We start from the raw sequence: 72,089 nt of genomic DNA on the forward strand, positions 1-72,089 counted from the left end.
GCCCTTCCTATAAAGCTGAAGGGAAGGTATGTTGGTTAAGATTTTTGTCACTTGAAGGGAAGGTATGTTGGTTAAGATTTAAACAATGGACACATTTTAAGACCTCCAGTATATTTAAAAGTTGAACTCACTGTGATACAGATAAAATACTGTGGATAATTGCAGAAAGGTGTAGGGCTGTAGAACAGGAAGGAGCTGTAAAGTGGTATTTTAAAAATGTGCCTGAATATTTAAGATTTGCTTTTAAATGTACAGTTATCAAAGTTTGGAACAAGTGACACTTGCTATGCTGTTTCCCCCAGCTTTACCTCACACCACTAAAGTAAAATACTAGAGGCAAAAAAAAGTTTTGCTTTTTAATAAGTGTATTATTTTTCAGCAGTTCAGTGATAATTAGAATTTTTAGCACATGGTTTTATGGATGAATTATTTCTATACTCAGCTCTTTGCCTAAGGAGATTACAGTTGGAAAGGAAGAAGACCCTTTGAAGGAAACCACAGGAAGAGATATATGCATACATTAAGCATGCTTTCAATACATGCTTTCAGAAAAATCCATCATTTCATCTCAGATGCTTAATCAAACTTTGATCAAGAGACTAATTTATGGGTGTTAACCCTGCTTTCTTCAAAAGGGAAAATGTTGGAGTAGCTGGCCCAGCTCCACTAGTACATGTATCTGAACCGACATGCAATACTTTGTCCTCTACTTTTCTAACTTACCATCCAGTCGCCATTGAGTTCCTTCAGATCTTCCTATCATGACTCTCTTTCCACAAAGAACTTAAACATTGTTTTCAGCACCACTTGGGCACACATCTAAAAGTGGCAGTTTCAGAAGTGTCACCAAAGTTGGTAGGTGCCCAGGGGGATTTTCAAGACCCGGGGAAGCACCCTACACTGCACCCAACCTACTACGAGAAACCATTGGGCAAGAAACAAACAGGCTTTGGGAACTGTCTTGGCACTTCCCTCCATCTTTGGCACCTGACACAATTAGTTGAATGATGGCACATGATCTCTCCAGTTCTTCATCTGTCTCTGGCTTTCCATTAATGGAAGATAAAAGCTAATCAGTGAACCTACGTGGCAACAAGACAAATGCTCAGCTGTGACACTTTCCTTGATTCTAGGTCAGCCTTTGATAGAAATTCACCTCTGATAATCAGTTCAAACCTTTCCCTTAGACTTGAAAATTTTCAGAGCAAGATTCAGTTATCTTTTCTGCCCTCCCACCGCTGATCATTATTTACTCCACTGTGTACTGTGGTAAGTAACTGGTTTCAGTAAATCCATAGTTCAGTATTGTTATAGGGCTTTTTGTTGTTGTTCCCATCTCAAAATGCTTTGAAAAAGGCAGGTAAGGGGAAAAAAAAAAACAAAAAACAAAAAAACTTTCTTTGTTGGCTGACTATTGATGCAACCGGAGTAATGCTTAGAAGAACAAGAACTCAGTTTTTTATGTTGATCTATCAACTATATGCAACTTCCAACAGGCCTTCAATGATTATTAATTGCACAATATGTATAAACGATTCACCCTGTTGTTCTTTCAACAATTACATACCTCTTTTTTATCTTCTTCATTGTAACTTCAAGATAACTCTTTTTCTTTTCTTTGGCCATAAATCCTGATGTGTTGGGTGGTTTGATTCTTTTAAAGATAGAGAAAACTAATAAGATAATAAATTCTGAGTGATTACTGCAAAGCTTCTGGAGCCTGACAGTAGTTTCCTCATTTCTTGGGATTGAGCCTATAACCCCGAGGACTTAAATTTCTTCTCCTGTTATTGTTTTTTTTTTTTTCTTTCTCTTTTTCTTATTCACCTTAGCCTTCATCCCAAACGCAAATGCTGTGTGCAGCTGAAGTTCAAGCGGTGCTGAGTGCCCTGGGCAGGCTACGTGAAAAGCAATTTGGCTACCAGAAATAATTCTAAATGCTTCAGTGCTGAGGATGTCTGCCACTGAGAGCAACAGCACCTGGACCTACACACTGGAGCTCATAGCCTACAGTGCTACAGGAGACAGAGAGTCAAGGTGAACTGCAGAAAGGCTGCAAAGTTTTTAAGGACTTATAAAACTTAGAATTACAGAATCCTTAAGTTTGGGAAAAAAAAAAAAAAAAAAAAAAAAAACAACGACTAAGTTAATCTAGTCTAACCATACGTAGTGATTCTCATTTGATTTTCTACTTGTAGTTCTCAGTCCAAACTCAACAAAGAAAACTTTTTGCACTCAAAGATGTGTTTAAGAAATGACATGCTCTCTTAGATCAATGACTACATATATCTGTATCTTCCTGTCCTGGGAGTAAACTTAGTATCCTTTCATTCCCTGCTGAGCTTAGAAACGTTTCCTTGAATTTGTTAAGGTCCCATAAAGAACCCTTGTGCCCAGAGTTGAAAACTGAGGACTGAAATTTGAGTCCCAATCGAAGTCCTTCAGCTTTGATAAAATGCAAAGTGCAATGCTGCCTGTAGGATACCCAGGCTGAGAGAATGTGTTTGTAAATAAATGTGCTCTGTCTACGGACTATGAAGCAGCTACCAATAAGCATAGGCAGAAGGGATGTGTACCAGCTGTAGCTGAGAACATAGATAATTGCGTTTTCTATTGTGTTTTTTTTTTGTGTTTTTTTTTTTTTGTTTTTCTGTTTTTTTGTTTTTTAAGAAAATTAGAGTTTCTTATTATTCTGTCAAGAAGAAGGCTGAAAAACTGAACTGCAGGATGATAACATCTTTTGACTGTGGAAAATTCAACTCTTGTGTAACAGAGTTGCTTTGCAAGTGTTCCTTGTCTTGTGCCATCTTAAATGAGTTATTTTGCTAATCAAATGTGTTTGAAAAGCTTTTCTCTCTCTTACTTCCTCCAAAAAATGTCTGCCTTTTTTGTAAAGAGGTGGATGTAACCCATGCTTCTCAGAATCACCTTAGACAGGGCTTTGGTTATTTCAAGCCTAGAAAACCCGTGGCTTTGAAGGGCTTCAGATTGAGCTTCTGTTCTTGAATACTTTTGCCTAATGCTTTTGTGATCTCTTTGCTTACCAGTCTGCAGTGGACAGCTTTGAATCGCCTTTCCCTGAGATCCAGAGGTGCATCCAGCCTACCCTTCAGGACTGAGATTTGTGTGATGCTCTCTCTTGTCCAGTGAGTACATGTTTCCCAAGCAATGAGGTGAAGCTTGCCACTAGCATACACCTCCTTCCTATGCCTTTCAGTGCAAGGTCATGAACTGGTCTTATGTTGATTTCTACCAATTTTATGTATGAGTTCACTGTCATTGCTCCTGATTTACAAGCAGTGTGGAGGATAATTATGAGTTTAGCTGGGTGTTACTGGGTTGTAATCCAGCACTGACAACATAGCATATGAGAACAAGCAAAAAAAAAAAAAAAAAAAAAAAAAAAGGAATCATCAAAAATGGCTACTGTGCACAGTAGCTGTGGACAAACCAAATAGCCTTGATTACCCAAATTATTATAATGAATCTCACCCCCATCTTGGCAATCATTTGACAAAATACTATTAGTTTGGTTCCAGTTTCTTTGAGGTTTAAAAGAAAAGCAACATTCAGCATCTTTAAGTTTCTTAGGTGGAAAAAGTAGCTTGATCTTGTGGAACCAGAGGTCTGTGACATGTGTCTTATTATGAAACCACAGTTGGCATGGAGTCAGGGATATGTGCTGCATTACACAGCATCATATCCTACTGAGGTGTTGGCCTTGTTTGCACTAGAAAGCAGTGGAAGGACTGATAGATCAAATCCCATCCACGTTTGTTGCCACTTTGGCATGCATGTGCAGATTGCCAGGTTCCCCCTGCTGTTAGAAAGATCACAAGCATACTCCTGGAGGCTAGAGAGGAAGACAATATCAGATTGAAGGAGTTTATTTTCATTTCTGCTCTCCTTCATTATTCTGCGTCCCCCTATTGCTCTTGTCTGCAGCTTTCTGCTGCTGCCCTGCTTCAGGAAGCTGGTCTGTGTGTTACCAGCAGGGGGGCTGAAGCCAGAGTTTGCATCGCAAATTCACAGAACCACAAACTGAAACAAGCTGTTGAGCCGTTATTGTTTATAATTAGTTTTTGACTGAAGTCCCAGTCTGCTATAGGGAATGGTTTTATCTTGGTGTATGTGTGGGTGGGAAGAGAAAAGCAGAGAGCTGAATCAAGGAACCAATCCTTATCCTGAGGGGAAGAAAGAATAGGGCAGCATAACCCAATCCCATGGGATCAAAGGTGGCCAGCACAAGCATAAACACCCTTACACTGTGTTTTCTCTCCCTCATTTTGCTGGTAAATACCCTGTTGGGACAACAAAGCACTTACCCTGGAGATACACAGCTTCTTTCTTCGGGTCAGACAATGATTGGCAGCCCTCAATTTGTTCTGTGTCTGAAGCTCTCTCCAGTCTGTCCAGGCCTGATTTGCTTCATTTCCACCCTTAGAGTAAGCCAAATCCCTTTTCCATCACAGATACTTTCCCACTACAGAACAAGGGAGAAAAAAAGAGAACAATCATCCAAAATCCAGTTTGTAACCTTGTCAAAATTTTGCCTGTGGGAAAACAGCCAGCTAGTTCCTTGAACATGAGTAGCCACAGGGCTGCAACCAAAGCATGCCATCTCCTGGCTAAGGCTGGCAAGTGGGACTCATCACTGCTCTGCCATCAGCACACATATCCCAGGGACATCCAAGTTGGTGATGCTAAGAAACATTTCTTCTCAGGAAGAGTAGTAAAGCATTGGAACAGGCTGCCCATTGAGGCTGTGGAGTCACCATCTCTGGAGGTGTTCAAGAAGTATATAGATGTGGTACTGAGGGGTACGATATATTGAGCATGGTGGGGATGAGCTGATGGTTGGATAGGGTGATCTTAGAGGTCTTTTCCAACCTTAATTATTCTATGAAAACGCCTGCCATTTTCCATGCCCTGGCTTTCCCAGCCACTGATGGGCTGTGATGGGGCCTGTCTTACATCTTGCAAGAATGTTGAGTGGTTTAATGCATGTTTACAAAAGGACCCAAAGATTTTTGGATGAAAGACATTCTATATGCACTGTGTGGTTTGATGTGCTGCCATCTCAGTGTCCAAAACTGTAGGGATACCATAACCTGTATTCTTATTCCTGTGTTTTGGGAGGGCACTTGCCTGCCTGCAGAATGAAAATCTGCTCAGACCAGAATTAGCTGATGAGTGAAGAAAAACCACCTTGCATATTTCAGCTTGCATTCCCAAACAGTGTGCTACTTGTTATATACCACTGCACTGACAAGTCATTGTTAAAATAAAACCAAAAACCAACAAGATGCATTCTTCTTGCAGCTGGACTGTGGGCGCTGTTAAGTCTTTCATGCTTTCCACATATTTAAGTGCCGTGCTGAAAACTGCTCCATTTGTTCCAAAACACATGGAATCAAACAAAATAGTAATAGAAAAAATGAGCACTGCAAATTTTGTCCTTGGCATTTAATCCTGTTCATCTGATACTCTGTTTTCATCTCAGGATAATATAAATATTTAAAGCCACATGTAGTTCTGCTAATAAAAATCAGTTTGGTTAGATTGGGATTAGAGCAACTCATAAATAGGACTTCCTGCTGAAGTTTGGTTTGGTATTTGTTCTAGAGCAAGAAATGGGGATGAGATGATGCTCTTACATCCTGACTTTCACTTCATTTTGCCAGTGGTTTCATCTCTAGCATCTAAGCATGTGACAGAAACTAAACTATCACCGAGCAAGAAAGTCCTCAAAAGAGCTATTGGCAATAAACATTTGTTTCTCAGCACAAAACTTATCTGAGCCCTGATCTTGTCTTCAGTGGACATTTCAAGTTCCCAGTGACTTAAATGTGGAAGCGTTGTAGGAGTGGGTTTGGAACCTTGGCAAAATGCAGGAAGTCATTATCCAGTAGCTAATTGCCTTTTTCCTCTTTCAGATGTTTAATTTATTTTTAATGAATGTGGGGAAGTCTTTGCAGAGACATTCCTCCCCCCCCCCCCCAGCTCCTGAGATAACGTCAAGCAAATCCTTCCTACTCTAGTGGTGGTTTTCCAGCAGAACAATCTCCATTTGTGTGATGTGTCTCATTAACCGAGTTGTGTCTTGGGGACAGGACAGATGCATAAATGAGATAATCTGTGTAGAATGAAAAGAATGTGTGTATTTGTGTGTAGATTTTTGCATAATCTTAAACAGCAAGTAAAAATCTTACATTTAGTACTTCACATGGGGTCTATAGAAATAATTCTATAAAGAGCAAACTAATTTGACTGATTAACGTGTTAAAGAGGAATGAATTATGTCCACCTACCTCGTGTTCATTTCCTGCAGACATCCAAGTGTTGGGTTGCACAGAGTTACAGAGGGCAGCTCTTGCTTGCATTAGCCTGCTTTCTCAAGGACATACCTTTGTGCTGAGCACGCCTCTAAGTCCATTTTACATTACCTGGCTGCAATCCAGGGCTATCGACTTCAGTGGTAAAATCACACTGACTTCACTGATGCTGGGATGAATTCTATAGGGGTGTTGTAAATTCTTCTCTACGTCATTGTGCACTGGTATGTTCTAATCAGAGGTGTTCAGAGTGTAAAAAGGCTGAGTGTTATACATAACAGCATAGTCTATGATTTCACGCTCTTTCAAAGAGAGGAGGAAATCAAAGCACTTTTAAAACTATCTCGCTGGAAAGAAATATCCTTGCAGAAGGCACAAAAATAAAAGGCATTGTGTTTTCTAAATTTCTCTAATCCTACTTATACCAAGAATAATTATCTGACTTCCTCCCCTTTCCCTCTTTTGATCTGACCGGTAGCTGAAATGCAGAGCACTATTTCGGGAATCAAGTGAGTATCTCAGTGAGGAATGGGAGTGGTGCCATCACATCATGCTATTTGCATCTGAGCTGAACAGTTTCTAAACAAATAATAACAAATCTAAGCCTGTTGGTTGGCTGTTTGGCAAGTACACAACTCAGAAGATCTGAGGTCAGGAGATAAATAAAATAAAGGTTTGAGGTCAACACCCAAAAGTACAAGAATGGAATTCCAGCTCTTCAATGCAGAAGTAAGACTGATGAGCTGCTGAAACTTCTGCGTGTCCATTTTCTATCTGACATAGCTGATGGTTCCTTCTGACTTCGTATTTTGGAAATTGGTGTCCACAATTGTCTGATTGAATGGTTTGCTCTAGCATTAGTCTCAGACTGACATGTACAGCTCTCTGAGAGCTGTGATTTGCCATGGGGAGCTGAAGTTCAGCTCCTCCCTCTGTATCTGGCCCACAAGGAAACATCCAGAAACCTTTTACCAGCAGAATTACATTTTAAACAAGAGAAAGGAAAGCGGTAAGGCTGTAGGAGAGTTCCAGAGAGATCCAAAAGGGAAGCTGTCAGCTTCCACATCTGGTCTGCAGATCGGTGGTGGTCTGGGAAGCACTTTCAGGTGGTCTCCAGAGCCGTTTCCGTCACAGTAGTAGTTCTTTAGCACTACCACTTCCCACTCGTTATAACCCAGACATTGGATCTCTTGGTAACGCCCATACTGAACAGATGAGAAGACAGCTGGCACCTCAGACAACCAGGCCAGAGATCAGATAGCAGGGTACACCAGGACAGGCTTTTTTAATAGAATAAACTCGTACTCTTCAATGAACCTGTGAGTCAGGAACTACTCCACATGAACAGGGAGGTAAGAACCTGCCCATTAAGCTGGAAGAATGACTTCCATTGAGCATTTCTGTTTGATATTTTCACAGTTTTTACAACCGATATAAAAATTTCACCCACTCATATTCCAGTCCAAATTACAAAGTGATTAAAGAAGAAGTGCTCTTCAAGAATAAAAATGGTGGGTTAATAACAGATGTGAATTCCAATGTAAATGTCTTTTTTTTTTTGCAGCATTATTAATTGTTCTTCATGTGATGAAGTTTAACTGCTAAACTGTTGTGTCTGATGGCAAATAGCATCTGTATCAATATGAAGCTAATGTTTCAGTTTCTTCCAGATGTGCTATTCCCCTTGTTAACGCAGCTGGTTTTGTCCTTGTCAGGATCAGCCTAGCTGACTGCGTTTACGACTGAGCACGTCTGGGCCTTTCCCTTGTACAGGTACAAATCAAACACTGAACTGACTGATCGAAGTGAAAGGTCTCCAAAGCAAGATTTCTCTTCTACCTCCTCCTTTTCCCTGCCCTTCCTTCCACCCAGAACCGGAAACTGCAGCAATTACTGGCAGGGTAGAATGCAGAATAAGATTTTATTCTATTGAGTGGATTGTCAGAAGAATTTACAATTGAATTTTAAAAAAAAGGAAAATACTTGTGCCTCAGTAGTGCTATATACTGAATGAATGTGTGACTGTCATGTGCTGTTGATAGCACAACACTGTCTTCAACTGCCTACACGTATAAAGGTGTCTAATACTGCTATTGCTGAGGTAAGTTGGTCTGTACCATTTATTTACATAGTCACTGAATTCAAACAAATAAAATGCCCTCATCTGTTTGTGTCATACCCAGACATCTCATTTTCAGCCCTGGTTGAAAGCTGATTAAACTGCCATGTGTACTTTGTCTTTTCTGTTAAGAGCTGAATGGGTAATAACACTACAGACAGCTTTCTTCCCTAAGAAATCCACTGTGGATCTCAGATAGCTCCTTTGGTGCTATCTGCACTGCTTTACATTTCACAGCTGAATTCTTTGGATTATAGATTGAATGTGACAAACACACCCAGGCTTTGGTTACTCTCAAAACCAACATAAACTAAGCTGGGCAATAATTTGTTTGGGTTTGTACAGAACAGATCTAAGATGATGTTTTCTTTGATGTGCTTCCCATGAAAGATGGTTGCGTATGAATAGTAACAGTACAAAATATCAAATTATATGCATTTCAAAATAAGTGTGTTGGTTTGTTAGAAATTCAAAAATGCATACCTAAAAGTTTGGTTGCATTGAAAAAGGGCCACCAATCTAACTTCCTGCAGCTGCAGAACATCTGCAACAAATCAGCAGCTCCTTATTGTCTACGTGAAGGACTCTTGCATGCCAGCAGTCACTTCAAGAAGTGTCTGTGTGTGTATGCTACGTCCCCTCACCATGGGTTGCAGAGTACGAGCCTGAGTCCTCTTGGAGGTCCTTTTGGTTCTGGCTTTTCTGTAACACTCGCAAGTACAGAACAATCTTTTGAGAAGCAGGGGTCAAACTGATTGGAGAAGGATTTCTCTGCCTCTTCAGTTTCAGCTTGGCTAGACTTAGTAGCCAGGCTAGACTCAGCTGCCTGGTCTTTGCAGTCAGGCCTTCTCTTTGACCAGGTGATGGTCCAGTTGTTGTTTCTTGCTGCGTTTAGCTAGAAACAAGTCTAGGGCCTCATGTGGTCATCAGGCCTGCTCTAACATCGTGATACAAGTATGGATGCTTTTCTTCCATTCCTGTTCTGGTTGCCGTTCTAGTAGCAACTTACCAGAAGTATGGGCAGCCATGAGGTGTCCCAAGGAACTCCTTTATTCCCAGAGCACTTGAGTATGAGCCTGTATTTTCATGACCCAGGTGGTAGAGCATTAATGGAGCCGTTTGTTTGCTGGAGAATGGCACAAAGCTAAGCAGCAGAAAGAGCTTGCAGAAAACAAAAGAAATACCTACAGAGAAAAAAGATCAGGCATGGAGGTGAAAGAAGAGGAAACAAAGGCAGAAAAGAGCTAGATGCAAGTCCCTGCACCTTATTATTCAAGTGTCTGGATGATTTTGACGATCTGTCCTGGACTAAGTGCTGTGACTTTCTGAGAAGGACAGGAGAGGGAGCTCAGAAAAGAGAAAAAGATGGAAGCAGACCTGCTGGGTGTACCATGGGGTTTATCTACCAGCCTCATCACAAGTGTGTTCCCATTGCAAAGGCAGCAAGAGCCTCTGTTTGAGCAGTTGGCACGTTAAAGATCCATTTTCTGTGAGCGGGGGGAGTGTTCCAACAATTACAGAGTGAAAGTTGGTACTTCAAAGCTGCAATAATGTGGGAGAGACTCAGAAGCCCTGTTTGCTTTCCCGTAAAACTTTCAACACTATGAAGTTCTGCCATTTTCAAAAGAGAATAAAACCTTTACCATCTCACTTTTATGCAGGGAGCTCTATCCCGTAGCACCCATTCTGAAAATGTTTGGTTTTGCCTCTTGAATGCTGGAGAGAAAGAAATGCTCAGATTAAAGCTAGTGGAATGCAAAATTGGTGAAATGGGCATGAGTTATATTTTTCATTCTTCTCAACAAATGAATTGTTGGCAGTTTTTTCTCAGTCTGACCAGATTGTGGCATAATGTTAAAACACCTATGTTGGAGAGTTGGAGAGTTGGAGAGCATCATCTCAGAGTCGTAGCAATATTATAAGGAAAATAAGAGAAAAAATAAGTGAAGCAAAGCCTAGTACAAATACATTTTCAACTTCAGAAGTTCAGCTTCATTTTTGAGCACCTTGGTGACCAATAGTCTTGATCCTAACATACAGAAGTGTGACTGCCATGCCTACATCTACAATTCTGTGATTCTAATTGTAGGAAAATGGAAGGAAATTTGGGCCAACAGGACTTTGTATATTTTCAGGTCAGAGAAAACACCAATACACTGTACATCTTTAAGGACAGGTAACTGAAAAGCAGTCAAGATATATTAATCTTTTACAGCTGGTGCTTTGGAATTGTAATTCAGTGCAACTTCTGACCGAAGAGAGAAACCTTGTTTGACGCAGTTTCTGATGTGGAATCAGCATTGATGAGGTTCCTTACCAGCCACCCTTGCTAGTGAGCTTATCTCCTGGTGTCATGTCTTTTCTAACATTCAAAATCAAGGACTCTGGGCTGTTATTACGAATGAAAGATCATTAGTTATGTCATGGTCCTTTACCATTCCCAAGTGGAAGGAATCTGGCCTCTGCCGTAAGAAGAAATCTGTCCCCAAACACTGATAATTTGGCTTGCATTTTTGTATCACTGTTGTTTTTTTCAATAAACTGTGTAAATGAGTTACAGATACCAGTTATGATTGGTCTGTATAAGTTTTAGATTCTTTCATATAGCTAAAATCATAGTTTTGTTCTTTTTTATGTGAAGTATGGGCCTTTGGTCTTTCCTGCTGGCTCAGATAATGTAGTATTGTTATTTTGGGTAATAGAGTGAAGCCAACAAGTAGTATGAGATCAGTGGTGAACAGTTCCATCCTGAGCCACAAGCAGGATCACAAGAAGAGCTCTGATTAAGCACAAAATACAATGCTTTGAGGAAAAAGAAAATTAAAAAAAAAAAAAGAAAAAGAAAAAAAAAGTCATTTTAAACTAAATTCTTTGTTCTTTAAGTATCACAACTTTGACACGGTTAGATTTTTTTTCTGTTTGTTTTAGATGAAACATTGTTTTAAATGAAAGCCTTTGCATTCCCAGACCAAAAGCAGTTTCATGAAAGTCCAGCTGGACAAAGAACCCACGCAGCAGAGGGAACTGAGCCCCACGTTTGAAGTTTACAGCTCACAGTAAAGTGTCTGCTCAGAAAATGCAGCAGCTCTGCCTGAACTCTCCGATTCATGGTTCCAGCTGCAGCCGTGCCAATGCAGGTGTCTCTTCACAGCTGGAATAAGGAAGCAGAGGGTGCAGTACCACCTCAATAGTTGACCCCTATCTCATGTGAACAACAAGACCTCCAAGGAGCATACCATTTGGTCATCAGATATTCTCCTTTTGGCCGCAAGAGAAAGATATTGTAGGGGAAAATCCTCCATGAACTCCAACTCTTCATGTACAGGAAAGAAATCAGATTAAAAATGAATAAAACCTTTGGGCTATTCTCTGCAAGGCAGGCAGGGACAAGCAACACAGGCCAAGCCACTGTTCCCGCTGCAAAGAAAACAAAAACACAGGTGCTGAACATACTGAAGCCATGCAGATTAGCCCTGTGTGCAGTACATGCTCTTTACAAGAAGAAAAAACATCATTCTTGTTATTTGGCTATTGTTCGCTGGAGGCATGTTTTATTTCAGCTCGGCTCCAAGCAGAGTTATTACCGATCCCACAGCAGAAGTTCTCTGTGATGAGAGAAACATGTGATCTCTGGGCCCTAGAGAAGAAATTATGCTGGGAAGGCACCTCCAACGGGAGGGCTGCTGCTGGCCACCTGAGCAAACACCCCACCTGGTGAGCACAACAGAGCAGCATACGACTGTGCACGGGAGCAGCCTGGCTCGAGGTTCTTTCCAGTGACCTTGCCTAGAGAAAGATGAGATTCTGTGCATATCTCCAGACCAGGAGATTTAATGAGAGGGAGCATAACTTTCTCCCTAATAAAAGGAAGAGAGACAGCTCATCCTTTTGCAGTGCAACTCCAAGCAGCGCTCGCTGATGTGCTGTTCAGTGTTCTCCTGTGCTGATTATGAGCTTTATGGCGTTGTACATGGGAACGTGTGTAGGGAGGGGATAATAAGGGGCATTGGCTTTCATGTGCTGCACAGATTCTGCTCGTATCACTTTGTTATGCAAATCTGTAATTATTTCATTTCCCCCAGAAAGAGTCTTTGTGGTTTCCTCTTCCACGGGATTTCCGAATGCTTCATGGAGTAGCAAATCACTGCACTGGGAACTCCCAGGTATGTGAACTACATGGCCAGCTCTGCAGAAGTGGAAGCCTGGAAGGTTTTGGTGGAGGTTTTAAATAGCAGTTTTGGAAGGGCTGCTGAAAGGGAGGTGGTGAGGCTGGCCTTGACAGTGGCACAAAAGTTGCTCGTCATTTTAATAACGTTAAGTAAGATTGAGGCCTGCAAGGTGCCTGAGGCTAAGGAATAAAGAGGCCAGGTTTCTTACAATGAAGCTGCCTTTTCTTCTGAGTGGGGAGCAAGGAAGGAAAAACAGGCACTAGATTGTAGTAGTTCAAATGCCCATCTCAGCCCCACAGATGGAAGTCCAGAGTGGTTCTGAGTAGATGGAGTCACTCCATCATCACACTGGTGTGTGTGCAGAACTTGTCCCATGTGGCTTGTCTGCTCGTTTTGTAGCTTTTCATGTCTCTGCAGCTGTTTTGTGTAGAGATCAGCCCTCCAGACTAAGACCTGGTTTGTACGTTTGTAGCAAAATGATTTGTGCTCTGTGCAGAAAGGCAGATGAGTTTATTTGGATATTCCAGAAGGAGTGATTTAGGAAACTGGACAGTGTTTTGAGATTTGGAGCCTGTCAGTATATCATACTGAAATGTTTGCCGTGTTTTTATAAACACTGGAAGGCAGGTACGCTTTCATTCCACTCTCTTGCTTTGATGATTATTCCATTGAGCTGCTACATTTGGCAAACCAAGACAGAAAAAGGAGGGAGGGAGAAAAATAAGAAATTAGCACCACATTTAGTTATCTCCATTAACAATGCAAAATACATAGTGTTTCTGCACAAAGCTCAGACTATATCTCATTCACACTAATCATTTCTACTGCTTTTGCATCAACATTGAAGGCCAACCCTTAATCCTTCCAGATGACCTCTTTTGTCTTTATCAATAGGAAATGTGGAGAGCTAATCAGGGTGCCCATTGGCTGGATGGACTGAGATTCAGGGACAAATGTAGGTGTTTCATTCCTCTGAGTTTCCATCTGGGCATAACTGGGATCAGTCCTGCTGGCATCTGAAAAACTGAGAGCAGAGTGAGGACTTCTGTGGTACTCCAGCTATCATTGGTCTCCAGCTACATGTCCCATCACATCAACCCTTTGAATCCAATCAGTCAAACAGTTTTTTTACCTACCTAGCTGGGACTGTCCTAATTTGAATACATTAATGTAGTAAGAGACAGGCAAAACACTGGCTAAAGTCAAGATAAATTTCATCCCCTGATCAAGTCCAAAGAACTCAGGTAGGTCAGGCAAGATGCACCAGAGGAACCTTTTTACTGCTGTGCCCAGCAGTCTCCTGGCTTTCTTATACAAGAGCACAGCTCAGCTATTGGAGAGTTTCTAGTATGTGGTGATCTGCTCGGAGGTCGTGGTTGGTGAAACTGAGTCTAGGCTTTCCCATTTTTCTGGGAAGAGATTCAGATCTGACCTTTTCTTTTGGCCTTTTTTTTGATGAAAATGTCACAGCAGCACCATGGCCTTCGTACTACTCTCTTCTTTCTGAAACAAAGCTAGCTGTCTGTTTCAAGGAGATCTCCATTTGCTTTTTGGAAGATAAACATTTAATGAGTTTGTTTTTTTTTTTAGCCAAGAGCTAAACTGGAAGCAGAAGAAATCGCTCTCAATTAAAAATTAGTTTTGTTTTTTGTTTGTTTGTTTGTTTGTTTGTTGTCAGAGAGGGAGATACATACACTGCATCGGTAAATGCTGACTTCATTGCATTATTAAATACATTGGTCCTATGAAACTTGGCCAATCAGTGCAACCAGGCTAGAACATCCATCTGCTTCACTTGGAGCAAATCTCAGGCCACAAAGTATAGTATGAAAAAGTGCAGAACTACATTTCCATTCTGGAAGCAGTGCCAGTGTCAAAATATCTACTGAAAACCAAACCACAGGTTCTTTCCATAGCCCTCACTGCTGTTTGTAAAATGTTATTTAAGAAACTGAACTGAAAAGATGCCCATGGAGAGTTTCAGATGGAGGTAGCCAGAATCCAAACTAACAAACCACAATTTATTTAAACAAAAATATTCATTTTAAAGGAAACCATTTTCTCACGTTGCCTACATCTCAATATTTTAATACATCCATATCTTAGCAATAAACATTGATGGAAAAAAAACAAACCATGGCTGACAGGACAGCAGTGTTGCTTCTGCCAACTCATCAAAGGTCAGTAAGTGTGCAAACCAGCAGTGATGAATATTCGTCAATTAATGAAAGATTTTCTCCCCTCAATCAGCAAATTCAAATACTGTCTTCAGATGTAGAAACTGCTATTTGTGTGCCAAGATCTATATTTTTCAAAAGTGGGCACTAATCTGGAGATCCTCTATTCTGAAGATTTACATGGCTGCCCTTGAATATGAAGGGTCGTTTTGGGGGTTTATAGTCTAGCTCAGGAATATTGCTCCAACCTTTAAAATTGAACATCACAGCGGAACAACTCCAAGAGTGTCTTTGGGTTGGCATGGACACGAACTGGCTGGCCAACATCTACTGTTGGGTGAGCTGGGGTAGTTCTTTTTATTCCTCTCCCTACGTTGATTAGAGGGGGAGGGCACAGACATCCAGCTAGACTGAACACCTGTAGTCAGATGTCTTAATCTCCAAGGTATGCACCATTCTTAACTTGGAGTGCTTACATGTCTAGTGCATCATGCTATGAGAAACAGGAACATGGTCTTGTTAAGACCAGGACAGTTCCCAGTTCTGCAGCAGTCAGACCAACAGCATGACCAGAGCAGTAGAACTTAGCTGATCTCTTGCTGCTCAGTCACAGCAGGAAACTCAGAGGCAAGAAAGGTCATGAAGATTAAATCATCCTCAAAAGACAGAGCTCTATCTATTCAGGATAATCCCTGGTTTTGAATGTTACATTTCCAAAGTACTGGATGATAAGACTGATATTTATTATTAGTGGAATTATAGGGTCATTTTAGCATACATGAGGCAGCATGGTGGATTTACAAGCTTGGAATCTGCTTATACTGACCTTAGATGCTAACACTGACCCAGGGCTACCTTGCAGTAAGTTGGGAGTAGTGCATAACTGAGAGATGCAAAGTCAAGTATAACAGTATCCCCACCCAGAGAAGTACAGAGGTAAAAAGCCATTGAGCTATCACTCATCAACGGAGAATTTCAAGAAAGATTAAGTTGGAAGTTGTGTCTCAGTCTTCATGCACTTGGTCTATTTTAACTGCTGCTGAGTCCTTTTCCCCCTCTTTCCTGCTGAGATTGGCGTGCCAGCAGTGTCACACCCATGGCTGGTGGTGCTGGTTGCAGTTCTATCACCTGAGCCCTTAGAGCTGTGCTAGGTGAGAACGGGCAGCCTGTACATTGGTCATAGCACATCCTCTTCCTCTTACATCACTGACCCCATCTCCTTGTGAATTACTTCTTTCCTCCCTCCTCCCGTCCCGTAAGTACTACATGCAAACACATTATTAAAGGGTTGTAAAAGAATCTGGAATACAACAGTCATCTCAGTAGCCCCTTGAATTTGGTCTTTAAGGTGATTTTACCTAAGCTAAAAAGCACAGCATGCCTCCTGGTTGGAAACAGCACATCTGAGGAAGGAGTGGTTTCCATGGCACTTGATGATGTTGGCAGTGAAAATGAAAATGAAAAAAAGTGATTCACAGCACTTGCATGCTGAAATGAAATAGTGGAGAGGTGCATAGCAGTGTTATCTCATAGGTCAAGTCTGAGGGTTTGCCAGACATTATTTACTAATGAGGAGTAACTGCTTACATGTACTGGTTCAGTTTGGTTTGTGCAGACACAGCGCTCTGGTATTTAAAATCACATGTCCAGTTTGAGCTGAGGACATTGTTTTTAACTTTGGGAGCTTCAAAACTGTACGTCCCACTGCTGTGGGACAATCCATGAAGCAGGCAGTGCTTGGAACTCAACACGTGCATCGTGAGCTCAGCCATGAGGTGCTTGAGCTTCCATACTGCACCTCAGAAAGTTATCATCAAATCCTCCTTTGTTTGAGTAGAGCATGAGTTGGCTGTCTCTTGTCTTGGAGTATTTCTGATGAAAATCTTTCTTGATTTTCAGGGGTTCGGTCCCAAGGTCACTGTTCAGAAAATGTGTTGGTTGTGCAACATATCACAGTCTTATGGCCAATTATTTGGTACTGCAGGCTTCATTTGGATTTGTATGATGGCATTTTTATTCCAATCACATCTCTCACCTGTGGCTGAAGTAGAAATATCACTTCCAGTTATTTCAATTGCCTAAAGATTTTCCTTGAGGCTCACAGTTTGGACATGGATACTAACCAAAGATTGCCATTTGTGCTGAACTTATTAGCTGTCAGTTGAAGTCATTTTGTTTTCTTCCTGCAAAGAACTGCATTGGTTTTATCATTTGTGTCCAAGGCCCTATTATACCTTGCTGTTTTAATGAGGTATGCTCAAATGCACAATTTTTATGTAGCGCTGGTCTGAATTTCTTATATAGACAAATGAAAAGTACAGTTAGTCTTCCTATTGACACCATTATTGAAATTGTGTGTGAGAGTACGGATAGGTACAAACATTTTAGATATATATGGCAAATCAGATACTTTAAAACTCTCTGAAAATGAGTGTTTCATTTCTTGACTATAAGCATTCAAATATGGATGCATGCAAACTCATCTGCTCTGCCATTATCACATGTATCCCAGGAACATCCAGGTTGGATCTGAGGAAAAATTTCATCTCGGAAAAGGTGGTGAGGGATTGGCACAGGCTGTCCAGAGAGGTGGTACAGTCACCGTCCTTGCAGGTGTTCAGAAACTGTGGAGATGTGGCACTGAGGGACGTGGTCAGTGGGCATGCTGGGGATGGGTTGGTGGTTAGACTTGGTGAGGTCTTTTCCTTAATGGTTCTGTGATTCTGGGTGAATATGCATATTCACAAATTATGACAAGGCAGAGTTGCTTCTCTTTCACCTGCTGTGCCTTCCCCCACCAGATGCAGGAGATAAGACAATCTGTGTTGCAGAGCATATTTTAGAAGAATCAACGTTTCACACCTGAGCTGTGCGCCGCTAGCACAGGGTGGGAGTTCTCTGTCCTTTTGGTGCTGAAAGGCAGCACGCAAAACCTGATCCTGAAGAAGGGTTCTGGTGCCCGAAAGGGGATCTGAGGGCAGGAGGCGGTCTGCAAACCTGGCCACCACCCCTTCCACCTGCTGAGATATTCGAGGGGAGATGGTTGGATGCACTTTGACTGAAGGTTTCTGTTTCATTCCAAGCATAACCGCCTTCGGAAAGCGCTGGGTGGAGGTGGGAGGGGAACGCCCCCCGCCCTGCTGACTCCCCAGCTGCACTCAGCGCCGTGATTGCATTTCCAGAGCCACCTCCGTCCCTGTACGCTTTTCTCTCTGGGTGGTGGTTTCCCCTTCGCTTTGCCTCCCGCTCGCAGCCGGAGCCCAGAAGCGAGGAGGCGGTGCGATTGGCCGCGGAACGGCCCCAGGAGCCGCGCTCACGCTGCACACGCACCGCTCACACCCCACCAAAACTCACCCGGGTGCGCCTGCAGCAGTCGGGGCGAGGAGCGAGCAACACCTCCACCTCTCGCCACGGGAAATAAACACCCTCACTGCTGCCAGCACCGGGAAGGACAGGCATTCTGCGAGGCGGTGTTTTTTTTTACCACCCCCGCTGCTTTTTTTTTTTTTTCCCCCTTCATTTTTCTTTCTTTTCTTTTCTTTTTTTCCTTTCTTTTTTTTTTTTCCTTTTCTTTCTTTCTCTCTCTCTCTCTCTTTTTTTTTTTTTTTTTTTTTTTTTTTAATCCCCGAAAAGAGCAGTCCGCGGCTCTGAGCTTCCCGCACACCGCGTCTCGAGTGCCGGGGTACACGATGGCGGCTCCGGCCCGCTGGGTGCTGTGCTTGTGCCTGGGCTGCCTATGCCTGACTCCGGGGGACGTGCTGCGGGCACGCTGGGCCGGGCTGCGGCGGAGGGCTGCTTGGGGCGGCCGGGAGAGAGCAGGTGACCACGGCCTGCAGCCGGGGGACAAGGTGTCGGAGCATATGCTGCGCCTTTACGCGCAGTACAGCGCGGGTCCTGCGGAGCTGCCCCGAGAGCCGCCCGCCCCGCACCTCCGGCGCGGGAACACCGTGCGAGGGTTCCGCCCGAGGGCTGCAGGTGAGCGGCGGCTGAGGGAGCGAAGGGATGGAATGGGCGCTGCTGCCCCGTGCTCGGGGAACGCGGAGATGAAGAAAGTAACGTGTCCTGCGGCGACGCTTGTGTGCTTGGGGATGCAGTGTGCAGTGTGTTGTAATGACTGCTTTATCTGTATAGCTCTCTCCTGAGTGATATCTGAGTGCCATATGAGGGAAGTGGAGTAATTAATATGTGCTTTCCGCAGTCTCCTTTTATCTGTGCTGTGCATGTGTTACTTCTGTTGGAATCATGGTTGGTTTGCATGTGATGGAGCAGTAATGTGCCCTGGTAATCCTTTGGATTGCTCATAGTTACATTGGGGTACTGGTTACAGTGAGTGGTGGTGGTTGAGTCATAAAATTGCTTGAGTTGGAAGGGACCCTTGAAGACCATCCTATCCAATTCCTCTGTGAGGAACAGGGTACAGCAGGTGCTCAAAGTCCCTCCAGTCTGACTTTGACTGTATCCAGGGATGGGGCATCCACAACCTCTCTGGTCAACCTGTACCAGCACCTCTCCACCTGTATTGTAAAAAAAAAAAAAAAAAAAAAAAAAAAAACCACCTTCTTCCTTATATCCAATCTAAATCTCCCCTTTTTGGGAGCAATGGGGAATGGGTGATGTTGATGGATGGTTTGTGCACAGTGAGCACAGTTTCATTTTTGGTAGTGGCTATTAGATGTCAGTCCTGATTATAGACTGCTTTACAGGTATATATATGTGACGTACATACATATGTATATATATGTGTGACAACATGAAGCTGCTTCTCTTGAAAGGATGTTTATAAGGAGCAGGTTATGTATTTAGCATGGCAGTATCTGAGAAGAACTGTGCCCTGCAGAAAGGGAAGGCAGCACTGCTTCAGCTGAACTCCCTTGCTCCACTCTGCTGTGTGTCTGACCTCTGTCAGGGCTGCATGGAAATTCATGCAACTTCAATCTGACCCTGACTATACTGAGTTTCCCATATCCACTGTATCCTGAAAACTTGCTTGTTTGTTTGTTTGTTTGTTTTTGAGCACTATTCTGCTGTACAGAACAGCCCAATGTGGCAGTTTCATTTTTTTCCATGATGGTGGTGAGTTAACTCAGAAGCTTTTATAGACAGGCACCCACCAAAAACAATCAGCTTTGTCCAGGAGTTTCACTGTTCTGCATTGATTCTTTTCTCTCTCAGAAAACCAGCTGAGAGCTGAGTACCAGGCCTCACTAAGGTTTGTTTCGGAGTCATTACTGCTGATTCTTCAAAGGCAGCAATGTCTATTATAGGATAGCTCTGCACAGAGATCAAATACCACAAATAATTGAATGGCTTTGGCATGTTAGGATTCTGTGCTGCAAACACTCTCCATTGTGTGTTACTGCAAGTACTTCTGTGCACAAGAGAGGTTTGAGAGGTGAGAGGCTTACATAGCTTGGTTGGATGGAGGGTTGGGACACCCTATTTGTTGCTCCTACAGAATCTGTGTGTGGAAGGAGCTTTCCGGTCTTTCTGTAGTGAGCAGTTCTTTGCAGTACAGATCCAGTAGACATTCCTGTGCTCTGAAATAAGCATTGCGTTCACTGAAAAGGGGTAAGATATAATAAATAAATAAAGGAGCAGGGAAGGTATAATCCAAAGAAGAAAATAACACTATGTTTAATCGTATCTGATTAAAGATATTTGTTGTTCTAAACCTGGAAGGTCTTTGGTTGAAATCCCATCTCTGTGGTCTTTCTGATTGTATTTATACTCTTACTTGACTTTGGGTGGCAGCAGACCTATAAATGCACTGTTCACTAATCCCTTTCCTTCTCCTTCGATACTTTCACAGTTCAAGTGCCAAAGCAATAAATTGCAAGTGGTTATAAGGTTTTTGACGCTTCTATAAGTATTTATGCAAAATATTTTACCAATTGGCTGTTGTCTTTCTCTCCCTGTAGGCAACAGCAGCACATTTGCATGGTTGTTGATGACATACAGGTGCATTTCCATTTAAAAATAAAAATAAAAATAAAAAAAAAATCAATAACAACAAAACCCAGACTGAGATTAAAGGTTCTGTAGCAGGCACAAAACGAAGCAGTTTTCCTTGTGCCCAGCTGCCTAGCCAGTCCTGCCATGCCAATAGCTCATACACAACATTTTCTTTCTCATGTGGTTTGTTTCCAGGTCCTGTGCATTGACTTGGTGAGCAAGGTGGTGATGGGTTGATGGTTAGGTGAGATGATCTTAGAAGTCTTTCCAACCTTTATGATTGTATGACTGCTAGTTTCCTCAGCTGCAAATATCTGTTTTCTGTTGGCTTTCTCATATCCTTAATGGGGCTGAATCAGTGAAGGTAATCAGTTGTAATGTGTTGGAGGAGTAAGAGCAACACATCTTCTCTGTTGCTAACCTCCTCTGAAGACAGCTTTTTGTCTGCAATGAGTAATACTCCCTTAGTAACCCACCAATTTCTCTTGCATCTACAGCAAGAGACTTTGATGGAAATCTTTAACGGCTTCATTTGTAGATTACCATATGTTTTCAGGAGATAAACTTCTTTTTCTGAAACAAATACAAACCTCAAATACAGCTATGAAACCATTCTGTCCCATGCTCTTTCCGTAAAGGACTTCTGGCTGTTTGGCTGCATGAGCAAAGCCTCTGCCGTATGTGCCAGTTCACCTACCACAATTTTCAGAGCCCATAAGATGGCTCTGGTTGAACCATTTCCCTGTTTCTAGTCTAAAAAAGTAGTGTTGCCTATGGCTGCCCAAGGAGGTGGTAGAGTCACTGTCCCTGGAGGTTTTCAAGAAACGTGGAGATGTGTCACTGAGGGACGTAGCTTAGTGGGCATGGAGGTAATGATTGGACTAGATGATCTTGCAGGTCTTTTCCAACCTTAACGATTCTGATTCTAGGACACCTGCAGTCTTGTAGTGAACAGCCAAAGAGCAAATGGAAGATGTGGCTAATGATAAGAAGCATCTTAGCTGTCAAATGCAACTTTTCCTTTCTGTGGCTCAATCTTCTGAGGGAACAAGACAGGAGTTTTGACCCTATGTGGGCACCTCTGGTGTTAGCATCCTATGCTGCCCCACAATCTTTTGTGCACCAGATTTCACTGAATTACTAGTTTTTTTGTTTTGGGGCTGGGGTTTTTGGCCTTTGACTTTGATGACTGTTCACGTGATCTTGTATTCAGGCAAATTTGTTTGTCATTATTCCTGCTAAGAACATCATTGGTCATTTTGAGTCACTTGAAAAAATAACCTTTGATGCCTGTGATGTAGTTGAACTCTATGATCATGCCTCTGCATCAACTTCTGCACACAAATAATCTTTTATCCTGCCAGATAGCAAAACCCCTGAATGACCAGACCTCAGCTTGATAGAAAGCTGCTGACCTCCAGTAGCTAAGGCTCTGGACATGGGGAAAAGGCACGGCATGAGATAAATAGCAGAGGGTGGAAACATAAAAGGCGAGAGCACAAGGCTTGCAGTTGGCTTTTGGAAGTACTTTTAATCATAGCATTGCTAAAGGAACATGTCTTGCAAATGAGTCATTTAAAAAGCTATGACTTTAATTGGAGGGTCTCTCTAATGATGTTATAGTAAAGCTATACAGACAGAAATTACTTTAAACTCTTTTTTATTGACTGAATTTCAAGCAATTTTAGGCATTACACCTGCCCTTGGGCCAATTCCTGTGGTTTAAGAGCTATGCTCTCCTCCTCCTTAAAATGCTTTTCTTTCCTTTGTTGCGGTACAAAATGCCCACGCACGCACAGGAACCTGAGCAGGATCCTGTACTTTTGTTTGCAGAATACTCAAATCGGTAATGGGGGAAGGTGAAATCAAGTAACAACAAAGGTGGGAGGAAAGTAGAAATCTGGCTTCCAAATCTGTGTTCCTATTCTGAAGCTTGTTCCCATTTCCAGCTCTCACTGAACTCTGAAACACTGATCTGTTCTTAACTGTGCGTTGGCACAAGGGCACCACTTTAATATCTCATTTAAATGATGGCTAATGATGACTGTATAACTAAATGGCCCTCATTATTGCATCCTTTTTCACCCATGGGATAGATTTGGCAGTCCATAAAAATGTCAGTGCATCCTCCATAAAGGTAAACGCACCACATGTTGGTGGAGTTGTTCCAGCTTATTGATGCCTAGAAATGCCCCTTGTAACTTAAATACGTTCCTGCTGGTGATGTCAGTCTCCACAGATGTACTACTTTTTCTTGAAATGCCTTTTTAATGCTAGGAACAAGCAATACAAACAGCTGTGGGTTATTGCAGAAAGTGAGGAAGCACAGGCTGTGCTGTGAAGGTTGAGTGGGTACAAACTTAAGTTGTAGTGCTGGAGCTGGGCCACTTGCTGGCCTGAGCCATCTGGAAATCTGTTGGCAGCCCTGAGAGCCCAACTGGTGAGTGACAGTAAATCCCAACTTTGTGCCTCGGTGACAACCATGTGGGTGACTTGTTTAGACATTTCAGCTTTGGTCCTGGAAAGGCTGTACCTCCACCCTTCCCTTGCCACAGTGAACTCTGCTTTTGAATCATAGAATCATTTGGGTTGGAAAAGGCCTCTAAGATCACCAAGTACAACCACCAACCCATGCCTGCTAAACCATACCCTTCAGTCTCACATCTCCAAAGTTCTTGAACACCTCCAAGGATAGTGATTCCATCACCTCCCTAGGCAGCCTGTTCCTGAGCCTCCCCTGGCACGATATAATGCCATTGCCTCTCATCCACATGAATACAAGCAATAAAGCATTCTCCCTAGAAGTACCTTCACTGCCCAGCTTACAGCTGCTGTTCCAAAGCTCAACATGGTACATATAAGCAATGCTAAAAGTGCATGAATGCCGTGTCTTACCTAGTGCAGGCCAAGAAAGCTCTGTCCTGCAGAGCCTGGTCTTCACATCTCCTCCTATATTTGTACCTTTACTGGGAGTGAGCAATGCCATTAAAATCTGGCTTCAGAGTATCTGTTCATTGTAGGGGAATTGGATTAGATAACCTTTAGTGCTCCCTTCCAACTCAAACAATTCTGTGATTCTGTGTGGAAGGTAGAAGTATATTCCTTGCATGGAATTTTTTTCCTTCAGCATGTTTTTCCTTTGCTGGTTTCCTCTTATATCTTCTCCTTATGGACTTGGTTGCTGAGAAGGCTTTTGTACTATAAAAGAATAAAGCTAGGATGGCAAAACTCCCTTCAAGTAAGAACTAGAAGGTATCACTCATGCAGAGGATGCGCGTGACACAGTGCTCTTAAGCTGTAACGGAATCCCAGGTCACACAGTTGGGTTTTCCTGAGCTGGAACCTGGCTAAGCCACAGATGTCTGTGCTGGATGCCAGTCGTCTATTTGAAGGTGATTTTGTGAATGAATGAGGTCTCTTAGGGGTGGTTGAAGTCTCTTAGGTGTTCGGTGAGAAAATAGCTCCACCTACTGCAAGTATGCTTTAGTGTGGAGTTAAGTACTGAGAGTGTCTTCTCGGGTTTTACTTTTAATCAAAAGTATATATTCCTCCTGTGTCTGCTTCACGGCAGCTAGAGTTTCCTTACAAACAAAAGCAGCTTATTTTGTGTTTTACCACAATAGGCCACTTTAGGAAGAGCAACATTGGTTAAATTGAATTCTTATTAAAGAATTAAAATAAAAAGTTGTCATTCGACATAAAGCAGTGATTCAAATAATAACTTCTTTAACAAGCATGCATGAGACATCATAAATTCTGGCTCCTAAGGCCGATGTACACAGTGCTCTGCCAAGTTACATGTTAACCTTATTATATTAGTGATTACAAACCAAGCAGAGATCAGGTGAAGTTGTGCTTTTTACAAAGGTAGTAAGTAGCCAGTTTCAGCCTTCAGGAATTAAAACTAGGTTCAAAATCAAGGAAGATCCCACATATAACTACTAGCTAGAAGCTGAATGAGTTTAGTACGTTAGTTTTCAGATATTGAGAACATACCTACCAGGACCTTATGTGTTTTACCATCAAGTTGGGCTGAATACAGCAGTGTTAACAGCAATATCTTATTTATAAATGATTTTACTTTTTCTTTTCCCATTTCACCAAGACAAGTCTATATTTCAATTATTTTTGTTTGTTTGTTTGTTTATTCCCATATTTCCGGAACTATGCATGTGATACACAGGGGAGGAGGTCTCTGTCTTTCTAGGCTGATTCGTCCTTTTTAAATATATTGTTTAGAATATTAGAAATATTCTTAGAAAAAAAGAGGTCATTTGGGTGGTTGAGATGAGAAGGCAGAGAGAGAATCTTGTCTTTTGTTTGACTTGGTCTGAATGGCAATTTTAGCATTAGCATCCAGAAGCACAGAACGTCACCCAGAATGTCATTCAAAACATAAAGCTATCTATCTATCTATCTATATATTTACAGCTCTGGATAGCATCTGAATATATGGATCTGTGTTTCTCCCACTCTGAAGGACAGATGTAGCTGCTGTTCAACCAGGATGTTTTAAAACAAAAATTATGTCTCACCTCTGAGACTTTCTCTCACAACCTACAGGGGATTAACAGTTAGCCAAATGTTCCTACAGATCAGCCTGGGTTAGGAGTGCATCATTGGGTTTGTGCAAGATACCTGTGGCTAAGTTGACTTCTCTAGTTTCACAGCTATGGAAACCTCGTGTTGCACCACATCCCTCCTACTGATATAGCAGCATCCTGATCATGAAGAAATATTGTCCTTCCTTGACTTATTTCTATCTGCACAGAGGCGAATAGGTGCATTTTGCCACCATCTGTCCCCGTTCTTGCCGCCCTAAAAGGTTATTTGGGTTTGGCTTTCTTTTGGATATTAGGGTTGCTCTAGTGCTATCTGCCTATCTCCAGCTGCATTAGTAAATACTTCCTAACTGGCTGTCTTGAAACGTGATGAAATGCTTTAGGTAGAATGAGTGAATTTATCCTGTGTAATTGAAGCAGTCCTGGTCCTGATTACTCTAGAGGGAAACTTCCTTTGTGATTAGTATCTGACCTAGCCAAAAGACTGTCAGACAAGCTTGTGTGTTTTTAATTCATTACAAATGGTGAATTGTCTATCCAATGCTGACATCTAAGCTTTAAATATTATTAAACAATTATTCTAGCCTGATTCTCTTCCCAGTGTCTTTCAAGGCAAGGGATATTCCTTCTTCATGTGCAAGATTGTTGTCAGCTTATTCCATGCCCAACTCTGCCCTTTCTGTTGTGAAGGGCTCTGGGTCATGAATTTGTGTATGCAAAGGTGACTGGGCACTTGAGGAGCCAATAAGTTGATCTCAGTGTAACTGAGAAATTGTAAACTTTGAGAGGAGCCATCCTTTGTAACACACGATTTCAGCTTGTCTTTTGGTTTAGCTTTTGAAGTACATGTATGTGCTGTGCTTTCTTTATTATTTGCCCAGTTTGCATCCTGACAAGTACTTATAAATATATTCAACATTTGATATATCTAAGTCCCTGTTTAACAGACTCATGGTATAGAAGCTGTACCCACGGGCCCTAAAGTCTCCATCTTGTAGATGGAGCCCTGATCACGGAGGAGCAGAGCAAAGGGTGTAGAGGAACCAGCAATAAATAAAATTGTTTATTTGCAATAAACAATTTGGCAATCATAGGTCAAATGGCATATGTAAAAGTATACTTTAAAGCCCGTGGCAACATATTCCAAAAGACAAGTGTTTAGAGAGGAGACACTGATTTATTCTGCACAATATGGGAAATACCCAAAGTGAAGCATGCCAAATCATTTACCCTGGCTTCTATTTATAATCCAAAATGCTTTGACTACACATCTGCCTAATACATCAGTCACACCTATCTATTACATATTCATATTATGTAAGTACAAGATTACATAACATATTTGAACTTTCTGTGCTTGCATGGGGGTGTTTGATGGTCTCTGGTGGTCATTTAGGGAGATGTCCCACTCCTCACTTTATCCATATTTGGGCACAAAGATGCCTAATCCTTTCTGATTGGTTACCTTTTTGGACTTGTGCCTCATCTCAAGGATGTCTGGTCTTGCTGTTTCTTATTTATGGTCATCTTGGATGTTTGAAGAGAAACATCCCATCTCAGGAAGGTTGTTTTTCTGAGATAGGCAGGACATCTGGAACTTAAAGTAAAGCGTCAACCTTGAGTAAAATTCCTCAGCCAGACAAAAATGTCAAATAATCAGCTTTTGAGATATCACTAGGACAAGGTTCACTTCCTTATTTTTAACAAGGGGCCTGTGGCTCATCAGTGTGGTGGAGGTGTACAGACAATCGAATGCCTGATGAAGCCAGTGGAAGCCTTTCTCCAGCATCAGCTGTATCTGGACTAGGGTGTGGTTCAGTGCTGTTGATATCCCATTTGTCTTGGACAAAGTAAAACAAACCTGTTGGCAGGCCAGAGCAGTCATGATTACTCAAGGTACATTTGGGCGAGAGAAGAATGTATTTAAAATTAAAGAAAGAAAGAAAGAAAAAAAAAAAAAAAAAAAAAGAAAGCTCAAAACCTGACTATGAAACACAAGTTTCTGGATTATACAGTCTATAGTGCATCTACTATCAAGCTGTGTTCCTATGACTTAGTTTGTTTCCTGAAATCAGAGGAGTGGTAGCAAATGTATATGAGTTTTTTTAGACTGAGATATGCGTTATGTATAACCAGATAGTAAATATGTGATTTTAAAATCACCAGTTTACCATGTTTGGCATGATTCTGACTAGTAACCTAAACCTGTTCCCAAAGCACTGCATGAAAGTTTCTCAGAAACTTAATTTGTAACCTAGAAAGCAATACATTTGTTCCTTTTGGTTTCCGTGACATTTTGAATTGCCTGTATTCTTATCTAAATATTTATTCTTCTAGGGAGCCCTGGAAGTCAGGAGGTGTATGTTTTTAACTTGACTTCACTCACCAAGTCAGAAAATATCTTGTCAGCTTCGTTGCATTATTATATCGGTGATCTGCTGGACTCTGACTGGAATTGTTCCCAGTCCAGAGGCTGTTCTCATCGTGGGCACAAGAAACCTGAAATTCAAATACATCTTTCGGTGTGGACCTTTCCATCTGTTGGGAACCAGAGTCGGAGTCTGGGCGATTTCTTAATAAACATCTCTAGTTCTTACGGCGATGTCCTTTCCTGGCAGTGGAAAGATATCACTCAGGTCCTACACAAAGCAAAACAGAGCAATGAACTTCTGATTGGTGTCAAAATGGATTCAACCAGCCATCCCCTGTGGAAAAGGGCACTATTTCACTATGAGCCCTACATTCTGATATATGCCAATGACTCTGCCATTTCAGAGCCAGAGAGTGTTGTTTCTAGTTTGCAAGGGCACCACAACCCTTTGGCAAGGGTCTTCCCTAGGCCAGAAAACCACATGAGGAGCAGCCTTGGAAAAAGGCGGCGAAAACGCTCCACCAACGTCCTGTTGCCATTGCAGAACAATGAGCTTCCCGGAGCCGAGTACCAATACAATGAGGACGAGAGGTGGGAAGACAGAAAACCGTACAAAACTTTCCAGCCTCGTCTGGCAGAGAGAGCAAAGAGTAAGAAAAAGCAGAGAAAGAACCACCACCAGAAGAGCCAGACTCTCCAGTTTGATGAGCAGACCTTGAAGAAGGCGAGGAGGAAGCAGTGGAACGAGCCCCGGTATTGTGCCCGACGCTATCTCAAAGTGGATTTTGCTGACATTGGCTGGAGTGAGTGGATTATTTCCCCAAAATCCTTTGATGCCTATTACTGCTCAGGGGAATGTCAGTTCCCAATTCCAAAGGTACTGTGTTTGTTGATCTTTTTGTACTGTTACCGTAAGCAATGCACTTTTCTTTCCTTCCATCAGTGAAATGCAGCTGGTCACCTGTTATATGCGGGGATATGGTAAATAAGTGGTGTCTTTGTCTTGTACTGCACAGAGTAGTGGTTAAAACAGCTAGTAAAAAAATAGGCTTGTAAAGATAATTTTAAAAGTATTACCTGATGATATTATTTTTTTGTCCAGAGCCCAAATAACCATAAAGTATTTCCTGCATAGTGCTAATGATGTGTGAACTTGTTATGAACCTGTTTAATAAACATAATATAGGCCAGACTCAGAAAATCGCTTATTAGGTGGTAGTAGTCATGCCATGAAGAAGTCTTTGCTGCAAGACCCACAGTAGGGTCAGTTGGTAGAGCACCCACTAGGAAGATGTGCATCTCAGGAGGCATTACTGCCGTATTGAGGCTAAAGGACTCAAGAGAGTCACCTTTTGAAAATGACACGTGAAGAACTGTACCAAAGGATATGGATCCCAAGGAAAGCAAGCTGAAGAAGGGATGAATCTCTTTTGGAAGGAGGTCGTGTGCCTGACTCCCTCAGTCAGGCTTTATAGTTTTGGATCAAAGGGGAAAAAAAATGAAAGGGAATAGCAAGGGATAAAGTCATTACCTTTGCATGAATTACATTATGCCTTTATTGCTGATGGGAAACGTGCACTACACACCAAACAGGTTAAAAATTTTAAAAGCAGTGGGCCCGATTTCTTTCATTCTAGCTTTAAGGGCAGACAAATGATTCAAATACCCACTGTGACCTTCTACTTAAAAGTGGGTTAGCATTTCCTATTGCAGGTATTGTTATAAAAACTTCATTCCAACCATAAGAATGTTATTCCAGTTAGGAGAAAACAGTGCATCACACATGCATGCTTGATCACAACAAAATCATTTTTGTGCAAATAATAGCCTATACTTAGTGGGTGAGGAATACAGAATTTTAGAGCACTATAGTTACATAGATGATGTGAAGATGAATGCTTGCTACCATGTACTGCAAAGAGATAGCTCGTTGGGAGAGCAGAGAACTGAGACCTTATGGTGAGCCTAGTACCTTGCAAGCAATGGGAAGATATCTGTCCATACTGAGATTCAGATTGTTCGTTCTGTCCACATCAAACAAAATAACCTTGTTTGTAAGGAGAATGAAAAGCTGAGTTCTACATAAAGGTAAAGCAAGTGTCTTCTGGAACCATGTGTTATTCTTGAGCCATATATATCTGAGCCATATAATATCTGGTGCTACACATAAGCCTGTGTTTGCAAAATGATACCTTAACCATCAGGCAATAACAAACTAATCTGTGCCTCTGGGTATATAATGTTCCCTTGCTGAGGGCGAGCTCCTATAGCTGACAACCTGTTGGGTAATTAGGAACAGATGTGCCTCGTCCCCCTCCCTCCTTCACCACCTCCTAGTTTTCTGGCCCTACCTTTCCCCTGATTTCAATTAGCTGTTTTGACTGCTGTTATACTCTTGTGTGTTGGGCTTACAGAGCACTGTAGAGCACGCAGCCAGGCAGACCTTCTCCCAAGTCAGGAATGAAAGCCCATAACTGACATAATTTGCCCCGCTCCAAATATATCTCTAATGAAACTCAACAGGGCAGCAAGTCTCCCAAGGATGCACACAGCTCAGCAGGTGCAGCCCTGGCCACAGCTGGGCTCATTCACAGATTTGGCAGCTTGCAGTCCACTCAGTGCTGTTCCCTCCCACTACTCTTCTTGGCCTCACCTCCTACAAGAAAATCTTTTCTGCTTTTCATTAGCATGTTCTGGACAGAGCATGAAGGCAGTGACCCAGCCACCTCTCCAGGTGTAGGATGTGATGCCTCAGTGCCCAGAGGGGGATTTCAGTTCTCCCAAAAGCACTTGTCTTTGGGTTTTCCTGCAGTTACTGTTCTATTCCCTGCTGACAGCAAGAGAGTTGTGCCAGAGCTGGTTATCTTCAGGAGTGCATTCTAAGAGCAGTGTGCATGGCAGATGTGAAGTCAGCACAGGGGATGTTCTGTATGTAAGGTACACCTGTATCAGATAGAGACTTCTTGCTTAGCTCTCTTATAATACTGTGTCTGAATGCATCCAGGCTGATATCTGAGTCTGCCTAGGCAATTCTTGAAATCAGTTCTATATGTAAAAGAACCACGCTTGCTCTGAAGAATGCCTTGGAATATAACGTGTATTTGGGCCAAGCCTGAAAAGACTAGATTGAAAGAGTTTAAAACTCCACCCACAGAGTTGAATTGTTTGATAATCTGCATCAAAACCTCAGCCATTACCAAGGGGCATAGTGCCATGAGCCAGGGAACTATCAGGCTCCTCCTCAGAACCCTATAATTATCCCTGGTAATTTCAGACTTGTCCAGTGGAAAGCCAGAAGGAAAACCAAAATGTGCACTTTTTAGGAAACCAAAACATTTTTGATGGTATAGATTCCTTATCTGAAATGAATGGTTTCTGATGAATCCTTAACGTGGCATTTACTGAAACTTGATTTTAATTTCAGTACCATTAACAATGGGAAATATCTCAAACTCATTTAGATATTTTATTTCTTTGCATTTGATCAGCACACCTAGGGTGTTCATGTGGTTCCCAATGATTTTGTGTAGAATGCTGCTCTGGATTTGACTAAGAAGCGAGCCTGGCTGCTTTCACATCTTTTTTCAAAAAGAACTTATACAAAAATTTGAGCTGTGTACTGGCCAAAGACACTTTAAAAATCCTTTTACTGCTAAGGAATATTGGTATTCTTGAATTAAAAGACAACAAATGAATAAAAATGCCTTTTGTGGCATCTACTGGCTAGGTTGAGAGTAATGTCTTTGTAACCACGCTGGGATATCTACAGCCATATTTCTTGCATACAAGGTCATCAGGACTTGAGGCTGAAGCAGGCAGATATCTGACCCTCAATGCTGATCCCAAGGCAAATCATCTCTTATCCCAGCAAAACTAAAAACGTGGCCCAGCTGATCTTGTTGCATGTATTTCTCAGTGACATCTGACTGAGCATATTTTTTAACCAGGGGATTCCTAGGCACGTGTATAAGATGAGCTCTCAAGTGCATCGTTAACATTTCACTCCTACAGAAACAAAACTCCTTGGCTAAAAACTGTCTCAAGTATGTTTCATGCTCACGTGTCGTTACTACAGATACTTGGAATTGAATGTGCTCAGGAGGTAAAATTTAACATACTCATTTTTCACTTTTCAGAATATATTGACTTCTCATTTTATGAATATATTCAAATTCCGGATTTTTTTTTTTTGTATGTGTAGTTTTTCGTTTGTTTTTTTTTTTAAACAAAGATAGTTAACCCAGTAGTCAGAATCACTTTTCATGTATATTAACCAACAATGTTTTCCAATTTACATGAGTATCAATCCAGGAAGCTTTGTCTTTTGGAGCAAAATGTTACTGTAAGATGAGGTACAACTGACGTGGGCTTTGGGGGCTCAGTTATTCAGCAATGTTGCTGATGTATATTACAGATTTATGTATATCAGTGATCTGGCTTAGAAGGATGAGCAGAACAACCCAGCCTTGGAAGACAGAAAACTGGAGCAACTAGCATCGTGACATACGATATTTCTGTACTGTCCACTGTATACGTTCTACCCACTTCTGCTTTTCTTGATGCACTCACACTAATTTCCCAGCACAAAAGTTATATTTATTTTGCTCCCCCAATGAATAGTGCTGCTAGCATGTTGATTGCCTCACTCCTAGCTGTTCAAGTTTTATGACAAAATTGCAGCCCACTTGAAACTGAATTCACAGCAGAAGAGATTGCCTTGACCCGTAGATGCACCTTGGTGCAAGGTCTGCTGCCTGGGCATTCTCCTGGGAAGGCATGTCCCCAGTGGGATGCTCAAGCTGAAGGCAGTGGAGCAGCAGTGACATCCAGTGGCAGCAGAACTGCACCGGAATTGCATTCCCACTTATGGTGACAACTGGAGATGGTTGCGCGCACCGGACTCTGCAACCAATCATCCACAGGTCCTTTCTTCAGGAAACAAATTTTATTCTAGAGCGTATGTATTTAACATTTATGCAGTTCTATTTTCTGCTTTATCTTGCTCTTGCAGGCCTTGAAGCCATCCAACCATGCCACCATCCAGAGCATAGTGAGAGCTGTCGGTGTTGTCCCTGGAATTCCTGAGCCGTGCTGCGTTCCTGACAAAATGTCCTCTCTCAGCATCTTATTCTTTGATGAAAATAAGAATGTGGTTCTCAAGGTGTATCCCAACATGACAGTAGAGTCCTGCGCATGCAGATAACGTCTCAGAAGACCCTTTAGAAGCACTAAGGTGATCACTCACTGTTCATTGGTGTTCTTTTCATGATTTCTACTTTTTGTTTGCACTGCCAAGGCGTTTCCTTCGGGGGGGTGGGGAGGGGAAGAAGTAAATCCAAACAAAGAAAGATGAAAATGGAGTGGATTCTGAATTGCAATTCCAAGGGATGGGAACATGAACTTCATTCATCTTTAAATTTGATCGAGGCGTTAAGTCATGGCAATGGGGACTGACTGTTGCTGTTGAAACTGAGATGAAACAGAAATTTACAGAAGACTTCGAAATTTTGGGGACTGTCAGAAGGACACACTAATCTATTTTTGTAAGTGATTTTGGAAACAGTAACTGTTAAATTTTGTCTCCATTTTTCTGGTGGCTGATGGGAAGGGAGATTAGAAATCTACTTTTATTCATTTTAAACCTAAGCTTTCCATCATAGTTTACTGAGTAATGCAGCAAGAAAAAAAAAAGAAAAAAAAAAAAAACTAAACTAAACAAATCTGACATTCCAACAGCCATAGACAACACAACTCAGATATCTGTTTCCTTGGTATGACATGTCTCTGATTGCATGCATGCATTCATTTTCAATAATATGTTCTTCATAACTCAGCTTACAAGATGTTACTGCCCCTGGGTGAAGAAGGCAAAACGTATCTCTGCTGCATGGGAAATTGTGGTATCTCAGAAAGACTTCTCTTTCATGCCACTGCAGAAACTCAGCAGGTGAAGGGTATGAAAGTGTCGCATTTATTGACGTGCTCATAAGAGATATTCTAGAGCATATCTGCAAATAATCTATGAGTAAGTTATGGTAGTTAATTCCTAACATGAAATTATTTGGTTCGTAACTCTTATCTGTATACCCTAATGACAGTTATTTTACCAGAATTAGCTCTGGTTGGTGAGTTTTGATGTTGCATTAATCAAATAGCAGCTTTTCTTTTTCTCATTGGTTCTGCTCTGGAAATGTGTTGTACCTGTGCTGTCATAGATTCTTAAAAATTTAAGGTTTCTTACCAGCAAGTTTTGCACAACAAAAATACAAAACATGCTTTTGATGGGGAAAAAATAATGTGAGCAACTAAAAGCAGGGAAAGAAGTGTTTAATGAATCATAGGCAACTCTGCAGAAAGTTGGTTCCATTTTTGAGTGGACGTCAGAGGAACACTTCAAGCTTCAAGTTTCCAGTAATGTTCTCCATAGGGAGTGAAGCTTCTTAAAGCACTTCTGGCTGGCAAGAACCATGTTTTAGTTTGTGCAAAGAGTAAACATTTATCTTTTGGGTAAACTATCTACATAACTGACTGTAGTGTGCTTAAAGGGAAATTGTTCATAGGGAATGAATTAATTCTCCACGGTCAGGAGAGTTCAGTTCTCTATTTTGGAGTCAGTGGTTCTTCCGTGTTTTGAAGTTGATCAGCTTTCCCATGTGAATGCCTCCTTGCAGTTTCATAGTTATGTGAAGGTAATTTAAACACTTGATGATTGATTCTTGTGTTTGGTCACTGGTGCTATCGTGTTTACCAATCTGAGTCATGTGCATGGGTGTGAGAGGTGTGGACATGGATCATATAACCCAGGATCCTTTCAGCAATCATTTTTTACTGTGCAAAGTCTCAGTGGAAGCTGATGGCAGTTTTACTTCAAAACAGGACAAAACAAAAAAACAAAAAAAAAAGAAAGAAAAAAGTAACAGCAAAGATTAGTCCCAGCTGCAAGCCAGGCTCAGAGCCCTTCCATTACCCTGCTTGAGGAGAATATCCCAATAATGCAGCCTGAGACCTTCTTGTTGGCTGCAATTAAGCAAGAGTAACTAGCACAGCTATTAGACCCCATTGCTGTATGTTAGTAATCTAAGGCTTTAACAGCATCACCTGAAAAAGAGCACAAAGATGTTCTGCTTGGCTGTCACTGTGATACACCCACTCTTTGTCAATAATTGTGGAATGCAGAACAGGTGCAACCTCGAAGTAAAATCTGATCTGCCTCTTCCAGCTCTAGGCTGAGCGTTAACTCTGTGTGTGAGACGATTTATGTACAGGACTTGTTTTTGTATCTGTGTTTTTTACATGCAGCTTTCTAAATAAAGCCATTATTAGAATCTGTAAGATGTTAATCACATGAACAATGATTTCTGTATATAACGTTGTATGAGTAAGGACTTTAAAAAAAAAAAATCCAACCAATGTTATTAATCACCATTCTAGTCTTAAATCAGCATGAGGGGCTTTTGCCACATATTCTCTTTTTTTAAATACTGTAAATTGATGAATGGCTCTGCTTCCCATCTAATTATATAGCATATAATGCCTGTGCATTATTTTTATGGCTTTACTTTTATGCAGAGGCAGAGCACATTTTGTGAGGTGCCACATACCCATGGGGTCATGAATCGCTCTCCTCTGGTGCAGGACTGGTCCAAAAGCTTTGGATGTTCATCGCGGAGGAGATGCGTGGAAGTTTGCAAAAGTTTGGACTTTTTGTTGAGAGACCTATTCCTCCTTGTAAAAACAGCCTTTGTAAATGGTTTCTTTTTAAAAGCAAATGTTTGTACAGACAATGTCAATTAAAGAAAAATAGGAAAAAAAAAGAAAAAAAAATTATTTTGTATATGGAAAAAAACTTTTACAGATACTTTTAATTTATTTTATATCTGTGGCCATCTTGTTCTTTTCCAATTTTCCTCTTAATGCTCCCTAAACAATATTGTTGTCACTGTTGTTGCAAAGACAAAAAGGCATTGACCATGGTCAGGTTCGCAAGGACAGATCACAGCAGCACTGTGAAAGACACGTTTCACTACTGATGTATAAGCTTGCCTAGTTTGTATTTGTTTCCTTTCAGTAACAGGAAACTTTCACTATGAAACTCCTCATAAAATAAAATCACTTTTTACATGATAACTCGTTTGTTCTCTTGTATTCAGGTCTTTCCAAGAATTTTGAAGTTTTCATTTCTGTGTTCAGATGTGCATCCATCTCAGGTGCTCATTTGGAAGCTGTCCAAACAGAGATTGTGTTTATAGTGCAAAGTACACAGTGGCTGGGGAGTAAGTACTGTGGACTTAGTTAAAGGTTAGCTAGTACAACAGCAATAAGCCGCAAAGGTCATTGGGTCTGATGGATCTGATCCAAGGCCCAGAGATGTTTGTGCGTTTCTGTACATTGTCTTTACCAGGTATTTGTGGTCTCTTCTAGCTTAAAAAAGTAGTGCATAAACTGTGTTGACACCTTGCAGTTTATCACAAGAGTAAGGCCAGCTTAGTTGCTTTCGTGGTGGACAAAACCCAGGCTTTTTCTATTAAAACTAAGAAGAAAAGTAATTGCTTTAGCATTACTGCACATAGCACAGTGCTGCAAAGCAAGGGAGGAAATGGAAGCCTCCAAAGATGCTGTTCTTAGGAGGTCCTAGCTAGATCCATCCCTGGCTTCCTCCTGGTCTGGCTGAGCAAGAGTGGTGGGTGAGGGATAGTGTTGGCTGTCCTGTGTTGGCCATGTTCCATGGAGGACATAGCTCAAGGTAAGTGCTGGCACATTCCTGTTGCTCTTCCTTTTGGCTATGGGAATCTGCTCACAAACAACACTAACATGAGCTTTTGGCACTAAAGAGATGTAATCATACACTGCTGGGGGCTTTTCTTGGGTCTTCGGGGTGGATCTATGCTCTTTTTCCTGGTTTCTCTTTAGTAGGGCAGTATGTCAAGCAATCTGCCTGGAAATTGACTTTTTTACAAGTTCATGTAGTGATAGGACAAGGGTTAATGGTTTTAAGCTGAATGGGGGAGGGTTTAGATTAGAAACAATTCTTTACTCAGATAGTGGTGAGACCATGACGCAGGCTACCCAGAGAAGCTATACATATCCCATCCCTGGAGGTGCCCAAGGGCAACCTGAGCTGGAGGGGGGCAACCCGGCGCATGGCAGGGGTTTGGGGCCTGGTAAGCCTCAAGGTCCCTTCCATCCCAAGCCATGCTGTGATTTTGTGATTTACTTCCCTAGGAGCTAACTAGATTATTAAGTAGCTATGCCTCTTACTCGTAGCCTGCTAATTTTATTCATTTTGACTTTTGATACTGCTGGCCTGCAGCTCAGTAAAGGTAATGGCTGTGGCTCTGAAAACTACCTCAGATAAGCTTTAAAGTTACATTTGCCACTTCTCAGCTGCTGTGCATCAGTGAGATGTTGTCTATGTGATGTCAGCCACAGCTTATCATTGACTTCTGTGTATTCACCTTATTTCAGGAGCTCTGTCCCATCCAGCCCTAAGTCCTAGTGTACCAAAAGTCACAACCCACATCTGCACATAACAGAGATGCTCAGAGCCTTAAGGATTAGTATTTGTCTCTGAACTTCAGTTTTCGCTGAAATTTTCCATTTAAAAACTCCAACATTCTCCTTTTGAGCAAAGCTTGCGCTTTTTATCTGCTTACTTTCAAGAGGCACAATCTTTTCCCATAAAGTTTTTTGATCTTGTGAGAAGGAGACAAGTGTGTTTCAAAGGATGCAGAGAACTAGAACTTTGATGTATGAAGCACAAAATATCACTTTTTTTTCTTGCCATGTGGAATTTTCATGAGGTCTTTATGAAAAGACGTTTTCCTCTTTTCAGCATCATATTTCACTTTGAGGTTCCTTTATTGCAACACAGATCAGAGAATCCCATTCTCATAAACGAGCCTCTTATTGAGCCCCAGGTTATCCGGATTTCCAAGGGAATTTGAAATGTGATAGTGACCAGAGAGCTGGATCTAATTTTAAATCACTTTTTTTTAAGCTTTCCACAACGTGAAATTTTTATCATTAATTTCACCCCATCATGTCTGCTCTGTGCAAAACCTCCCCTTTGCTTTCCACCTCTGGGAGGAATTCTCTTCTTTTGCTCACACTGCATCTTTAGTAGTGCCTCCCCTCTCTTCTTAAAACTTTACCACACACAAAATACATTGATTGCAATGCGGTGCAAATCCATTTCCCTTCACCTTTCACCTCAAAAGATCTCCCAGACTTAAAAAGCACTACAGTCATTGAAACAATTGATAGGAGCATGAGCATGTGGTCACTTCATCAGTGAGAGATTAAACCATGCTCCATTGCAGACATATTCAGCTGTGTGCATCTGTAACTCGTGGTTTAGCCCTAGTTCATGAAGTATGAGCTCGATCGCTAATACTCCCATCCATGCCAGGAAGAAAAATAAATGAGCTAGAGAAGTCAGAGACACAAGGGGCCATTGTTGTGCCACCTTGTGAAAAATGGGAAGAGAGGATGAGTTTACGAAGCTGAAGGGACTGGCTTAAATTTTCTCTCTTTTCCCACATTTTCTATTATCTCAAGTCAAATCATTGAACTGTCAGAGTTGTTTATGCTCAAACCTATGAGCAGCTTGACAGAGGGAATTCAGAAATAACCAGGGGGCTTAAATCTCGAGACTTCAGCTCTGACTTTGTCAAATAAAGATAGAAATTCTTCTCCCTGCTCCATCACTATGTCCTTGGGAACCACAGCTGTCTGTTCAGAGGTGAGTAGTGTGGGGAGAGAAGGGAGCTCAGATGCTCTTCATTGCAAATGAAACCTGTGGCATCCTCAGTAACCTGTGGATGCCATTGGTACTGCTGAAGGACACACAGATCAATCCAAGGTCATTTCCTTTCCAAGATGCAGATGTAACCTTAGTCTTGAAAAGCGAGGACCAACTTTGGAGCAAGGAAGGCAATATTTCCTCACACTGTCCCAATATCTGAGTAAAAATCATGGAGAGAGGGTTGTAACTGAAACATAGTCACGCTTTGCTAATCACAGCTTTGACTGAATCTAGTCTGCATGAAATCACTGAGGTTCCCTGTGTGTCAGGCTGGCTGTTTTGTCTCATTCAAAACAAGAATTTTACTCACTCGCTGCTAAAACGTCTCCCCCCCAGTCCTTTGTGCATAAATTCAGAAGTTTGGTGCACTATGATTACTTTTCCTCCTTTTCCCATTACTTAATAATTCTGATCAATAAGTAACCCAGGTAACTAGTGCCATGATGACTGCCAGTAGTTTGCATGCAAGTTGTTAAACAAATATTATTAGTCTCAGCAATTCAGCTACATTCTTCCGGATTACTCAGTTATCAGTGAGCCTCGAGGAAGAGGAATCCACCGTGCAAAGGTGCCCTTATCTCGTTCCCTTGTCAAGGCCAGTACAGATATTTTCATAGTCAGCAGTTCTTCAACAATGATGAACTTCTCGAATGCTTCCCAGCTTCTTTTAATTGAGCGTTATCTAGCTTTAAGAAGTGCAGTGTAACTTCATCAGTAGTGTGGCAAAGGGTGCCCTCTGGTGATGAAATAGGAAATCCTTCTGTTGGGCAGCAGGCAGAAAGCTCGGCAGAATTGGATGCTGTAGTCATGAGATGGACATGGATGCAAAGACTTCATAATGAGTTTATGAACATTTAAAATGTGCTGCTTTTTTGTTAGCACTGCTTACGACAGTTGCTTGTGACAATGAAAACATGAATGTCTCTTGCTGTGTTGCTTGTTTTTTTCCTGTTGTGTTTAAATGATGCCTTCATAGTCCAGGACAGGCTGGTGGTTTTTTATATTCTTCGTTCCACCTCTGGAGTTCAAACCTACATCTGGGTCTAGAGACTTTGGCCAGTTCTCATTGAAAGAAATGTAAGACTTGAAACAGGTTCCTTGCATCAACAAATCGAGGACAAATGCATCAGCAATTGAGGACATATGAGGCTCATGGCTGTAACATGGAAATGAAAATCATTGATGTTTTGATTATTTTGTAAATGTACTTTTTTCCTCTGTATCCAAAATGTGATGGTGTTTGCTAAACTGTCTTGTTGATATGCAAGCTCATATCACCTGCCTCTTTCCATTTTTGCAGAATCCCAAGGGTTGGAATGGACCTCTGGAGATCTTCTAGTCCACCCCTCCTGCTAAATCAGGTTCTTGAACACAGGGAAGGCAGTAGGGGTTATTTATTATATTCCTTTAGACCAGGTTGTTTTTTTCTTGTCTGCTGCTTCTATTTCTATAGCCCCTTTTTCTTCTATAGTTTGCTCCCAAGCAAACTGTACCTGCTACAGATCGTATATTCTCCCCAAGGTGTTTACGTTGCACCTGCACATGAGGATTTGATAAGGAGTTCTTGCAGCGATAAAAAGTGTTGATAGGTCAAAGCTGTAGTGGTAAAATTAATTGTTCAGAGGCTTGGAGCCTCAAGCCACTCATAAAAGCACAGCATATGGAGTACCACCTGTGTATAGCAGCTGTCTCAACTATTTTCCTGATGCAGGAAAACAAAAAGTTGATACTCAAGGGAGACTTTTATCAGGCTAAAAGCATGCTCTCTGGGGGCTTTGTTTTTCACCTAATTGAAAACATCTACAGTACTGTTGCCAAAGAGGTGCAAGTGAGAACCAACCTGTCTGGGAGAGCCCCTTGCAATGAGACCATGAGTCACTGCTGCTCACTTCTCAACTTCTTACACTTGAGCATAAAGTTCTTCTTATCGAATGAAAATAGTAGCAAACATCAGGATTGCTGAAGTGACTGTTTTCTGGGCTTCATTCAAGGATTCATTACTAGGCTTCTTTTCTAAGATTATTGTCTTGAAAAAAGAAAACAACTCGCTTCTTCCTAAAGCGGGATAATTGCTGGAAGATGTCTTGTTGCATGGGTGGAGAATTGTCATCCTCAGAGTCTTTGTGTGAGTAGGTTTACTGACAGATCTATGTGAGCAGAGTAATTTGGTACTGGCCTGAAGGTAGCAAGGATGTAGTTGTATTTGAGAACTGGTTTACTGTGATTAGCAATGTTTGTTTTATTGCAATACTGGATATTCTTGAAGTAGAAGCAATAGAATGATTCATATGACATGTGCCTAGGTTACAGTTTAAGGTCTTATATAAATTATATAATCTCTTTGAATCTCGTATTAAACTGCTCACAGCCAGATTTGGAGTTCAGCTGTTGCCACTGCACTACTCAGTATAGCCAAAAGTATTTTCTTATGTATAAGTCAAGTTTTTAGAGCTGTGTGATTTACTTTGGAATTGACCTTTCTTCTGGTAGCTTTCACTTACGCTGTTATGTTCTCAGCCTCTATTATTCATCTATCACAGAATCATAAAAGTTGCAAAAGACCTCTAAGATCATCCAGTCCAATCCCAACTCACCCCCACCATGCCCATTGACCATGTATGTCAGTATATCTCATCTCCACAATTCTTGAACACTCTCCAAGGATGGTGACTTTGCTCTTCCAGAGGATTTTTTTTTTTTAATATCCAATCTGATCTTGTGACATTTTTGGGTGTGGTTAACTGAAAAAAAGTTTAAACCTAGAAGGAGGCTGAAGTTGGAAAAACTTAATCCCAGTTTTTCATAATGTTCAGACATAATTTTCTGATTCCGTAGAGCAGAAACATGGGTAGGAAAGTTCCTACAACACTACTACAAAACTTGACGTTAAGCTGTCATATCCATATCAGAGCACTGATCTGTGTTCTCAAGGCCTCATTCTGCAAGATACAGGACATGGATGTTTGTAAAACACTTCTTTGAGAAGCTTACTACCTTTCAATTGTGCTACTTCTCAAATGGGGTGAAGCTGAAGGCACTGTTCATTTATCCCCCATTTGCTAAACAGTAGCTGAAAGACAAAGCAAAACTAAGAAAAGCAGAAATTTCATGCCTGCTCAGGTCTAAAATATATGCATCTATAGATACGTACATCTGCATCTTTCTGCAGGTTATTGTGCCAGATGCTGGTGTATTCTAGTCATAAAATCACTGAGGTTGGAAAAGTTCTCTAAGATTACCAAGTCCATCAGCCCATTGCCACCATGCCCACTAAAATGTGTTCCCAATCCCAGTAAGAAAGGCACTCACTCTATAAATTACATTGTCAGAAACCATTTGTTAGCACTAATATAAAAACATAGAAAATTTAGGTCAATTTAGATTCTAGGGACCCCAAGAAGAGTAACATCAAATGTGTTTCCAATCAATGCAGTACATACTTCACCTATAGAGGAAGGGAAATTGTCTGCTTCTTACCAGACTTTTTCAACTGTGTTTTTGGATTGTGGCAAACATTCTATGCTTAATCTGTATTATTGTTTGTGTGGTATTGCAAGATGTCGATATAACATGTTGGAAAGGCCTTCTTCAGAGGACAAAAAAGCCTAAAATAAGACTGGTATGAAGTTTACAATGAAATAAACAGTGGTTTGTTGTTGTTTTATGTAATCACTCAGTATTGCAAGGATATTTTTCTCCCTCATTTTCTATTTACTTGCAAGGAAAAATATATTTAATACCACCAAGTCTGCTCTGGTTCAAAATGTGAACCCTACAGCAGCAAGGCACAATCTAAACCTCTGTCTTCCAAGTTCCTATTTCTCCCTACTTAGTGGTAATATTATTTTTGAGATGCTGTGACCTCCTTGTAAATCAGGCATAACAAGAAACAGAACCATGTTAAGGAATGCATCAAAGAATAGCAATAACAGTCACTCTGAATTCCTAACGCATGTATGAAAGTTACCCCATGGCATCATTTTTTGGTTTGATTCAGACTGGTAAGGTTTTCTGGTGTTTCTGTAGAAGGAAAAATCCATTTTCCTTCTGTAGAAGGAAAAATATTGGGCAATATTTTCTAAGCCAGTCACCACAGCCTGTGCACGACAAAGCAGCCTAAGTAAATTAAAAAATTTTTTAGGACAACGCATGCTTTCTGAAGCATTTATTCTCTGCTTAAATGAGTCAACACTTTTGTGCTCTTAGACATTAGAAAGCAAAAACCCATGCAGAGCTGTCTAAATACAATTGTGCCTTGTAGGACAGAATCATGTTTCTTCTCAGTTCTTCTAGTATAGTAATTCACCTGCAGTACTGTCTCTAGTTTTGGAAACCTCCCCTGGAGGAAAGATCAACCGCGTTGTTTATCCAGTCCACATAAACTATGAAAGTTCTGGTTTGAAAATCCCACATGGAAAGGCTGAAGGAGTTGATTTTGTTTGCTTAACGAACAGATGTGTCATGTGTTAGTATTGTGGAAGTGGGCTGGAGAGGGCACTGCTGCTCAAGGTATTCCTCTCATGCAAGAACTACTTTATGTCAAGGAGTGCTGCTCTGTGTTTTAAAACTGCATTTCATCTGCACAGCATCCTTGTTTCTGTTCTAGAATTGTAAATACCCTGTATGTCCATTTAGCATATCCACAGATACCTGCAACATTATTCATAGAGCGACTTTCATGTTAATTGTGTCTGCCTAGGAAGGGAGTTGCCCTGTATATATATGCAGGATCAAAAACTGCTTGCACAGTGGAGCAACCTAAATATAGAGACTGGTAATTTTCTAAACAGTTTCTTAAAATCCTATCCTCCAGCACATAACTTCTTTAGTTATAGCAGAAATGGATCATTATAATCTTCAAGATGAAATCTTTGTTTGATTAACTTATTCAGATTCAAAGTAGCTCTGTTTCTTTGTCTTTTGTAAGTAGAAGGTTGACAAGCTAACTGTTAGGTTAAAGCTTCCGCCTAATCAGCAATCTGGACTTTCCAATAGAACAGTTATATGAACAGATAACCTTTAGAGAAATTAATACACAAGGCCAGTTCTGGCATATGCAAAAATTAATATGGAGAGTAAAGAACACTTTGACCATGAAAATGTGCTCACTTGTTAGATGAGAGAAGATGGTTAAGGCCAATGAGCAACATAAAATGGAAGAATGAAGCACAAGCCATAAATTTGCAGAATTGCTAAGGTTGGAAAGACCTCTAAGATATTCTAGTCCAACTGTCAGACCATCCCCACCATGCCCACTAAACATGTCCCACAGTGCCACATCTCCATGGTTCTTGAATGCCTCCAGGGATAGTGACTCTACTGCCTATGTGGGCAGCCTATGCCAATACCTCACCGACCCTTTGGAGAAGGAATTCAGAACAGTTGACTTTAGTCATTCAAACAATCATAGGAAACATAACCAGAAAGCTTTACCACCACTATTGCTCCTGAGAGCACTTACAGAATTGCAAGGGTGGAAAGAGATTTCAAGAGATCATTGAATCAAAACCCTCCGCTAAAGCTGGTACCTTGCAATAGGTCATACCCCTGTGGATACTTGCAAGGAGAAGGACACTAAATGAGAACCAGTTGCTGATGAAGTTTTGTTCAGCTTTCTCAGTTTGGTTTCATAGAAGGCTGTTTTGATGAAGATGTCATGTGATATTTTTTTTTTACAACTGTGAACAAAATTGTAGAAGAAATATACGTTCTGAGGAAAACAGACCTGAGATGCATTGAAAGTTTCTCATCAGAGATTCCCCTCCTTTTTCTGTAGCAGTGCCTGGGAAATGAGAACAGAGTTGTGTGCAGCTGCAAACTAGAGCATGAGTTAGTTGTTCCCTTGGGTAAATTGGAGGTTGGTGACTGAAAGTTTCCTTTTTCTCTCTGCTTGCTTGACTTACCAACCTACAGAGCTTTGTGTTCAGCTAAAAAATATGCATTCTGCAGCAGTCTTGCTAGTGGGTTACTAAACTCCACCAAAATAAACATGACAACTGCCTTACACTCAGGTGCTGGCCAGCTCTTCAAGGTGCCCAGCGTTCTGCTGAAACAGCCCTTTAGGGAACTGTAGTACATCTCTTCCATCCCATCATCTCTCAGCCACACTCAGTGCATCACATATCACAAAGCTCCCATTGACATTTTGCACACGATTAGCCAAGTATTTGTTTTGTGATTAAATGTCAGCAGTTCAGCATTGCAGAGGTTTCTCTGTGGATTCCTTACATTAATTCCCTGATGTTTAAAATTCTGATGATGCCATATTCATCTCACGTGGGCAGACACTGAACCCATGCTCAGCATCTTAAAGTACCAAGGCTTGATTACAATTTGCTTTCTATTTCCAGCAGTATGGGCTATTTTGCTGTGGTTTGATAATATTGATATCTTCAGTTAGTTCCCAGATAAAAGACCTTTGTTTATAAACCCAATGTCACCTGACTGAGCATATGGTAATTGTTGAGTCACAGCCTGAACCACTGATTGAGCACCTGGTTAACCCTGGGAGCACAGGTGAAGGCAATTCAGCTGTGTGATAGAAAGGGGTGGAGTCTGGCTGCACCTCTCTTAGACCCCCATTTAAGGGCTGACTGCCTTCAAGGAAGGATCTCTTCCTGGAGATCCCTCCTTAGTGAAGTTTTCCCCTGCAAAACCACCACCTTCTGATATGGGTGAGTAATTATCTTCCTTTCCTTTATAGCACCTTTCTATCATGCTAGTCCTTCCATCATCGTGTCTTGCTGTAGCACCTTTCCTATTGTATTGATCTAATTTCTGTACTGAGGAAATTTGTATTTTGCACATCTCGGTATGACTGAAACGCTGATGTACTTTATGTCGTTACTCAAGTTATTGTAATTTAAAAAAAAAAAAGGGGGGTTAACATGATTAACTCTTTCAAATCTGAAACTTATACTTTTTAATACTGTATCACAGTAGGGATGCCACAGTATTTTGTGAAGTAAAACATTGCTGAGGGCTGTCAACTTCTGTACATAAGATCTTACTGATTTCTTAAGCAAGACTGAAATAAAAAGGAAGAAGCCTTTGGGTTTTAAACTCAAAGCCTCTACACAGTTAGCCCTTGCTAAATGAGGGAGTTAAGTGGCCGTTACACATGAGCACAAGTAACTGTAGTATCCTTTTCACTGAGAAGAAGCAAAAAGGACGTTGTGCATGTGTTAGGAACAAAATTCCAGATCTCCCTCATCACATTAACTGCTATTTTGGCTGTGCTGGACATAGTTGATGCTGTTGCATTTTCTTAATTAACAGCTGCCATGTGTTTTGGAAAGGGACAGGAGCTGAGTGTGTGACAAACTTAATAATATATAATTAAGTCAGTCAGAAAGGCATGCTTTACATCTTAGTTCTCCAGGGTTTGTAGAGCATTTTACAAATTTACATCTGTTCAGCTGTAAGCAAGTATGATGGGGGATTGCTTATGGCTGGTATTTTTCCCCATTTTGGATGAAGACAGCTCATCCTAGGAGCTTTCCAGGTGAACTGATAAATTTATGGAGAAAAATCCTGAAAGAGATGCAAATCTATATATTGCGTAATGTGTAAATTGTGATTTTAGTGGTCTTCTCTGATCTACCTGATTCTATGATTCTGAAGTGAATGGGTAAGAGTAGAGTTTTGGGGAACTAAAAATGGGAAAGGCTGTTAGTATATTTAGACATAGCTTTTAAAAAAAAAAAAAAAAGATAAAGAAATGGCTCTGACTAATAACTTAGGCTTATGTCATATATCTTCAGAGCTGCTGTCCTATAGGATTTATTCACAGTAAACATCTCCAAATTATGACCAAAACAGTTGGTTGAAATTGAATGTTTCTCAGAACCTAAGTGTGTTGAGGGAAACAACTGCGGGCTGGAGGAATCTAAATTGTAAAACATTTTTTATTCTTTTATTTTTTATGCAATACCACCTCAGTTTCAGGAGATGTGATCTTTTAATAAGAGTTAGTAAATATAAATTACAGTTTCACTCACGTGCTTCTTGTTGAGGGTGGCCTTGCAAAAGCATCTCAGAATATTGATGGCTATATGAACGAGATTTGGAAACACACGCAGTCTCACTGCTGACATTTAAAATATAAAATTTGGAAAGCTCAAATGAGAAATTGGAAGTTTATAATGCTGCCTATTTTAAAAGGAATAAAAGAGGTTTTGGAGGAAAGACTGACAGGGAAACCCAGAGATGAGAGACATGAAGTCTTGTTAGTGGTGAGATGAAACTGTTTCCTCAGAAGGGGATTCCGTACATGAGACTTGGGACTTTAACAACACAAAGTTGTGATGCTGAATGCAAGCTAATCTAGAGGAAAATCTACTGTATAGCAGAGAACAGGGCTGATTTCCATGAATTCCACGAGTAAAAATGTCTTTGGCAGTGTTACTCACATGTGAACAAAGGCTGCTGAACCTCTAGAAGAGGGGAAGGTAGTGATGGCTATTGACAGGGCGCTCGGAGCCTGCTGATACACCCAGCATCTGTATGTCCAAGGGCATTCTGGGCAGAATGATGATGCTACTTAAAACTTCTGTTTTTTTTTTTTTTTAAGAGATTTTTTAAAAAATGCCTTCTCTCTCTTTCCCATTTTTTCCATCAACCTTCTCACACAATCTTGGAATAGAATCAGAAAACAGTCTTCTGCTTCTGGGGTTCTGAAACAAAGAAATGCTGCATTTCTGGCCTCAAAAAAAAAAAAAAAAAGGGGGGGAAGTGAGTCATCTTGGTCAAAAAAAAAAGAGAAAGCTAGGATTGTGTCTTATGTGGTGGGTGAGAAGAAGAGATAAGCCAGATGGGCAGGAGTAGATGAAATGGGCTGCAGACCCTTGCTGGAGATGCTGAAATCAGGGACCTTGTTATGCTCCAGGGCAAAGGTCACACAGACAGGCTCTCAAATGTACCATTTTGCCCAGAAACTAAATGTCTTTTTCACCTCTATTTGGCATTAGAGCAATACTTGTGATATTGGACACGTGGACATTGTTACATGGAGGCTTGTTCCATAAAAGACTATTAATATAAAAAGAACTAAATTCTGGAAGTAGACATGTAGAAAATGGTATCTCTAAACTAGCACGGGGTGACAAATGGTGCAGTGTTTGTGGGATAAGATTTTCATGCCTATTCATTACATCTTTCATCTGACTTGGACCTATTATCCTGTGCTCTCGCTGTGTATTTCATTTCTTCTGTCAAAACTAGTAATGCAGAGAAAGGGATCCCCTTTCTGTTGCAGGAGAGGAAGAAATGAAACTGAAATAAGAGTACATACTATGTTCTCCTTATTACGTGTTACCATTCTCCACCTTAAAATCTGGTGCTGGAATCATTCTATTCTTTTTTGTTTTGTGGTCCTCTTGGAAGCCACAAGAGATGGTGGCATCACCATCCACTGAGGCATTCAAGAAATGTGGAGATGAGGCACTGAGGTTAGTGGATTTGGTGGGGATGAGCTGCAGCTGGACTTTGATCTTAGAGGTCTTTTCCAGCCTTCATGAGTCTGTGGTCTCTGGGATAGACAGTGGACAGACTTACTGAAGGAGATTAGAAGTTTTGCTTCCCCTGTGCATGCCTAGTTTTTTCAGTGCTCATCTAATTCCATCTGCTCTTCCCTCTGATCTAGAGGAGTTTTATTATGTACGGAAGCAGACACTTGAATATGTTTCGAGTGTGCCTTATTTTGCTTTGCAAGAATCTTTCTTGTTAGATTAATCCATGCTTGAAACCAACCAAACAAGCAGGAAAGGATGGCAGTCATCTGACATAGGCACCTGTCTACAGCAATCTAGATTAATGTCATAAAACTAGCTTTCTATGTATCAGTATATTGCTGAAAGGGTCACTGATCTGAGTCAGATGTCTTGGCTCCACGTATTGTTTTTTTTTTTTTTCTGCCAATAAAAGAAAGAAATTATGCTTTATGAGAAGCATATTTTCCACTTGTTTAATTTTTCTTATTCATTATGGGATATATATCACTGATGGGAAGTGATATATGGAAGAAGACATTAAGGCAGTGAACACCTCCCTGTGCTGTTCTCCTGCATCAGAAAAGCAAACTGAATCATATTCTGGAGGTTAGGAAACAATCCCTGTCTGTAGGTCTGCTGGAGCAATACTGTATTTCCAAAGGCCATCTTTCTCTGGAGGGTGTAGAAAGGTCTGCTTTTTTTTTTTTTCTTACTACTCCCCGTATGGGTGATAGTATAAAAAATAAGGCCTTAACTCTGACTATTTCCAGGAAAGACTTCTCTACTTGGCCTCTGCTTTCACAGATCAATGGCTATTCAGGAAGTTGCCAACTAGTTGCCAACACAACTAGTTTCATTACTTCATGCCCTTGGTCTTCCACCAGAGTCAGCTTTTATTGGTCTTGTCACCACGTATGCCAGTTCTTTTATATTGTCTTTTCTCTAGGACAGGGACTGTGATTTACTTTGCATTTGCATGGGGCCCCAATCTGTTCACACTGCAGGTGCTGCAATAAAACACATGAAATAAAGTGGAATTAAACCATTACTTGGGAATGCCAGCTGCTCATCATGGGACCACTACAGAATATTAAGTAGTTTACTTGGCTTCCCATTTGTGCTTAAAGCACATTCATCTTTCACAAACTGTTTCCAAAATTCTGATAGCATATGGCAAAATACTGCCTTGTGTACACAGCACAGTGGCTGTAGCTATGCTAATAGGGTAGGAAGTACCTTATGTAAATATAGATATTTATCTACATATAAATCTACAGTTAGAGGTTAGGTTAATAACTAACTAAGAAGAAAATACAAATTTAGTTGCAAAACCTGAGATCTTCTAAACTTAAGTTCTAGAAGAAAGCATTCCAGAAGCTCTTAAAGAACTCGGGTTTCTCTCCAGGCTAGCAGTCAATACTCTGTTTGTTAGCTCTGTGTTCTAGCTCTATATTGGCACACAGCTTAGCACAGCATCTGTATCAATGTCTTTAATGTCCCAACTCAGTGTTTTGTGGTTTTGTCACTTTCTGGGAAAAGGTTTCTTCACCCAAGCTGTCGTAACACTACTTATGCAGGAAGCTAATAATACCCACTGCTGTCACTGGCACAAACTTTGAGGCACACAACACAAATCCCTAGTGCAGATACTCCTTTGGAAAGCGTCCATCTACTTGTCAAGAAATCACTTCCCTTCCCTCCCAGAGGACCCACAGACCTCCCAGGCTGAGGTCTGGCATCTGTCACAGCCCTTGCCAGGCTCACCCTTTCCACTGCTGCTCTGCTGCTGTGAGGGAGAGAGTCTGTCTGCAAAGGCAGGTCTAAGCTCCAATCATTGCATCTTCTGCATCTCCTCAGTAGGTGATAAAGAAATTGTTTCATTTCCTTTCTTTCTCTTGTGCTTCAGGTGTGTTTTATTACGCTATTCAATGTCACCAGTGAAAAAAAAAGTTACTTTTTTTTGGCTAAATTTATGATCGCAGGATAACAGTAATCCTGCTCATTGTGCTTTTAATGAAGCATTGCTTTTACATGTCACAGCTTCCACAACTGCTGTAAGATGCCACAGCATAAGCATACTGCTAACGAGTCAGTCCTTAGAACCATAAAGGCTGGAAAAGACCTCCAAGATCATAGAGTTAGCCCCAAGCTATCTCCACCATGCCCACTGACCATGTCCCTCAGTGCCACATCTCTATGGTTCTCAAGAACCTCCAAGGACAGTGACCTCCCTGGACAGCGTGTGCGAATGTACCTCCCCTGTTTTTGAAAGTAGAAGTTCCCTAATACCCATCCTGAACTTTCCCTGGTGCAACATTTGGGCAACAGTGTTTCTGCCAACGCTTTCTCAGTTGGGATGGAAACACGCTGCCCCAGACCACCCTGAAATTCTATGAAGCAGAGAGATCTGAGGTAGATCTTGTACTACAACTAGTTGTTCTTCATAATGAATTGTGCTCAGATTTTAATCAGAGAAAAGTGTCAGCCGTAGACAGGAATCACTGCAAGGCTTCCTGGCAGGTATCCTGCTTGTTGAAGGAGAGGCATAATTTAGATCAATGTTATGTTTATGCATGTACTTTGTTTTTTCTGGGGTAGTTGGCTGGGTTTTAAGATTGCATCCAGTCCCTAATTTATTATTTTGCAGTTTCCTAGAAACTTTTTTTTCTCCCCATGGACCTGTTAATACTGCTTCATTTTGTAGAAGTGCTGCAGGTACTGCATAACTGCATGGTAAGCTGAGAAGCAGTTTGGTTTTATTGTAGTCATTATTTATTTATCCTGTTTTATGTCATACTTAGCTTCCATAAAATGCAGTTATAGAGGTATGAGGACATGAGCACAAGTGGGGAGAAAAAAAACCTGTTTTTCTTAATTAAGGCTTTTTATTTTACTTCTCATAAAATTTCTGGCTTGTTTGCTATTATTTTTCTCTTGTTCTGGGATCTTAATCTCCTTTAAAAAAGAGACAACAGGAGGTATTGCATTTGTGTCTGAAACTCTATATTAAGCTTATTATAGGCTTAGCATTTTTCTGTGATTGTCATGTGATATTTCTACAGTACAAAAAATAGTTTTAATTATTTTTTCTATTTACTTAATTTTTGGCAAATAAGTAACTTGTAACCAAGGGAGCATAACAGTCTCTTCTCCTACTCAACAATTACTCTTGATGTGTTCTCTTGATTGAATCAATCAATATCAGCATAATCATATCAGCGTAATATCAGCACTTCAAATGAAGCAACCTGTTCTCATTCCAAGTATGATGTGTCAGACTGTATTTCTGTGGTTCTCAATTCCTTTTGGTGCCTTCCTGCATATTACAAAAATAGTACAAAGCAGAGAGAACCTCCTAAGTAGCTTTGCATATAAGAAAAATAAGTGCCCAACAGAAAAAAGGGTACCATTAACTGAATTGTAATGGATTTTTGTGTACAGAGCTCAGTACACCTTTGTTGCTTCTAAGTGTGCATTCCGTAATGAAATAAGGCATGGTTGTCAAGTTAGGGACACTGTCAGTTTGACTCGTGTTTAGCAAAAATACATGGCAAGAAGCAATTTTTGTAGCTTGCTAGAATAAGGTCATATGTAGTGCCATGGATGCCAAATTTTTGCAGGTGTGCTGCCCAAATGGAATGGGATTCAACCTGTGAATGTTAAAATGTGGAATCTTCTTTTGGGGCAGACATAACTGGAATCAAAGACTACTGTCAAAACATCCAAAACAAAATATTTTCTGTATTGTGTTGCTCTCTATTTTTATCTCAAATTTCTTTTCTTTGGAGACTACCTAAATTTATTGGATTGTTTAACTTTGGGTCTAGTGTAAGATGCACACAAGAATTTGGTGCCCATGGAGACACAATTCAGCTCAGTCTGTTGCAGTCTGCTGATATACTATACTGCAAACACGATTTAATGTCATGTTTTGAGTGTGGCAGGATATAAAGTTATTCTAGGAGAAGCCAAGGCTTTCACAGACTATGTTGGGCTTGCAACTTGTGCTGGGAATGATTTCAAAGGGTCAGTCATCAAAATTTGATTGTTTCAAAACAGCTCATTTGTGCAGCTGGTGAAGAATGTAGAACTGTCTAATGAGGAAAAAAGTACTTATCATCAGACAAGGCCCTACTTAAATTATTTAATGTCCTTGAATTATATCTTGAAACAGCGTGCAACATCCAAGGCCTCAGACAATCCCCCTGGGATAGCTGTTATTCATGACACGAAGTGTTGAACATGAAATTTGACTGACTGGCTCACTCCACAGCAGGTGGTGTTCCTCTAACAGCTGAGCTGAGGAAGGCATCAAACCTCTAGAGCACCTCCTTTTGTACTCCTTTCATCCTAGCCAGGGGCAAGGCAGCATAAAGCCAACTTGGATATTAAATGAGAAAATCCCTCTTTCACTGAATGAGAGGATTCTTAAATCCCTATAGTTTGTTAGTGAGGCAGTGATTGATTTGGAAATAAAAGGATGTAGTGGGGAATGTCCAAGAAATGAGGTAGATGGGAGTGGGCTGGGGGTAAGACTAAGCTGATTAGAGCAGATGCATGCCACTTATTGTCTAGAGCACTTAAACTCTCTTAACTAGTTTGTACAGTCTCTTCTGTCTTGATTGTACAAGAGATGCGCTGGGCATCTAGGCAGCTCATTTGTTCTGTGCAAATAAAATGTTGTGTTAGTGCTAGTATGCTGTTCCTCCCTTGCCACTGATGGCATCCAAATCCATTTGTGTTTTTACTTTTCTGATAACCCATTGTACTTGTTGTATGGAAAACAAATAAAACTTGCACTTCACAAGCAAAAATGGATCAAATGTTGTAGCTATGCTAGGGCTGCTTGAAAATGCAAGTTTATCACAAGATTACTGGTAAAGCAGGGAGCTATACTGACCTGACAGCATGTGCTTGAATTCTAGTGCTATTGAGGTACCATGTGCTATTTTGGCTGCTGCCAAGCAGTTAAGCCTGTTTTTCTGCTAGCAGAGAATTGAGTTCCTCTGAACTTGAATTCTCAGACTTTTTTTTTTTTTTTTGGTGAAGATTAGGGCCTTGATACTTGATGTAAAGCTGGTGTTACGAACTTCCTTAGCCAGTGCTTGTGGCACACAGGCAGATTTGAGAGGAGTGACGTGCACACAGGCATTTTCATGGGCTGTTTCTGACATGTTGCTGTCAGAGCACTAAAAAAGGAGAGTCCAGCTCAGCAGCCACCAAAGCTGTGCTTCAGGTACTTAATGCTGATGATGACTTCATTATATTTCACTGGGTTCAATCAATTCCTATAAATTTTAGCGCAAAGACGGGCAGGATTGGTTTTGTACTATGCCTCTTAGGGTGCTGACTATGCAGTTACAGCTTGTGTAGTACCCTTGGCTGGGAAGTTGGATTGAGTAGGAGCCACGCTGCTGTCTTGAGGTTGTTACTTTGTTTCTGATGATGGAATTAGAGGTTGGGTGGCTTTGTTTCTATAGGAGAGCTCTTCCTTTGTACAATGCATAACCTATACTTCAGCATGCTTCTCGGATCATAAACCTTGGGCAGCAGTTGCCCAAGCCCACTGCAGCATCCTGGGGTGGAATGAAGTAGTCAACATCTTGGGGTGATGTGGACAGTTGGGGCATGCTGCTTTTCTGATGGCAACAGAGATGCTCTACAAAGGATGCAACTCACTAGCAATAATGGCTGGAAATAAATCCACTTTATTCCTTTGCTATCAGACTTCAAAGTACTGAAGTATTCCTGAGTGTAAATGGAATCCTGCTTGAGGGTGTGTTGTGTGTGGGCAGGAAGGAGATGTATTCACTGTGCACAGAATAAATGCTGTACCTTGAGGTGATTTACAGTGCTTGCTTCAGTCTGTTTGCCTGCAGCTCTGCAGCGTTGTCCCTCTCACCACCCCTCTGCGGGGCCCCTTTCCTTTACTATAGGAATAGTGACATTCAGCAGGAAAGAGGAGAAGCAAACACTGAGAAGCCCAGCACTGTGCTGGTTTATTTGATTTGTTTTTGTAAACCATCTCAGCTACCACCCAGTGAACCTGTGCAGCCTTGGTAGAATGATGCTGGCAGATGGCCTGGATAGCAAACCCCAAAAGCAGCCCTGGATCTGCGGCGACGAAGAAATGTTCCACTGAGCTGTCCCCTTGCCAAAGGATATTTGCCTGGCACAGTGATAAGGAAGACCCCTTCCTCGCTGTTCGTATATGGCAAAGTTTCTTGCAGAGCTCCTAGGCTGCACGTTGCCTGATAAGGGCAGCTCTTCTGTGTGTGAGGTAGGTGGCTGGAGTGATGTTGTTAGACCTGTGTTTACAGTGATCGGTTTCTTTTTGAGATGCCTGTGGAGTGTTGCTTTCCTCTATATCTTCAGGTTGGATATTAATTATTGACAGTTGATTACTGGAACATTTCCTCTTCAGATGAGCAGTTACGCAGTGGAATAGGCTGCAGGGGGAAGTGGTGGAGTCACTGTCCCTGGAGGTATTCAAAAACTGTGGAGATGTGGCATTGAGAGACCTGGTCAATGGGCATGGTGGGGATGGGTCAGTGGTTGGACTCTGATCTTACAGGCTTCCAACCTTAATGATTCTATGACTTTTCATTGAAATAAATGCCAGGGGTGTGGCAGGCATTCCAGAAGCTAGGATGGTTTGTTTTTGTCTTACTTTGCTTTTCACATCTTTGTGGACAAGGAGCTGATGCTTAATTGCCTGCTGCTACTTCCAGTTCACCTGAAAAGTGCTTGGCTTAGGCAGAGCTGAAGGGCATTAATTGCCTCCCTCAGTATGTGCACATGAACTCATATTTATGTCTCAACTACTAGCAGACAAACAGCTGCTTTGGATTATGTAGTGAAACATAGCATGTACGTTAAGCTCCTGATAACAGTATGAATAATGTTATCATATAAATAGTCCTTGTTTTTTTAATTTTAGAGGTTTGCAGCTTGCATCATCCTCTATCTTGATTGCTGGCAATATAAGCATGCGTCCTTACTGTTCTCTGCCCTAACATCTACTTGTAAATAGCATGTTTGATGCATGGCTTTGAAAATTAGTTCCAGGTGAACAAATTGCTTAGCATACTTTGTGCTGTAATTAGGTGATGGCTATAACCAATCATTACAGTGGATGTAAAGTGATGTAATTAAGCATGATATCTGTATGTGATGTTTAGTAGAGGTTTGAATGAAGTATGTGACTTTGCATTTATCTAATCCCCTCCCACCCCGCGAGACTATAAAAGGGAGGTGAGGAAGCCCTCCAGTGGTATCTGTTAGCTCTTAAAGGTAACATGCTTCTGAATCACAAGGGGGTGGCAAATACCAGGATCCTTTCCTAGGCTTAAGCAAGTTCTCTGTTAGGGACTGTGTCGAGCTGTTATTGTACAAGATGTGGTTGAGAAATACCGAAAATAGGGAAGTCTGCCCTTGAGCAAAACACTTTCCAATAGAGCCCAATAGGACCATTAGCTTTTGTCTTAAAACAAACCATCAGATTTTAAGAAACTGAAAATGTTAATTTCATTCCAGGTAAACTTTGATTGCATTTGAATTTGTGTGGTGGTGGTGGTGGTGTTTTTTATCTGTTTGTTTTAAGGTTTCATTTTTTCACTATAAAGAAGAATTCTTTACCTCACTTTTCAGACACCAAAATGTCCAGATGGATGCAAGTTATGTGAATTTATTGTATTTTTAACTGGCAAATTTGTATTCCCTGCAGTATGAAATGCTTACCTTTAGTTGGTGTGACTTTACTTAATGGAATTTAAGCTCTAAATAGTCACTGTTTAATACAGTGTTATCTTGACTAGACTGAACTTAGAGCCCCACTAGCAATTTAAAGCTAAAAAAGCCCAGGAAATCAAAAAGATTAAATGTGTTTAAGGGGAAGAACTGAGGCTTGAGAAATAAGAACTTCATTTTGGTCAAGAATCCTATGTGAATTCTATGGGTATCTTTTTTGTATGCTAAGGAAGCGGCCAGAAACTGCTTAAAGATTGCCTCTTGCACATTCTTTTCTGAGCTGCCAGTTGGATTTAACGTTCCTTGAGTTTGCTAGAAAATGTGAGAATCTTATTTCCAGAGAAAGGGTTGTGCGTGAGAGTTCCGTAGCTTACTGTTAATAGTATTGCAGGTCTTTGGCATCTGGTGGTTCAGCCATTTCACATTGCTTTAATAGGATTGGTGTACTGTTTAATGGGTTCTCATTAAACATGAGGTTATGCTGGCTTGTGGAATATCTGAATGTTTGAGGAACAGACAGTATGGAATTGTTTCTGCTTTAGTTACACATGTTGATCTCATTGTGCTCACAAGAAAGACACTGAAGCCTTGAAGTATGCACAGAGAAGGACAAGGAATCTGGTAAGGGGCCTGGAGCATAAGTCTTATGGGGAACAGCTGAGACAACTGAGGTTGTTCAATCTGTAGAAGAGATGAACTTATGGCTCTCTACAACTTCCTGAAAGGAAGTTTTGGTGAGATGAGGATCATCCAGTAACAGTGATAGGACAAAAGATGGTGGCTTTGAGTTGCACCAAAGGAGGTTCAGGTTGGATATTAGGAAAAATTTCTTCTTAGAGTGGTGAGGTGTTAGAACATGTTGCCCAGGGAGATGGTGGCATCACCATCCCTGATGGTGTTCAAGAACTGTGCAGATGTGGCACTGAGAGATGTGGTTGATGGACATGGCAAGAGCGGATTGGAGATGAACTTGATTATCTTAGAGGTCTTTTCCAACCTTAAAGATTCTACGAATTTTGTTCTTCAATCTGTTCCAGAGCAGAAACATAATATGCCTGGGTGGGTTTCCTTTTTTTCATATCTGTCTGACTGAAGCTGGGAAGAGCACTGAGAAGAAGTATAGTGTCTCTGGTAGAAGCTTTCCTGGTATTTATTTTTTTTTCCAAATGCAGTGCTCTAAGAGGAAGCAATTTTTTGTTATCTCTACCCTCTGAGACATTGATTAGGTATAGTGACTTGGAGCATACTATGCAAAAGGAAGTACAACCCTATTCAGGATAAGCCTGCATTGGACAGAAGGTCTGTAATTGCAGCCTGAACCAGCTGTCAGTGATCATAGCCAGTGTTTCAGCAAGAGAGCCAGATCATGCAAGGTAATAAGATTAAGTGCAGATTTATGAGGCTTGTGTGGGAGCATACACTTGACAAATCTAAAGTGGGCAGTAACAAGTTAGGTAGCAGTGATGTAGGATAAGGATGTGTAATGAGTGAGGAAGAAAAATATTCTCCTACTGAAAAAGGTAGAACATGTATTTTAGTAAAACATGAATTCCTAATGTGCAACTTTTGAAGCCCATTGCTGGCAGTCTCCAGGGGAGTTGTAGGTATCAGATGTAGCTTATTGCATCTCATCTTTGAGAGAAGCACGCATGTTCTGATTTAAAAATACATCCCCTTTGGTCTCAAATTAATGTAAAAATTAAAATGATTAAAGTTCCTAAAGTACTGAAATTCGAAGTCCTACCCAATTTCTTCTGCTGGTGAGGTCAGAATATACAGGTTAATTGCAGGTATGTGCGGTCAGAGAAGCTAATCAGTGATTGATAAGCTGGGCTAAAGCACCTCCTTAACTGGGAAGCTGGAAGGTGATTGAACTATCTGGAGGAGCCTCAGATGACTATGTGATTCTGCTATGTTTTGAGCAAGCCCATAGCATGTTTCTTATGCTTCATGCATTTGTATTATTTGATAGGGGATTTCACTTAAAGCTTGTGCTTATCTTTGTGAAATTGCTCAAAACTTGTGTAGCTCTCCTCATTGGAGAGGAACCTGGAGGTAAAAATCTTTTTTTGGCAGGGCTGTGCTCAATTCTTTCTTTCAGCTTTTATTGACAGTGGGTTTCCATAATTCAGGTGCAACACCTCGCACTTAAATTTGTTGAATGTCTTGATTTTTTCTCCTAGCCCTATTGGTTGAGCCTGTCTAGGTCTCTCTGGATAGCAGGAACAGCCTATCCTTCATCAAGTCTTAAATGAAGGAAATTAAGTACTAATGAAGGACTACTGAGTTGTGCAACATTATCTTTAGTTTTAATTACTGAAATTTCCTTTGAGGCTCCAGACCTTAGGATACAGAACACACTATTTCTATTTTCTTAAAAATTGAATGACTGAACAAAATGGCTGTAGAGGTGGTTAACTTTGAATTTTCTCACATAAAGGTCATGTGTTAATAGTATTCTGCCATAAATGAACAAAGGAATTTTTTTTTTATCAATGAAGGTATAGATAAGATCATGAGCTGTGACATGAATCTATTAAAAATTCCTAGGTCTGGAGGGAGCTCCAGCTCAATTATTCATATGGGAGCAGAAGAATAGTCTGCTGCCTGTTTTTTTCCTGGAATTCTCTCTTGTACCACTGCCTACTGAGTGCATGCATGGAGAGAGGAGGATTTAAACTGCATTCTTCGCATAGGATTTTGCTACTATCTAATAAAATATTGAGACTTCCTTTATCAGGAATAATGCCCTGCATAATGGCTTTCCTTAACTTTTGTTACTTCAGTTTCTGTGGGCTTTATCTGGAAGTACAGGCTTCAGTAATCTCTGATTGAATTCGTATCATAGAAGAATGTGGTCTGAATGCTGAATAAACCTTGCAGAATTTAAAGACAACTATGAACAGATAATAGAGAAAATGCATATGAATTATGCATCTTTGTAATATGTAATACTAGAATGTCAGAGATTGAACCCAGTAACCTGCTGACAAATAAACTTCATTTTCTGAATAAGAGTAGAGTATGATGCGAAGGACCTACCAGTATAATTTGTCCAACTATTTATCCTAATTTTGAAACAAATGAGTTTCACTTTTTTTTCCTGTGGTTGAGTATATGCAAGTACAAAGGGAAATCCCAAGCTAAATCACTACTTGTTCCTAGGTCTTGTAGTTACAGCAGAAGCCCAACAAAATGTTACGCTAAATGGGGAAACCGGTTCTGTAGAAACATTTGGTTAAAGGACTGTACTGATTTAGTCACACTGAGGGTTTTTCCTGTTGCTCAGTCTTCCCTCACTGGTGACCTAGAACTAACTTAGAGAGCTACTTGGTTAACGATGTGATTTACATGCAAATGTGATCAGAGAAGTTTACCCCCAAGGCAATGTTACAGGTGCTCATACATAACCACTTTGCAATTGCACAAAGGAAAGTTCCTCTTGAGATTCTAATGTAAATCAAATAGTTGAATGGTGGTTCAATGTCAGTATTACTAGTTAGGCTTGCTTGCACCGAGTAACAAGCTTTTTTTATAATTCTTGATTTAATTGTAATCTGAATGCAAATGAAATGTAATCTGGATACTACTTCAAATGGATTTTGCCTGGAAAAATGCTGAGACAGTAAGAAGGACTAAATATTTGAGTTCTGAATTGAGGGGATTAAGAATACTAGTTACTGCTACTTAGCGGTGAATTCCCGAATAGACTTATCAGACACATTAATACATAGCTGTCAGGTCATATCAATTGCCAGGAGGGAGAATCTTGAGTGCCGGAATCAGTAGTTTGCAAACAACTTTCATCTTTGATAAGAAAGGTAGTGCAGAAGGCTGAAATTCAATAGCGTGGTTCAGAGGAGTTCACTGTTGTCCAGTATGGCCCAGAAATGTTTTCCCCAAGCCATTAGGAATAAAGCTTTCTGTCTTTCCAGTATTGGCTTTTCAACCTGGTCCGAAATACTAGTATCTCTATGTTTCAGTTCTTAGATAACTGTGTCCTTGCAAATAAAGCAGTTTTTAGCTGGCTCATTTCAGTGATCTCTTCAATCATACAGTTTACCTTCTGAATGGATATGCTTTCACTCTGTTAAAATCATGTAAATGTAAACAACTTTGCTGAGTGTTTAGGTAAGATCCTTCCTCTTCACCTGGATTTTTATTTTGCTTCTCAACAGAAGATGGTCCTGTAGTTTCATTGCAAAGATGGCTGAATCTTAGAAGCTTTAGTAAATATAAGTCTTATGTTCATAGTAGCTATTAAGGTTAGTCACCTTGCTAAGGAGGATTGTGATGTGACAGCTGAGTGTAAATGATATGCATAGAGGAAAATAGCTTGTTTTCTTACCAGAATACACATCCTAAAATTGACACATGCTTTCATGGGTTCAGATAGAAAATGAGGCAAAAAGTACTCGGAAGGCCCTAGGGATCATAGAATCGAAGTTTAGTAGTCAGTGTTCATTCAAAATAAAAAAAATATATATATATTTACATGGGCACATAACAAATCTAACCTTACAATATAGCAAGGAAGCTGTATGTCATTGTGACTTCTAGGATTTGCAATTGTAAATTTTAAGTTACATTTTACAAATCTACCAAAAAAGGAGACCAGGCAAATGAATTCATGATTTCCGACATTATTTAACATGTTCAGTGTAACTTACAAACAAGCACAACTGCTCTTCACACCTGAATCCTTCTTAGTTTTGAGCATGACATTTTTCTAAAACAGTGCTGGGATTAGATTGCTCAGTGCTGGACATAATGTCATTAAAATATAAGCTTTCAGGAAGTTATTCAAGAGGGTCTCTCCATTTCTTTAGCTGTAGTTTTTCACTTCAACTATTGTGATTGCTCAAAATTACTTACACTCAGACACTCATCTTCATCTGGTAGTTCTTCAGTTGCCCATATAACAGATGGGTCTTTGCTGAAGGACACTAAGGGGTTACTAGATTGGCTAGACTGAAAGCAAGCAGATAAAGTTGGTTGCAAACCAGACTGAGTGTGTGGTGACAGCTGTGAGCAAAACAGGAAAAACGTGATGCTTATGGATCCTGTTGGATCTAAATTTGAATTTGTTTTGATACCTCCTGCGGTTGAGGAGGGATATGTATGTGGAGCTTGTGGTGTTGTCAAGTGATAGTGAGATTTTCAGAGTGCTTTGCAATTCCTTTATGTAGATAGCAGTGATATCAGAGGTAGACTTGTGTTAATGCTTTTGTAAATCCTGCTCTAAGTATCCTAAGGATAAACTGCAGATCTGTTTCTGATTTGATCTTCTGGACTTGACTCCTGAGATGCTCTTCACTGGGTTGTTCTTGACTAGTTGTCATCTTGCTGTACTGAGTAGTGTTCTTGTCTTACATTTTTTAAGCAGCCTAAAATAACTGATGTGTTCTCTCTCTATATATACACGTAACTTTGCATCTGGTTTTTAGACTTCATTTTCCATTTTCTGCACCATTAGCCTTTGCAACTCTTAAAGTAGTATGAACTTCATCTCCATGGGAGACTACTTAAAACATTTGAATTTAAATCTAAAAGGAAACGTATTTTTTAGAGGCTACAATGTGCTCTGGTTAACTATCAGTTATAAAGAAAAAAATGCTGGAATGACTGAAGACTCATGCCCAATAAATTCCTTTCTTCCAACAAAAATTCTCTTTGAGAATTATAGAGCAAAAATTTGCTCTGTGTAAAATTCAAGAAAATTTATGATTCAGTGTTTGAGTGTGCATATTAAATTTATTTTCTGCTGTAATTGAGTGGTATGCGTGCTGATGTTAGTCAACTTTTTTGTTGTCTTGTCTTTGGCTGAATTCTGAATATCTATTGAAAATTTTAGCCCAAGTTTAAGGCTGACTTAGATGTCTCAGTACACAAAGACAAGACTTCATATAGTAAAGAATAGTAGTAGAACGTATCGGTCTTTTTTTCAGCTGTATGACTTTATCAGATTTTTTCAACTAGAGTCCATTAAACTGAGAAGTATTTAGAAAATATACGAGAATGATGTTTTCTGTATACTTGTTGATTGAATTCATTATATTTCTATGGGAAGGAAAAGAAGGAAATAGATTTTTATTTTTTTTTTACTGTTTTTAAGTATGAAGTATATTGCCCTTGTGATTAGAAGAACTTCAAGTGACTGATGTTAATGCAAGTTCAATATGGGCAAGAGTTACTCCCTGGGTGATGTTGCATTTTAAATGTAGGTTATATTTTATACTTGAGGTCGTTTTTTTTTTTTTTTTTAAAAAAGGAAGCCATCAAATTATTAATATGAGATTGCTTCAGCAAGTCTACAAAATGTCTGTTCTTTCCCTCTTATGTTTACTACTCTATAGTAAAATATTTATCGCAGTCTTCAGTAACAAGGAGCTAGATATGACAAGTAGCACTAGTGTGGAAACTTCACTGAGAAAATAACTAAAGCTTCATCAATGCCTATTGAAGAGAGATGAATTCTAAGGGTCTGAAATATCAAAGAACATAGAATGTTTTCTGAGAACTGTATTGACTCTGAGAACCAGTAGGCGTTATTTTTCATTGGGTAAAACTTCTGTGCTACCACAAAAACTGAAGAAATTGAAGAAATAACACTGGAGATTTCTAGTTAGACCTTGTGTATTTGCTCACACAATTGGTTAAGTACTTGGATTGCCAAATGCTAAGGTTTAATTTTCTTCACAGAAGACTTGAGACATAAGCTTTCATGTATTTTATTTGATAGTACATACAACGCTTAGCCAGTAAAGATTTCTAAAGACTAAATGGTCATTTTTTTCTTACTGAAGAGCAAATGAAGTACACGCATTTAGTGTTTAAGTGGTTTTGAGGCTAAAAAGATCAAATCATCTGTGGAGATAATGTATGAAGACTATGTTGTCAAAGAAGAGATGAATGTGCATTGTGTGAGAACTGACTCATGGCCTGAATCACTGATTGAGCACCCAGGAAAAGGACCTAGTTAGCCCTGGGAGCATAGATGAGGACAACTCACCTGTGTGACTGGAAGGGGTGGAGCCTGGCTGCACCTCTTAGACCTCACTTAAGAGCTGACTGCCTTCAAGGAAGGATCTCTTTCTGGAGATCCCTCTTTGGTGAAGCTTTTCCCCTGTGAACCTAGAATCTTCTGATGTGTGAGCAATTTTCTTCCCTTTCTTTTGTTTCTTCTTTCCTTTTCTTTCTATTCTGCCAGTCCTTCTGGCATCATGCCTCTGTTGTGACAACTTTACCACTGTATTGATCTAATTGCTGCAGCCATTAATAAATATGGAATACTTGGATACTTCTCTGCTTGCAGCTGAATGTTGTTTACAAAACTACCTGTGTACAAATACCTTCATTTGAGTCTACATCTGAAACGGTTGATAAGGGATGTGTTAATAAGCAAACATAGGAGTGAAGTAGTTAAAAATAATGAAAAGTAGCGCTAATGCATTAATAGTGTGCATTCTTTCTGAGTGATGTTTTCAATTACTATGCTATAATTTTGCTGTGCTGAGCTCTCTTAAGCAGAAATGGGTTTGGTTACAAAGGTATTGAGGGCAAAGCAGTACTGAGCGGTTGGATTTTTGACAATAACTATGTACAGAGAAAAGACCAATTGTACTGTTCAAGAGGTTGTCCATGATGCTTAAAGACACTGTGAAATATACTGTGCAATTCAGAGTGAACATGCACAGAATTAATGTGGCAGCAGCATGTTATTCTTTTTCCATGCTACTTGTTGGATTTTTATAATATACTTCTGATGTAATTGGTGTGATACATTATTAAATATGGTATTCTCTTGTGGGCTGCTTAATTTAGATTTTTTTTGTCCATAATGACTTTGCTCTTGAGTTTGTACTAAATGAACATCTTAAGTATTTACCCCAAAAGGTCTAGAGCATATTGGAAAAACAACTTCTGCATTGAGATTTTTGTTCTGTATTCCTGAAATCTGAGCACTCCAAGCTGAATATACTGTTGACAGCCATTGCCTGTAGGGTTATACAGCATGTCTGCCTTGTTCAGTGCTCTGTGTACATGAATATCCAGGAGATTGGATAAGGACTTTTTGGTGCATCTTATTTGGAAGGCGTTTTATTTCAGTTGGTTTATTACTTGCCAGAGTGCAATGAAATGCCCATTGAATCAAGTTTTGTGAAGACAGAATCAAGGTAGCTGTAATTAGCTGTCTTATTTGCTTGCATGTCCTGCCTTTAGGTGCAATTAACTTGAGGCTAGGGAGAACTTCAGGTCTGTGCAGGAGCAAAGCATTAAGCCTCAGGATTTGGACTCAGGGCATTTAAATGCTCAGTCAGAGAGGAGACAAGGTGCAATTAAGCATTTTACTTATTGTTATAATACAATTATCCTTTTCTAGCTCCTGGATTTATTGTGTGCCTAAATTTGCTTGGGTAGCTTTTTCCTTTGATTAAATTCTGTGAACTTAAGGCTCTTCAAGAAGACAACTCTTGGGCATTGTTGGGACAAGCTTCTCTTCTGCTTTACGTGAGGCTTGCTACAGGGCTCAGATAAGAACCCAGAAAAGCAGCATTAGTGTTTCTGGTATGTTTCACCCTTTTCTTCCAGCTCAATTCACTTCACTTTCTTTTTTTGTTTGTTTTCTAATCTAGATATCAGTTTTACACTGATATTTGTGTTCCTACTTTTTACTTGGGAGATGTTCCTGAGTATTTAATGGATCCATTTCAGTGCTGTATAAAAATCTGAACATACAGTTGTTAGCTATCTGGGCATAGAGGACTTCTAAAGGTATGCAGTAAGTTTCTTTACAACTGTTACCTCAGCCCAAAGAGATTTTTCTTGAGGAATGATGGTATGGATTGTTAACCCCTTTCCTTAGTTCACTGACTCGGTGCATTATTTGAAAACACACTGAGCAAAACAATGTCAGAGTATGTCCTTGTTATATCTTGAATGGTGTAAATATTAAGGTAAGGGAGTAGATCACTTAGTATTCCTGCTGAATCAAGCAGATGAAAGAAGAGCCAACCTAAAAAGCCTAAGGGGGTTATTTTCAGTTTCCTTCTGCTTATGTGTAGCTGGGGACACTGTTAGTATTATCCAATTTAGTGTTGTCATCAGACTGCATTTTTGTACTTAGGGCAGACAGGTGTAGTGGAAGTAACTACTCTGTTCTGGTTATAAAACTATTGTTTCAGTATTTGCATTTGTTTGCTTTTATAAAACTGGAATCAATCAGATTTTTCTCTTAATATCCATATAATCAATGAAACTTGATTGCAATTAAAACTCTGTGTTCAGTTCAAGTCTGCATTTATTGATTCAGCACCTTGCCAAAGCTCTTACTGTGTAGGCTCTTCAAGCTACAAGTAGAGCTGAGGAACAATATAACTAAAGCTGAAGACACTTGAACCCAAATCTTTGTTCCTTATTGTGACTAACTAATCTAGATCAAATTCATTTTTGTCATATACAGAAAGCTTGAAATGATGTAATCTGAAGCTTTCAATTAATGGACCTATTGATTTGTGGAGCAGATTGTAACTGCTCTTTGAGTTTGTTTTCACTTCTGATTTGTTACGATAAATTAGTTTTTGCATTGTTCTGTTTACGCAATGGAGATTTAGACTGGATCACAGCCTAAACAAGCAAGAACCTGCAATCCCATATGGCATTTGTCTTGCCAATTTGTTTTGCTAAATGCTATCTGTTCCATAGATTTCTGGGTTTTGGGTGCATCTTCTCTAATGTAAGCTGTGTATTTTTCAGGATGCAGGAAATTGGTTTACTCTGCTAGCTTGTCCTTTTGAGGCAAAAAGTAGCTGTTAGCTAACCATGAAAGGCCATGAATGTGCAGTGGAGAAACAGCTTTAAATGTTAATAAATGAACTTATCCTGAGAGAAACTAACTCCTGAATCTGTTAAGTCATATTAATGTATTTTTTCCTGTATTAATAACTGAAAATTGCCACAAGGGTGCATGAAGTGTCTTTTAGTAATTGTACGTTTTTTAGGTAATTGCAAAAATAAAAGCTTTGAGTGATCCAATGAGAAGCTGAGGTTAAAAGGCTGTCACTCCCTCTAAGACTTTTGCTTCAGGGTATTGAGGATCACCTGTAAGTGCAGAGACTGTCTTGGATCAGTGTGCCAGGGACTAGAAGTATTGGACTCACCAACAGGCAGTGCTGGCAGTCTGTCAAGTGTATGTCAGGAGAGGGAGAGAATGGTGGAACTCGAATTATTATGAGACCTATTTTCATTCTGATGAGAGTTTTTAACTTAAGTTTCACAATTCTTTCCCCACCACCACTATCTGTTGTGTTTCTTTATTATTTCCTTAATTTCTATGACTTCTGGGTTTTCCTCATCCTTCCTAGCCCACTAATTTTACCACCCTAGTTCATTTCCAAACCCTGGCACTTGCTGGTTCTTGCTATGCTCTCTGCCTCACAAAGATGAGATGAGCTGTGGCACTGGAGTGCTCCCACTGCAGACTCCCCAGGTGCTTCATTATTTGCTTGTAATACTAGCATGCCTGCTGGGCCTAATTGAAGAGGCTACAGAGAAGCAAGTTTGATAAGGCAGGGAAAGGTGGTTGTCTTTTTCACCTTTTCTCTTTTCCTTTACCGTAGTATTGGCCACTGTAATGAGTGATCCCAGTTCATCAGTGAGCTAGCTAGATCTATAGAAGGCTTGTTTTTTGGTCCACTGCTAATAGCAGTGGGTCCTGTTGCACCAAGTAGATCTTAATCCAATCAGAGGTATTGGGGAGAAACAATTAGGGGAGATTCAGGTTGGAAATCAGGAAACACCTCTCTAAAAGAGTGGTGATGCAGTGGCACAGGCTGTCCAGGGATGTGGTGGGATCACTGTTTCCCTGGAGGTTTTCAAGAACCATGGAGATGTGGCACTGAAGGCATGGTTAGTGGGCATGGATATGGATATGGGTTGGTGTTGGACTTGGAGATTTCAGATGTCTTTTCCAATCTTAATGATTCTATGATTAGATATCCTGTGGGAGAGAATGAACACCTGTAAGTAGAGAATGGGGGCTTAATCCAGCAGAGTTGAAGGAGCTTGAGGTAATGGGGAAAAGTATAGCAAGCAACTCAGCCAGCCTGGGTTGGAAAGAGCAAGAGACTTCAAGTAGAAAGGAAAGACAGCATGCAGAATTGAAAGGTCTTAAGTGCTGCAAATCTCATCTTTGGGACTCTGTTTTCACCAGCTCTCTGAGGAGGAAAAAATGAAGTATAGCACTGTGACTGATTTTTTTTTTTTCAGAGGGGCTTTGGGCAATGGATTCTTACAGACAGTAAATTTCTAAAGCAAACATCTATGGAACTTTGCTTTAATTCTGAGCCCTGACCCTTCTTGCTTCATGGATATGTTAATGAACTACTTAATTAGAGAATATTGATAGCATATGGTTCATCATTATGTACAGTATATCAGGCTCTAATGCTAGTTAGTATTTCATACTTTAAGATTGCAGCTTCTCTCAAAATATTTAAGCCTGTTTTCAAAAGTTACTTCTGAAAATCTGTAATGCTGAAGAGTGCTCCTAAATTTCATAGGTTGTTACAATGTCCTTACCTTGTTCTACCTCCTCTGTGCAATGCAAGCTGTAACCTCAGTAAGTTTTGTTTCCTCAATTGTAGCACTAGAAAACAAATAAGGTTGTTGATGGGCTTTGCCGAAGGGCATGATTCTTTAAAGAGTGGAAATAGAGATCAGCAGCCAGCTCACCATACTGTCTGCTTGGAAAGGTATTATGTGAGGTCATAGGAACAGATATTTAAGATACAGATCATAGTTTTCAATAGGCATTACGTGCCCCAAAGGGAGATAGTTGAACAGTCTTCTGTTCAAGTAGAACTAGGGAAAGGATGGAAGCCTTGTATGGTGAAGGACTCCAGAATTTCAAAACAGGACTAGGTGCATGAGAAGAAAGCTCTTTGTATTAAAGTTTCTGAAGAAATGTCACTGTAAGAAAATGAATAGTTTATTTATATAAACGTTTTCCTTTGGAATGTAAAGTTAACAGGAATTTTGTGTCAAACTGAATGTGGAAGTGATTGGGGAATTAAATGGCAAAACATTCTCCTGACACACATTCTGAAAGTGAAGAGGTCAGGCAACTGGCTGTGAGGAGTATACTGTCAGAATGATAACATTTCCTTTTTCATGAGTCAAATTCATCTAAGACGTACAAGGGATGTACTAGGTGGAACACAAGAGCTTCCTTTCAGAAGGTGTGGGGAGAGGAGAGTTTAAGTGGTAGCTATGTAGAAAGCAACATCCTGGCTTGTTAGTTCACATCTCAATCATCAAATGGCTACACCAGTGAGTACAGTCAATAGAAGTTGATTTATCTTCTCTGTGTGCTGGATGATGATACATAGAATGTTTATAGATAAAAACATGCAGTGAACTAACAAGTGGGAGTATGGCATTTGTGAAGGTGGGGAAAACTGCAGAGGTGAATTGCATCCTCAAAATAACAGTCCCTATACTCGTGGTTCAAAAAAGAAAAAAAAAAAAGCTAAAACTTTAAACACTTCAAGGTCAAGTTGCCGAGGCTAAGTCACTGAACTTGAGTTAGGCTGAAAATAATTTTAACCCTTTTGTTGTGAGAAGCTTTTTCAGGTGTCCTATGAATTTCTGGTACATGCTGAACACAAGAACAATTAGGGAAGTAAAGGGAAAGAAAATCTATCAGCTAGCCTTGGAAAAACAATTTATCCTTCTGGCCTGTTGTCTCTACTGCTAGGTGGAAATTCTACAAAAATCCTTGTGGACACTTGTGGCTGAAAGTAGGAATTTTTTTCCAAACAAAGGACACTATCCATGTTGATGAGAAATGCCGTTCAATTCATTTGCTTAAAACTAAATATTGTATATGCTCTCAATTGAAAGGAGACCCCTTTCAAATGTACTTGATTTAGACAAGCCTCCTGAGATACTGCTTACATGGGGATTTGGGAAGTATTCAAATGGTTTCCCTTAAATATGTGAATCTGGCTGTATCTTCAATTAAGTGAACTTCTTCCAAAAAAAAAAAAAAAGTGCTCTGATGAAAGCTGTAATTTTTCTAATGAGATGGATCTTAATTTGCAAGTCTTAATAAGGCATTCTGCTGTGAGTAGACTTGCTGTGAGTTGTTACTTTGCATCTCTGGATGAATGCATCAAAGGCAGTGTTTCATCACAGGGCTGTTTCCCAAGCTTTATTTTTGTGCACTCTTTGAAAAATTGGGATTATGTTCAGTGTTCTTGGAGCTTAGACCCTTTGCATGGTGTCTGCTGGTAAAAATTCTGGACTGAATGTCTTTTGGATTTTAGAGATTGAAATGGAGAAGGCCACTTCCTCAGCCTGTGTTACACACTTCATGCAGGCTGTGTGCAGTGATTGTATACAAGATAGGTCTAAAAATAACACTATGAATTCGTGTTTCTTTTTTCAGTGGCTACAGGGTACTACTTGTTTTTCCTCTTAATTTTATGCTGTTTTTCTTAATTGCTGACTCTGAAAATGCAGAGTGGAACAAGAACTGATCTGTGAGTTTTAGAAACGTCTCAGAGTAAAATGCTGCTTTATAGCTGGGCAACCCAATAACTGGTGATGAGCTCTATGGCCATTGAAGAGAATTCCATTGCTTCATGTTCCCAGCTGTTAAGTATCACGTTGGAGCTTGTGAGCAATTTAAAACTTTTCATACATAGTGCATAGCTGCTTTTGTGCAATTACCATTCTGCACTTGAAATATTTCTTAAATTTATATATAGTGTACATTTGTTCTTGCTATATGATTAGTGTCTTGAGATCCTATAATCTGATAGAGCTTTGGGCAGTCTAATGTGGTGGGATCCAAGGGCTGTGGGAGCAAAGCAGCCACTCTGGAATCAAAGATAACTGCAGTGAAGCAAAAATTAATGTGGAGGAACTTCTTGCATACAGAAAGTCTCAGTGGCTATGCAAAAGTGGACTACTTATCAGTGATTTTTTTTTTTTTCCTATTTGCTATAAATAAGTTGACACAAGGCTCCCATGTCTAGGTTGGCTAAAGTTAAACCAGTTATTGCTGGAACCTTGTTTGCACGGGGGGGATTCAGCTTCAGTGGCAGACAATCTTTCAAGTCACCTGTAATTGCCAGTGTGGGTGAAACTCTACTGTGAACAAACAATAAGAATTCCCCTCTTCCACGTTTATCAGTGTTCAGGCATATTGAGGTCTGCAAATAAGTAGTTGTCCCATGTCCAGACTCTCCAAGGAAAGGTTTGCTTAAAGAGCAAATGCTGGGCATTTTTTTTTTAAAAAAAAAAGTTAAATTCTAGTTTCAGAGGCTAAGCTTACCTTGAACTCGTAAGTTTATAGGCCATGCCACTAGCAAATATGTTTTTATTATGTGAGCTATTAGATATGACTTGCATTTTGTCTGGAGATAAAGCTGATGTGTGACTTGAGTAGGGTTAACGATTATGAGAAAGAGCAACATACTTCTGTCAGCTCAGCTGCTCATTCTTAATATAAAATTCTGTTTAAAAGATCTGAATGTAGCTTGAATGCCTTGCTATGAACAAGTCCAAGCTGATAAGATGAGAGGGTAAGAAATACTATGCATTGTGCTGAAATGGCTGGGTGCTTCCTGTTCTTGTTGTGTTGTGCAGGAGTGCTTCGCATCCTGAAAAGGAGATAAAATGAAGCCCCTAATGAGTGTTAATTTCTTTTCTAAAGTATTGATGGCTTGCTGGAACTTAATGGCCCATCTGCAAACAAGTGAACTGAGTATGGGACTTTGTTTGCATCTGTCTTCCAGCTTTACAGCTCACTCAAGGGTCAGAGGTGCTGTGCTCTAAAGGGCTTCTCTGCCTGGAGAACCTTACCTGTTACAGGCTGCCAGATATTGGCCTTTGTGGTGTATTTCTCTTGGCTTTGATTAAATGCTCTTTTATTTTTTTTCGTGGAAAGGTGATGTTTTGGTGTCAGTATGTAAAGCATCAGCAACACTCTGGGGACAATTTCATAGAGTCAGCATGAAATAAATTGGTGATTAAGCTTTGTGCTACCTCTTTTCCAAGTGATATTCTTTCACTATCAAATATTGATAGAGTCACAAAATAGTTTGATTTGGAAGGAACCTTTAAAGACCATCTCATTCCAACCCACCTACCGTGGGCAGGGATGCCACTCACCGGGTTGCTCAAAGCCCTGTCCAGCCTGGCCTTGAACACCTGAAGGGATGGGGCATCCACAGCTTCTCAGTGTAGGTTTAAACAACATAAATCTAGAAAAGTATATTTAGTCTGTATCATCTAGCTGAGAGAACAAAGAGCTTAAAAGCAGCATGCATACCTTGATGTCAATACACTGTTCTATTTTACAGCAGTTACTTGTTTTAATATTTAGAAATGTTCTGATAAATGAAAGATTTTCCAACACATGACTATATTAGCCTGGACTGATGGATCTTCTGTCTCTTTATTTTGCAGACAGTGCATTTCAGTACATCGGCTCATGCAAAGTCCTTATCTGCCCACAAACAGGTATGCTGTTTTTTCCATGTGTGCACTTTTTTTTTCCTCCATATGTGTCAGGCAAATAGTGGCACCTATTTGCTGCTTGTTCTCTGGTACTAAAAGAGGAAGAGAACCATGGTGGATTGTGGATATGGAGTAGAATCCACCTGTGTAGAAATTTGGTTGTGGTTTGCAATAAGCATTTAGATGAAAGAAGCTTGAAATGTTTGCAAGCCTCTACATAAATGACTTTACTTGCAAGTACAAGATTTCCTCATTCACAAGTTGTGTGGAAGCTTGCGAATTCATTTCCACTCAGTCTGTACATTCATCAAATAAGGTTATTGTTACAAAGGTCTCTAGACAACTTGAACTTACGAACTTTGGACTTTCTATGCAGGTCTAATAGGTCAAATAGAAGGGGGAACATGTAGCCGGGGAGCCAAGAAGTCTGAAACCTCTGAGAATACCACAGAAATCTAAATATACATGCATGTCTGTATGTAAAGATTGTTCACTCTGCCATCCTCATGCTTGAGTCAGCAGCTTCAGCTTTAGGGATCTTTTTTGCAAGAAAGCATTCTAGAAGTGTTATTTTCTTATAGAAACATCAGATAAGGTACCTGGTAGTTATCTACTAATAGGGATAATTATGTTCTGCCTTCTCACCTTGCTCAGCCTTTCAGTAAATTAGCAGTCTTACAACTACATAAATTCAAGTTTTATGACATTTCTTAATGATAAGGAACTTTTAAATCTCAGTGACTGTGCACAGTAATGATGGCCAGAGGGAAAAGGAACCGAAGAGACTATGAAGACATCTTGTGATCCTCCCCAACTTCTGTATATTTGTTTA

General features: G+C 40.4%; 2 protein-coding genes across 2 annotated transcripts in view; both read left to right on the plus strand.

The window, feature by feature from the left end:
• Nucleotides 1-18,489: 18,489 nt before the first annotated feature.
• Nucleotides 18,490-32,888, plus strand: BMP3 (bone morphogenetic protein 3; the record flags this gene model as incomplete). The annotated part of the gene is made up of 3 exons (XM_079534428.1): nucleotides 18,490-18,775; nucleotides 27,652-28,562; nucleotides 32,697-32,888. 3 exons carry the CDS (start codon nucleotides 18,490-18,492, stop codon nucleotides 32,886-32,888), a joined length of 1,389 nt encoding a protein of 462 aa, XP_079390554.1.
• A 21,303-nt stretch (nucleotides 32,889-54,191) lies between these two features.
• Nucleotides 54,192-72,089, plus strand: part of RASGEF1B (RasGEF domain family member 1B) — a gene marked incomplete at both ends in the record, with an annotated part of 106,617 nt that continues 88,719 nt past the window's right edge. Inside the window, 2 exons of the mRNA XM_079534086.1 lie at nucleotides 54,192-54,260; nucleotides 71,207-71,260. Of these exons, the coding sequence (XP_079390212.1) occupies nucleotides 54,192-54,260; nucleotides 71,207-71,260 (123 nt within the window). The remainder of the gene's footprint in view (nucleotides 54,261-71,206; nucleotides 71,261-72,089) is intronic.

Source organism: Tetrao urogallus (assembly GCF_951394365.1).
Source record: "Tetrao urogallus genome assembly, chromosome: 4".
In the NCBI taxonomy this organism is placed as follows: domain Eukaryota; kingdom Metazoa; phylum Chordata; class Aves; order Galliformes; family Phasianidae; genus Tetrao; species Tetrao urogallus.